The sequence below is a fragment of the Macaca mulatta genome, chromosome 4 (genome assembly GCF_049350105.2).
Source record: "Macaca mulatta isolate MMU2019108-1 chromosome 4, T2T-MMU8v2.0, whole genome shotgun sequence".
Lineage (NCBI taxonomy): Eukaryota > Metazoa > Chordata > Mammalia > Primates > Cercopithecidae > Macaca > Macaca mulatta.
In genome coordinates, this window is record NC_133409.1 from 72,575,770 (window position 1) to 72,647,858 (window position 72,089).

The window sequence follows — 72,089 nt, forward strand, 5'->3', positions numbered from 1 at the left end:
AAAGGCTAAAAGAAGGAATGAAATGCTGAAGAGTCTTATTTACAGTGCACAGAGGAAGGAAGTAATGGTCTAGACTGGACGATTTGGCAAAATAAAGCTCTTCTGCGTCCCAGGTGGGTGTCCTAGTTGTAGTCAAATTTCATCCACAATACTTTATAGGGATCTCAAGAAGCAAAATGCATTTCTTTGTGAAAAGAGTATACTTATGCAAATTATATGGAGAAAGAATGGCATCTACTTCACTGTGTATATTCAGACTGATTTATAGACAGGAGAAAGAGTGAATGTTAATAATAATTGTTTCATTAGCGTGGTTGAAAACTTGATGTCAACGACTTTACTTGATTAAAGACTGAATAATGACACAAAACACTTAGATATATTTGCTAATTATTTCTTACAAAACAAGAATAATTTTCACACAAAAGATAAGCTCATCCTGATGTCAGGATGCAGACAAGAATTAATTTGGTCTCTTTGTTAAGATAATAGACTCCTTTGAAACTCAGATGAAGATTCAGAAAACAGAGTCTTAATAAAGCCAATTACTTTGTTCTGAAATCAGGGCTCAATTTATTTTCATGATTATTAAGACAACCTTAGCATCTGGAGAATGACAGGTTTAGATGAGGAGTTTTGATAGCTTATAAATAGCTCAGCTGAAATTTTAAATTTTATTATATTATAGGTTTATTCATAAAGAAGCTATAATCTTCAACTGAACTGTCACTGTTCACACAGACCTAAGTGCACTCCCATAGTTACGCCAACTAACACTTCCTTTACTTTTTAGTTTAGCATTGCATATAAATTAAGTAGGTGCATATGGTATGTGTTGTGTTTATTGTCAGGATTAGTTTTAGAGTTTAAATTTGCAACAAGAATATTTCTGGATAAACATACCCTAGTAGATAAATAAGTGCTTTGTTTTTAAGTAAATATGGACAGGAAAATAAAGAATAAAAAGTCACCATAGTTACACGTTCAAAGCAGTTGGCAGGATTTATTTCCAGCACCAAGTGTAAACTGGGCATGAATCTAATCTGTTGTGAAAACATAAATGCAATGTCCAGCTATGCCAATAATGCTGTTGGCAGTAGTGCTTATATTCCTGATTTCCCTTCAAAATTGGGCTCTTGAATATGAGACTGCAGAATCTCACAAGAGTAGAAGTTTCTCTCCTGTTGCTGTAACAAAGTAGATTTAGAAATACCACTAAATGATTTTGTTCAAACTGTTTTTCTTTTAACTGTCTACAATACTACCTTTTATCAGTCATTTTTAGAAATGTTTTACATGCCTTTTAATCTGTAAACTAGAAAATTAGTTATCTACTAAAAATAATTGCATAAAAGAAAAGAGGAGTTGGCCAGGCGTGGTGGGTCCTGTCTGTAATCCCAGCACTTTGGGAGGCTAAGGTGGGTGGATCACTTGAGCTCAGGAGTTGGAGACCAGTCTGGCCAACATGGTGAAACCCTGTCTCCAAAAAAATACAAAATATAGCCAGACATGGTGGCAGGTCCCTGTAATCCCAGCTACTTGGGAGGCTGAGGCAGAAGAATCTCTTGAACTCGGGAGGCAGAGGTTGCAGTGAGCCGAGCTTGTGGAGATCGTGCCACTGCACTCCAGCCTGGGTGACAGAGCGAGACTCCGTCTGACCAAAAAAAAAAAAAAAAAAAAAAAAGAAAAAGAAAAAGAAAAGAAAAGAAAAAAAAAAAAGAAAAGAGGAAGAATTTTGCGGATAACTCATATATGAAAGAAATCTTTCAAGTATTTTTAATATTTTAAAGTCAAGTGAGATTTATCCTCATTTTTCCAATATATTATTTTCAGCACTTCTCTACTGTGGGTGGTGACTTTTAATTAACATCTCTAAATATATCAAACTCTTCAAAGTATATTTTTGGAATGGATAAATTAATGAATTACTCTTCTCAGAAGCAATGTGACACATGATTTTCTCTTCTAGATATAGGGTACATTGAGAATGGACCTCTTTATTGTGAACAGGAAACTATCCAGGTCTCATTTCTATCCTACAGTCTTCATTTCACTGAAAATTATATGACCACTATCTCTATACTGTAAAACTACCTTAAATGGGGAGAGACTACCTCACTACGAATTTTCCTTTTAAAAATAGTGGAGTTACTAGAGCTCACAGTTTAAAAAAAAAAAAAGATTAATTATGTTTTCTAAGATTAGGGATACATGTGGTCATGATTCTACCAACCCTTGGATATTATCTTTAAAAATGATGGTGATTTTTGCATATGCATTTGGATAAAATCATCAAACATACAGAACTCCTAGGTCATTGACTTCTTTTAATCCATAGTATTGTTCCCTAACTTGCTCAGCCACTTTCTTCCAGAACATGCCATTACCAATTACCAATAACTAAGTCCTTTCCCTAATCTGTTAATCCTAAGAAATTTTTCCTTGATCTCACCCACTTACAGTCTTTCTTCCCTCTTTATCCAGTAGAGATTACAAAGTTCATCTCTACATGACCATCTTGCATAGACCCTTAACTTCCTTTCCCTTCTATCCTGATAATCCGAGTGATGTCCCAGTCTCCAGCTTCCCTGTTCCTACAGAATCTTGTGCGACTGATTCCACTGCTTATGCACAACCACTAAGCCCAGGTGGTTCCTCACCCTTGCTACATTTCTCTACTGTTATATTTTATCATTAAAACCAAATTCACACATATCCATAAAACAGGTATGCATATAAAATAACGTGTTTATATCCACCAAGAATTTCTTCTGAATTTGTTACAATGTAATCAAGATATCACAGTAAATAAATAACATTAGTTAATGCTATGTCACGACAAACAGTAAAAACTACAATAACCACTTCTATAATGTTGTTTGCAGGACTTAAGTCCAATATAAAGTAGAATGTGGTCCTGGATCTAAAACCCTATAAAAGCATTAAAACAACATATTATATCAATAATATTCTCTGCCATAGTCCTTGGTATTTCAGAGTCGGCCTCTAGAGTCCCACTAAATTGTCTTGGTCAACTTACTCTACTGCTCTCTGAAATGACATTATCACAGCTCCTCCCATAGTTTCTTCCTTATTCTCACTTCCAATTAATGACATTAGTTCCCAATTCATGAAGAAAATGTGAGCAATCTAGACAGACTTCTCCAGGCTGTTTCCAGTACACTTCCCATGTACTCTGGTCCTATGTTACAGCCATCTGCTTTGCTTTGCCTTCATACTTATATGGACAAACAATCTATGCCTCTGTCCAAGACCAGAGTTTCCATTCAGGCACCAGGCCCCATCTCCCTATCCTTACCTACTTAAGGACATCAGTGCAGAAATTCTCCTCTCCTGCATCATCCATTTTTCACTCTCCGTTGAATCATCTCCATCAACATAATAACAGTAACAGAAAGCATTTTTGTACCGCTCACGATATTGCAGGCACTGCTGAACACAAATTTAATCCTTATAACAATTCACTGAGAAATATAACTTTATTACCATTCACTTTTTATAGGTGAGAAATCTGGAGCACAAAGAAGGTAAAAATCTTGCCTAAGGAACAGAGATAATACGTTATATAGAATGCTATCTGACATTTGTCCTGTTGCAGGTACTGAAACTATATACTTCACATACCTCATTCAAGGGGAAGAAAAATTATATCTCATGATAAATTAAAAATAAGGAGTCACCATGATTGATCCTTGTCCTCACAATAATAACATAGTGAGTATTTTTGTTAAACCAGACTTCTTAACATAAGCAAATTCATTGTTATTTTTTGATGTGTTGGTACTTGAAAACATGTCATATTGCTTATGAATGTGAATATGACATTTGAAAAAATGACCAGTTTTTAACTGTAAGCAAGACAAGCCTAGGCAATGTAGTGAGACCTCATTTCTACAATTTTTTTTTTTTAATTAGCTGGGCCTGGTGGTGGGCCTCTGTAGTCCCATCTACTTGGGAGGATGAGGTGAAAGAATTGCTTGAGGCCAGCAGTTTAAGGCTTCAGTGAGCCATGATCACACCACTTTACAGGAGCCTGAGTGACAGAGTAAGACCCTTTCTCTCAAAAAATGCAAATTTTTACATTTGTCCTTTGCTGTGTTTTATATTTGGCAACTCTTTCCTTCTGGAATGTGACTCCCTTGCTTTCTTTACAAGTATTGTTTTTTTCTGAATGAATTTGTCTCAAAGTCTTCTTTGAAAGTCATCATTAAAGGTTCCATTAAGTTATAATTCACTTGTGTTCTGTCATCAAAGCCAACAGAAACATGTAGTCCAGTGGCATACCTTGTCTGGACTTGGACAGGCTGAGTGCTCAGTTCGATTTCACTTGACTCCTCTGGCAAATCTCCTACATGGTGAGGAAGCTCTTCAGTTTTGCTCAGAAACACTGTTTTTATGGCCAAGTCTGTTTTAGGTAATAACAAGGGTGAAATCTGATTTTGAATCACAAAATTGACATATAGTAGATGTCAGAATTTGTGTATCTTTCAGGTGCAACTGATAAAAAGTCTGGAATCTGTTTTCTTATTAGTCTTTATATAATTTGTGTATCTCTGTTTGTTTGAAGATTCTCATATTTTTACATATGAGAACCAAGCATTAAGATATTTTTGTTATTTTTCTAACCATTGAGGGAATCATCTCTGGTTATATGATTAGTATTTGTACCAATATCAGTTTCTCAATCAAATAAAGCTTTTGAATGAAAGGAAATGAAATTTTGAACATACTTTGGTCAACTTTTGTTCATTGTTATGCAAGACTTCCAATGATAGAATGATTCCAAATCAGTATCTCTTCAGGACTCCTTAAATAAAATTAATGAAAAAAGATTATTACTATTTTTAGAGAATGAAAGAAAAATTTTCAAAGCCTACACTGGTAAATTCATAAGAAAATCACAAAGTTGCTTAGAATTTTGATAATGATGCTTCTCCAAAGACCTGATGGGCTTAATTTATGTCTTTGTGTCTAAAAAGGATCAATAATCCTTAATAAATACTAGCACTTCCTTTTCTACTTCTTTATTAAAAAATGGCCTTTCTAAACTGGATAAGAGTAAAACTTTACATATTCTAAATATAAAATGTATTTAGAAGATGAATCTATACCCATTGTCTAAATATCAGGTGAATTACTAAACCAAATTATTAGATCTCTGAAAATAATGTAGTACTACTACTTCCAGCTATGGTAGAGTAACTGGGATCAAAAGTATCCTCTTGTTATTAAAAATAACTAAAAATGAGATAAAATTATTAAAACAATTCTTTTCACTAATGACAAAAGGACAAAGAATTGTGCCCTCTGACAGAAGTAATACAAATGAAGTGAGCACTACAATTGCCCTGACTTTTGGCCTAAATGTACTTTCTGAATTATGGTAAAGAGAGTAGGATCTAAAGCAGACAGGGTACAACAAAGTTGAAGAAACAAAAACCAGAGGACAAGGAGTCAGCTCCAGCAGTCATTTGTGGGGCAGACTACCAAGGAAGAAGGAGCTACTGCGAGTAAGGACTCTAGAAATTTACACAGTGACTCATGTATAGAAATCAAAATACATGAACTTACGACGGCCAAATATTTTACAAATTTGATGATAAAAGGAAACCTACCTTTATTCATTTGCTGGAGCTGCTATAACAAAATACTACAAATGGAGGGGCTCAGAACAACAGAAATTTAGTATCTAATAGTCTGGAGGCAAGAATTCAGAGATCAAGGTATTGGTGAAGTTGATTCCATTGAAGCTATGGGAGAAAATCGTTTTTATACCTGCCTCCTAAATTGGGGTATTTCTTGGCATTCCTTAGCTTCTGTTGTATCACTCCAATCTCTGCCTTTAATGTCATGTGGCATTTTCCGCTGTGTATAAGTATTCAAATTTCCCCTTTTTATAAAAACATCAGGAAGCTCAGTTCATATTTGAAATAGACACCAGAAAACCCGCACCAAGAAACATCATAATCAAATTGCTAAAAATAGTAATTTTTTTAAATCATGTGGTGTAAAGGGAACATTAAATAAAAAGGAAAGAATAACTGAGTAATTCTTATCTCAATCTATGAAAGCCAGAAGATGCTGAGATGACATTTTTAAAGTTCTTTGGTTCTCTTCTCTTTTCCTATCTTTCCTGAATAATTCAGTATTTTTCTTCTCTTCCTCATTCTCTTCTCTTTCCTTTCTCTTTTCTTACAGAAATATTTAATCCTAAAGTCATTTTTTTTTCCCGGAGAAGATAAAGACAATTTGGACATAATGGTAGCCTGATGTGATGTGCAGAAATCTAATGGGGTTTGTATGGAGGTTATCCACACAGTGTGAATAGAAAATCTATTTGGGGACATGGCCTGGTACAGGTGTTGGGTCCAAGTGGGGTTAGGAGGGCATCTATGCTTCCTAGCCCAGCATGGGAAGTCGAAGTCTACAGTAAGGAGTCAATAAATGAACAAAATCTAGAACAGAAATGAATATGTAAGCATGTATAACTCTGTCCACTTAAAAGGATGCAGAGCAGCAAGCCACTCCCACAACAGTCATGAGCACTCGTATCACCAGACCTTGGCTTCTACGTATCATTTTTCTTTTACAAAAACCTTGGTTCTTTGGAGAAATGACTGAATCCAGGGATAGAGCTGGGAAATACAAGATGTGCCTGGTACTTCTTGTCATGTAAGAAAGCAAAAAATTCATAAAATAAAATAATAGGGGTGTCAGAAGGACAAAAAAGCCAGCTTGAATTTACTCTAGCTAAATCTGGGACAAATATAAATAATAAAACATTAAATTTTTCTTAAATTCTATAAATGTATGATTAAATTAGCAAAGATAAGTAAAGAACAGAGGAGCTGCCTAGTTTCAAAATTACTTATTAATAAAAAATGGAAAAAGAATAAATTTGCAGTTGGAGAAGATGAGCACCACTTAAATCAAGTGATTACAATAAACATTACCAAAAATTGGACAAAGAAAAGTAGTTCTACCCATTGAATGTTGTTTTTGTCCATTTTGTGTTGCTATAACAAAGCAACCAAGATTGGGTAATTTATAAAGAAAAAAGTTTACAGTCATGCTTAACAATGGAGACACGTTCTGAGAAATTATTAAGTGATTTTGACACTGTGTGAGCTTAAAGAGTGTATTTACACACAACTAGATGGTACTACTATACACCCAGGCTATATGGTATATAGCCTATTGTTTCTAGGCTATAAACCCGTAGAGCATGTTACTGTATTGAATACTGTAAGCACCTTTAACACAATAGTAAATGTGTATCTAAACACTTCTAAACATAGAAAAGGTACAGTAAAAATACGATGTTGAATCTTGTGAGACCACTCTCATATATACTGTCTATTGTTGGCCGAAAGCTCCTTATGCAACACATGACTGTATTTGGCTCATGATTCTTGAGGCTGGGAAGTCCAAGAGCAGGCAGCTCATCTGGTGAGAGTTTTGTGCCACTTTAACTCATGGTGGAAAATGAAAGGCGAAGTGGATGTGTGCAAACAGACCAAATGTGAGAGGAAACCACCCACTCTCACAGCAATTAATTCAGTCCCACATAAGAAATAACTTATTCCTCTGAACCATCATCAATCTATTCATGAAGGATCTCCCCCAGGACCCAAACATCTCCCACCAAGCTCTACTTCCCAAAACTGTCACCCTGAGAATCAAATTTCAATATGAGTTTTGATGGCATCCAAACCACAGCAGATGCAATGAGGACACAGCATCATTTCTTTTATATCCTTAACAAAGATGGATAAACTGAATCTAATCCCAAGAAAACATCAGACAAATTAAAATTGACAATACTTTAAAAAATAACTGGCCTGTAGTTCCCATAACAATCAAAGGCCTAGAAGTCGAAGAAAGACTGAAAAACTGCATCAGATTGAAAGAGACTAAGGAAATTTGACAACTAAATGAAGTGTTTGAATCTGAATTAGATCTTTCTGCTAAAAAGAACTTTATTGGGAAAATGCTGAAACTTGAATGGGGCATGATAAATAGGTGGTAGAAACACATCAGTGTTATTTTATCTGTCACAGTATTGTGGTTATGCAGGGAATGTTCTTGTTTTTAGGAAACACATTCAAAGTTTTTACATCTATTAAAATATCAGATTGGCAGGCTCCTTTCTAATGGTTGAGGAAAAAAATCTTGTTCTTTTCTTGAAGATTTTTCATAAGTTTTAGATTGATTTATAAAGCATTGCAATAAAAGTTTACATTCCACAGGGTTACACAAAGCTTCATTTCAAAAAAAAAATTCATATATTAAAAATAAATCCTAAAAGTTAAAGTCAGGTGTATTGAGAGAGTGTATTTGTAAAACTTATTGAAAGCCAATTCCACATAGGTACAACTTTTTTAATAAATCAGGCAAATGCTTCTCTTTTACACATAAGAATTTAAAAATCGACCGGGTGTAGTAGCTCACGCTTTTAATCCCAGCACTTTGGGAGACCAAGGCAGGTGGATCACGAGTTCAGGATTTCAAGACCAATCTGGCCAAGATGGTGAAACGTCATCTCTACTAAAAACACAACAATTAGCCAGTCCTGGTGGCGGGCACCTGTAATCCCAGCTACTAGGGAGGTTGAGGCAGGGAATTGCTTGAACCCAAGAGGCAGAGGTTGCAGTGAGCCGAGATCTTGCCACTGCACTCCAAACTGGGCGACAGAACAAGACTCCATCTCAATAATAATAATAATAATAATGATTTAAAAATCACATTATAGCCTTGTAAAGATCTTGTAGGGACATGGATATAAAAGGATTACATATTTAATGGTAAATTTGATTAATACAGTTATCAGTAACACTGTATCAAGAAGATCTCAGAAATCACATCTAGTCTCTATGAGAATCTTGTGAACAATTAGTGATCAAGCATTTGCCTGTGGAAAATAGCCAAAATATTTGGCTCACAGCAAATAAACCTACTAAGAAAATATATTCATTTAAATTAAAGGGTTTTCCAAGAATATCAAGATAGGCTATCTTTATGATAAAAATATATTTATAGCCATCCTTTCTCAATTTAATCTTGAGTTGTGTAAATCTGGTGAAAATCATGTTGATCTTTGATTTTAATATAAGTAGAAAAATGGAACACAAGAAAGACTTTTTAAAAAAGATTTATAGTTTCTGAAATTAAAAGAGAAACATCAATAAACAAAGCCAACTATCTGAGATGCATATATTGTTAGTTGAAACACATTTAACCACCAAAAATATTTTCTTTATCTATATACATAAGCAAGAATTAGTAACACAGCTAAAAACTGCTATCCCCTGGGGAAAACATACACTTACCATGTTACAAAGGCAACTAAATGAGTTAGTTTTTCTGTTTTAATTCAAAAGTGCCCCAAGATTATTTATTTATAAACAAAGCAGTGGCATACCAAGGGTTCCTTTGGGTTTGTGAGGTAATGTGAGATCTAAATCTAGTCTGTTGAATTTCAGACTTACAAAATTGTTATTAAATAGAGTAAAGAATGTGATTTTTCAAAACTCTGAAATATTTTCTCCAAAATCATTCCATCAAAAATATTTTCTTAAGCTAAAGTCCTAAGAAATTCTCTACAAATATTTCCAAAACAGAACTTTCTAGTCTGAATTTTCCCTCCAACTTCTATATGAGTAACATTTTCTTGCTATTTAAATTATGCAAACCTGACAAAAGCAAGTATTTGAGGTAAAATAAATATTCTAAACAGGTCATACTAAAGGTGAATTGTAATTTTTTTTAACTAATGAGTGGAAGGAGTATTGACCAATATCTGGAGGAGCTACTAGTGCAAAAGTAACCAAAAAAGCTCAAACATTATCAAAATACGCATCAAAGTAATCAACCTCCAAAGTGTATGTTTATTGGTCAGCCACTATTAAAATATATAGCCCCATCTTTACCATTCATATCCAATCAAGTGCTATCTTTTAATTTCTTGCCAGAAATATTACAACATTATGTGCATAGTTATCCACATCCACCATTTTTAATGCTTTTAGTAAAATAATAAGAGCTATTTAGGACAAACCCACTGTCAATATCATATTAAATGGGCAAAAGCTCGAAGAATTCCTTTTGAAAACCAATACAAGACAAGGATGCCCTTTGTCACCATTCCTGTTCAACATAGTATTGGAAGTTCTGGCCAGGGCAATCAAGCCAAAGAAAGAAATAAAGGTATTCAAATAGGAAGAGAGAAAGTCAAATTGCCTCTGTTTGCAAAAGACATGATTGCATATTTAGAAAACCCCATCATCTCAGTCCCAAACCACCTTAAATTGATATGTAACTTCAGCAAAGTCTCAGGATAGAAAATCGATGTGAAAAAATCACAAGCATTCCTTTACACCAACAATAGAAAAGCAGAGAGCCAAATCATGAGTGAACTGCCATTCACAATCACTACAAAGAGAATAAAATACCTAGGAATAGAGCTAACAACAAACGTGAAGGACCTTTTCAAGGAGAACTACAAACTACTGCTCAAGGAAATAAGATAGGATGCTAACAAATGGAAAAACGTTCCATCCTCATGGATAGAAAGAATCAATATTGTGAAAATGTCCATACTGCCCAAAGTAATATACAGATTCAATGCTATTCCCATCAAACTACCATGGACATTCTTCACAGAATTAGAAAAAAACTATTTTAAATTTCATATGGAATTAAAGAAGACCCTGTATAGCTAAGACAATCCTAAGCAAAAAGAACAACATCATGCTACCTGACTTCAAACTACACTACAAGGCTACAGTAACCAAAACAGCATGATACTCATACCAAAACAGACATATAGACCAATGGAGCAGAACAGAGACCTCAGAAATAACACCACATATCTACAACCATCTGATCTTCAACAAACCTGACAAAAGCAATGGGGAAAGAATTTGCTATTCAGTAAATGGCACTGGGAAAACCGGCTAGCCATATGCAGAAAACTATAACTGGACCCCTTCCTTATACCTTATACAAAAATTAACTCAAGAGAAATTAAAGACTTAGATGTAAAACCCAAAACCATTAAAACTCTAGAAGAAAACCTAGGCAATAGCATTCAGGACATAGGCATGGGCAAAGACTTCATGACAAAAACATCAAAAGCAATTGTGACAAAAGCCAAAATTGACAAATGAGATCTAATTAATTCTGCACAGCAAAAGAAACTGTCATCAGAGTGAACAGGCAACCTACAGAAAGGAGAAATTTTTTTCAGTCTACCCATTTGACAAAGGTCTAATATCCAGAATTTACAAGGAACTTAAATAAATATAAAAGAAAAAAACAACCCCATTGAAAAGTGGACAAAATATATGAACAGATACTTCTCAAAAGAAGACATTTATGCAGCCAAAAAAATATGAAAAAAAGCTCAAGATCACTGATCATCAGAGCAATGCAAATCAAAACCACAATGAGATACCATCTCACGCCAGTTAGACTGATGATCATTAAAAAGTCAGGAAACAATAGATGCTGGCAAGACTGTGGAGAAATAGGAACACTTTTGCACTGTTGGTGGAAGTATAAATTAGTTCTGCCAATGTGGAAGACAGTATGGCGATTCCTCAAGGATCTAGAAGGAAATACCATTTGACCCAGCAATCCTATTATTGGGTGTCTACCAAAAGGAATATAAATCATTCTACTATAAAGACACATGCACCCATATGTTTATTGCAGCACTATCTATGATAGCAAAGACATGGAACCAACCCAAATGCCCCTCAATGAGAGACTGGATAAAGAAAATGTGGTATATATACACCATGGAATACTATGCAGCCATAAAAAAGAATGAGATCATGTCCTTTACAGGGACATGGATGAAGCTAGAAGCCATCATTCTCGCAAACTAACACAGGAACAGAAAACCAAATATTGCATGTTCTCACTCATAAATGGGAGTTGAGCAATGAGAACATGTGGACACAGAGAAGGGAACAACAAACACCAGGGCCTGTTGGGGGATGGAGGGTGAGGGGAGTGAACTTAGAGGATGGGTCAGTAGGTGCACCAAACCGCCATGGCATGTGTATACCTATGTAACAAGGGTGCACATTCTGCACATGTATCCCATTTTTTTAAGAATAATTTTTTTAAAAAAGTCAAAGGAAGAAATTACAAGTATCCTTCTACCCATTCAAGAGTAACTTCTGTCTCTGAGCTTGTTCACTTACTCATTCCACCTGACATTTACAATGAGCCTATCATGGGCCAGCTACTGTGCTGGAGGCAATAGAGAATAGGACCCAACATCCATGGGTTTGCTGACCATTAGGGAGAAGGAGACACACTAAATTAACTGTGAAGCAGATTAGGAAAGGGAAAGTAAGCAGCTCCAGACATGGGGCAGGGAACAATAACTGTGTTTCCTGTAAAAGTACTTACCAGGGAACTGATGTTAAAACTGAGAGCCCTCAGAAATAATACCACACATCTACAACCATCTGATCTTTGACAAACCTGAGAAAAATAAGAAATGGGGAGAGGATTCCCTATTTAATAAATGGTGCTGGGAAAACTGGCTAGTCATATGTAGAAAGCTGAAACTGGATCCCTTCATTACACCTTTTACAAAAATTACTTCAAGATGGATTAGAGACTTAAATGTTAGACCTAAAACCATAAAAACCCTGGAAGAAAACCTAGGCAATACCATTCAGGACATAGGCATGGGCAAGGACTTCATGTCTAAAACACCAAAAGCAATGGCAACAAAAGCCAAAATTGACAAATGGGATCTAATTAAACTAAAGAGCTTCTGCATAGCAAAAGAAAGTACCATCAGAGTGAACAGGCAACCTAGAGAATGGGAGAAAATTTTTGCAATCTACTCATCTGACAAAGGGCTAATATCCAGAACCTACAAAGAACTCAAACAAATTTACAGGAAAAAAACAACCCCATCAAAAAGTGGGCGAAAGATATGAACAGACATTTCTCAAAAGAAGACATTTATGCAGCCAACAGATACATGAAAAAATGCTCATCATCACTGGTCATCAGAGAAATGCAAATCAAAACCACAATGAGATACCATCTCACACCAGTTAGAATGGCAATCATTAACAAGTCAGGAAACAACAGGTGCTGGAGAGGATGTGGAGAAATAGGAATACTTTTACACTGTTGGTGGGATTGTAAACTAGTTCAACCATTGTGGAAGACAGTGTAGTGATTCCTCAAGGATCTAGAACTAGAAATACCATTTGACCCAGCCATCCCATTACTGGGTATATACCCAAAGAGGTATAAATCATGCTGCTATAAAGACACATGCACATGTATGTTTATTGCAGCACTATTCACAATAGCAAAGACTTGGAACCAACCCAAATGTCCATCAATGACAGACTGGATTAAGAAAATGTGGCACATATACACCATGGAATACTATGCAGCCATATAAAAGGATGAGTTCATGTCCTTTGTGGGGACATGGATGCAGCTGGAAACCATCATTCTCAGCAAACTATCGCAAGTACAGAAAACCAGACACTGCATGTTCTCACTTATAGGTGGGAATTGAACAATGAGAACACTTGGACACAGGAAGGGGAACATCACACACCAGGGCCTGTTGTGGGGTGGGGGGAAGTGGGAGGGATAGCATTAGGAGACACACCTAATGTAAATGATGAGTTAATGGGTGCAGCACACCAACGTGGCACATGTATACATAAGTAACAAATCTGCACGTTGTGCACATGTACCCTAGAACTTAAAGTATAATAAAAAATAAATTAATTAATTAAAAAAAAACCTGAGACCTGAAGGAAGAGTAGGATTTCGTAAGATAAATAGAGAAAGAGAGACCAGAGATCCAGGCAGATGAAAGACGATGTTCAAAGACATGGAATCAAGAAAAACAGAATGGGGCATTTGAAGACCTGCAATAACTTTAGTACCCTGGAGCCACTGAAGGGATAGTGGTGGCCAGGCTGCCTCACACTGGTTATGGATGAGGCTAGAGATGCAAGTACTGCACAGATAATTCAGGGCTCACATTTAAGTCAACTTTTTGAGACTGGAGTGGTTTTTTTTAGAGTTATGGGAAGTCATTTAAAAGTTTCATTCAGGAAGTGACCCTTGGTGATGATTCACACTTTTAAAATGTCATATGCCCAGGAATTGTTTACTAAATGCTAAACAGACCTAAGAGATCAGAACAAATTTCTGGTGCATTTTCTTGAATAGTTCTGTCATCTTTAGTACTGTTCTACAAATTCCATCCGACTTCACCTCCCTGAATGGTGATCTCTATTTCTATTTATTTATTTATTTATTTATTTAGATGGAGTTTTGCTTTTGTTGCCCAGGCTGAAGTGCAATGGCACGATCTCAGCTCACCGCAACCTCTGCCTCCCAGGTTCAAGCAATTCTCCTGCCTCAGTCTCCCAAGTAGCTAGGATTACAGGCATGCACCACCACGCCTGGCTAATTTTGTATTTTTAGTAGACATGGGGTTTCTCCATGTTGGTCAGGCTGGTCTTGAACTCCCAACCTCAGGTGATCCTCCCGCTTTGGCCTCCCAAAGTGTTAGGATTATAGGCGTGAGTCACCGCACCCAGGTGATCTCTATTTCTTTGATTCAATGAGGCCTCCTGTGAGACAGCCAGGTGGGAGAGGCTCCCAGGCAAAACTGCAGCCTGCCAGTGTACTGGGGTGGAGACACAGAAAATCGGGCCCTTTGCACTGGGGAGGAGCCTGGCCCCTCCTCTTCTTGTGAGGAACCTCTGATTCAAACAGCAAGGCAGGAAGTGCCCCAGCAGGGACTCTGGCCTTGTGGAGAGTCCCTTTTCCTCTGCTCTGCTTTTTTTTTTTTTTCTTTCATCCAATAAAACCCTGCTTTACTCACTCTTCAAACTGTCTGCAAGCCTAAACTTTCATGACCATGGGACAAGGACCCTGTCTTCAGCTGAACTAAGGAAAAGTCCTGCAATGCTTGCACTGTTTAGAATTTCCTCCCTGCATCCCCATTGGGAAAGTGCCTCCAAGTTCTCTGTGTTTCCTGCTCTTAGGGATCACAGTCCTGACCTGGTGGTTGTCCAATGTCTAAAAATGGTTGCCACATATATTCTGTAGTTTTCTACTTGTTCATAGTGGAATAGTAAGTCTGGTTCCAGTTACTCCCTTGTGACAGGGAACAGTCTCTGCCTGTTGTTTCTACTTAGAGGATATGTGTATTTTGGAGGCTTCAGGGGAGCCATGCTCCCTCTCCCCAACTCACTCCTTTGAGCCACAAACGGAAGCAACTAGCTCAAAATTGTCTAATAATTTTAGAGGTTTCACCAAAAAGGCAAATTTATATTTATTGTATTCAGTTTACTGTTGCAGAGAAATGCATGCTATTTTAAACAATAATAAAAGCAACTACATATGGTCTATTATTATTTATTGCACGCCAAGTTTTGTGATATTGCTTTTCATAATTTTTTAAACTTAATTTCTTACAAAATCCTTATAAAAGAGGGCATGGCATACTTGATTTTATTCATGAAGATATCCACACGGTGGTTCTCCCAAAGTCAAATGATTAGTAAGTGATAACAAACTTTGAACTTGTCTGTTTACCTCTTTTCATGATCTTCTAATTCACTGTGGGTATGTCTCCTAACAAAATTACCTTTCAGGAAAATTTAGTCCTCTGAAAAACATTTCTGTGGGTGACAGTATCTCACTATACTTTTTAAAATCAAGGCTGTCTTGTCCATATTTACGTATTCTCTTCTAATGCATTCAGAATGTCTATACCTTTCCTAGGAACAAAACTAAACTGAGAATCAATGTTCAACTTAAACTACATTCTCAGTTCCAACTAAGGATTGGACCAATTGGAGCTGTTATTAAGGTTATGCAGATTCTAAATCTAAATTCAAAATTGTTTCTAAGAACGAGAAGAGTCTAGCATTTTATGTAGAAACATGCTGTGTTGAGAATGCTTACTGTTAAGACTATTTTTTAAATGGAAGAAATCTAATATTCAGAAAGAGATGAGCTGACTGGAACAAAAAACTCTCAGTAGCAACATTTTTAAAAATAGTGGTTTCAGATTAGTTCCATGATTAAAGAAACAGCAAATTGATATGGTATTGGAGAATATGCAATTGAAAATTATTCAAAGTTATTCATTAGTCAATATTACCTCATTCTTATCAAAACCTCTGAAAAGTTTATAGCCAATAACAGATTCATTGACTAAACTAGAAATAGAAAACTTCTACTGCAGATGCTCTGGTTTCTATGGAACATATTAGACAATAGTGCTGTACTTCCCATAACTAATATGTTGTGATTATTTTCCTTTTTTCTTTTTCTATTTTTTAAGTCTCATTTCTCTTGTTGATATCTCTCAATCTATTTTTTCTTTTCCAATTTCCTTTTTATTTTTTTCTAAAATTTACATCAAAATTTAAATTAATACCCAATTCAAACTGTAAATTATATTTTTAGTTCAACCATAGGAAAATATAAGCCTGTCTAACATTACTCAACTTGGGAAGGAGAAATCTTCCGAGTTTGTCAGTAACAGAAAGAACCCAGGTCAGACGTCTAGCCATTTCTCATGAGTGCTGCCTCTCATTCCCCTCATGAAGGCAAGCAGACAGACAAACAAGTCACAACAGTTTCAGAAGTTTAAGGATAACATGCAACATTTGTTTTTTCCCCAACAATCTGACAGAAAAAAAAATCCAAATTCTAGAGCAGATGAGGTTGGGTTGAGAAAAATCAATGATATATATCTGGTTGCATCCTGCAACAGAACAGCAAGTAAGACCGGAAAGAGGAAGGAAGGAACTTGGACCAAGTAGCATACAATGCTGGCAGAAACTGAAGAACCCTGCTTCGGGGTGCAGGTGACAAACAGTGCAAGGGTGGTCGGGAGAGGGTCAGCACTCCCTGCTTGCTGGAACACTGCAGGCAGACTCCAGCAGGGTGCACACAGAAGACAGTTCTCTGAGAGTCTGTCTCCTTAGCAGTCCCTGGAGGCCTCGGGAGGAACAGCAGCCCTGACATTCACAGCACAGAGGTTGTGACTGAGCTTCCTGTTCTTCCTGTTCCAGAATTCATGGGTCTGGAATCTGAACTCTAGATTGGAAGACAGCCAATCACAAGTCAGCTCCCTCTGCAGCTGCATACACAGAAGGGAGAAGACAGAGAGGATGAGTCACATGCTCCTGACCCTTTCACACACAACATTAGTCTTCTAGAAAATATGTTCCATTCAATGTACCAGAAGTAGATGAATTTGATTAGCACTTTTTCTAGAATAAACTGTAGGTTCAGCTAAAGTTGAGAAGGCAGAAGTATAAGAAAAAAACTTTCTCCTCTGGAGGTCTACTCAATGCAGTACCCAATGAAATTTGCTCTTTCAGAAGAAAAGTGACAGAGTGATCTCCAGATGCCTCATATACATGCCACTAAAGGAAGGTATTAGTCCATTTTCATGCTGCTGATAAAGACATACCTGAGACTGGGTAATTTATACAGAAAAAGAGGTTTAATGGACTCACAGTTCCACATGGCTGGGGAGGCCTCATGATTGGGGTGGAAGGTGAAGGAGGAGCAAAGACATATCTTACATGGTGGCAGGCAAGAGAACATGGGCAGAGGAAGTACCCACTGCAAAACCATCAGATCTCATGAGACTTATTCTCTATCATGAGAACAGCATGAGAAAGACTCACCCCCATGATTCAATTATCGAGGAGCAGAAGTTTATTTTTTCATTTGTCTCTCCTCTGTCCTCCTCCCTAATATTCAACAGCAGAGCTATCAAACAAATAGAACAGGCAGCCAAAAAGAGAGCTTTTGGGGCGTCTCCAAGAGTTTCTGGACAAGGCACTCAATCATGAGACGTGTTCCCGCCACTAGTGATTGTGTGAGTCAGGGTTCTTCAAAGAAACAGAATTCAGAGGACATGTGTGTGTATCGAGAGAGAAAGATTTATTACAAGGAACTGGTTCGTGTAATTATGGAGATTAGCAGGTTCAAAATCTGCAGGGTGGGCTGGCATACTGGAGACCCATGTAAGAGTTGATGTAGCAGTTCAAGTCTAAAGTCTGCCATCTGCTGGCAGAATTCCCTTTCGCTTGAGGGAGGCCAGTCTTTTTTTCTTTTCAGCCCTTCGACTGACCGGATGCGGTCCACTCACGTCTTGGAGGACAATCTACTTTGCACAAAGTACACCAATTTAAATGTTAATCTCATCCAAAAAATACCCTCGCAGAAACATCCAGAACATTTGACCACATATCTAGGCACTGTGGCCCAGCCAAGTTGACACATAAAATTAACCCTCAGACCAGGAATTTTCTCCTGCTAGGAAGCTCTCACAGATACCAAACACAAAGAAGAGGAAGCAGGGCAAAGCAGCACTTTGTAAGAAAATGAGAGGTGGTCATGAGCCCTAGGATTGAACCTCTGTATTTGAGGCTGGCCACAAAAAGCACATTTTTTCTTATTCTAGGTAGATCTTAAGTAGTCTCAAAAGGTGATAATACAATTGCTGGTGAGTTATCAAAGTGGAGAATATGAAATGCTTCCTTATTAAAATGGTAGTATTAAATAGTTGAATAATAATAGTGTTACTATCAGTTTTGAAAGGCCAAATCAATCCCTGAAAGAGCCATGGTGAATCAATGGAATTACTAAAACCAGAGACTATGCCAATACATCCTAGGTAGGAAGACTTTTACTCAGGACACCCCAGGGACTGCATCTGGTGCTGTTGCCTACTTCTAGCATGGTCATTTAGCCATGAGAAAATAGACTTGAGTGTGCATAGGACAATAAAAAATCCAAATGACCTTCAAATGCTTCAGAACAAATTTAGCATCATTCATCATTAAAAAAAGTAAACTGAAACAAATTAATGCTAATATCTACCAATTGAGAACTCATTAAATAGGCAATTTTCTAGAAGATTTACTACACATACTATTTTTTAAATATCAGAACTTTTCTAGAAGGTAGTATTATTCTAAGTTTCCATGTGGGTAAACAGAGGTTTTCCAGGTTACATAACATCCCAAATTCAGGAGCTAGAAAGTAAATAATTTACCATACATAACTGATGAGCATTTTGCTAATCACTTAACAAGGAAACCAGGGATTATAACAGAGAAACTGAGAATGTCAAAATTTTTTTGATGTTGTATCTGTGTAATCCAGAGCTGTAGAATTGTTCATACCGTTTTACCCAAATATTTCATCAAAGTTCCATGTATAAATACTTTCATATAAGTATGCTTATGATTCAACAAAAAACTCTAGGATCAGCCTAGAAATCTAACAGTGTGGCACTGCATTAAAATTATATATTGTATTCACTCTTTAAAAAGATACAGCTATAGCAACCCTTGATTATTAAGACTTTATAAAAATCCAAGCTGGATACCTTGATAATTATATAAACAAAACAAAAGATATAACTATGATGCTATTGATAGGCTGTAAAGAATAGATACAGTGGCAGGGAGGCCAATATATAATCAGTCATATAGGAAAAAAGGGAAAAAGATGGAAAACAAAATACCAACAGTATTTGGAATGGGACTGGGATAATTTATTTTTGCCATTCCCAGATTTTCTGAAATGTATTCATACTAAATTTAACATTTAAAAATACATACATCCCTAAAGGATTCAATTTGAGCCAATGTGGTTTGGTATTGAAAGACATAATTCTCACTGATTTTGTTTATAATGGAAAACATTGGTTCTAACACTACTAAAAGGATGACTAAAGTGAGACAGCTATTCAAAGCGAATGTTTCCATTGGCTATGCTAAAGCAAAGATGGAAATCATGGACTCTGGAGACTCCAAAGGAAAGGAGGGAGAAAGGCAGATAAGGAGTGAAAAACTACTTATCAAATACTATTTTCACTATTTGAGTGATGGGTTCACTAGAAGTCTAAACCGCAGCATTACACAATATACCCGTGTAACAAAGCTACACATGTGCCCCCTGAATTTCTAATACATAAATAACTCCTAAAATCAGTGTCAGAAAAACACCTTTCTCTTTGGGGGGAAAAACAGAGCCATTGACTGGAAATTTGCAACTACTCGTCACATAATTTTATTGAATTTTGCTGCTCTTGGACTTGTCTGCCTCTTTCAAGTCTAGAAGAAGCAGGAATTCTAACTGCAGAAAGGCTGGAAATCTCACAAGCTAAGGTGGCTTGTCTTGCCAACATGTAGCAAAGACAGAGTCATCCCTTTTGGGACATTTTGACAATTATGAGCCCTGAGGAAGCACTCAAGAAAGACTCCTGACTAATCTGAACTTCCAGAAGAGTCGACAAAGAAAAACACATTTGAATATTGGGGAAGACACATAATTATGTTTTTGGCAATTTTCTATTAAATTTGCTCTTAAATATCATCATTAATATTTAATTAACTTTAACTAGTTTCTATGTGAATTTTTAAATAATATTAACAGAAGAACAACCTAAGTCTTCTTTCTTTTCTATTTATAAATACCAGTTGTCAGCTACACCTACTTTTTAAGTACAAACCCTCTTTTCTTCACAACATCTTCTCACATCTCACTGGAAATAATTAAACTTTTCCTTCCTTGTTCTCCATTGCACTTTTTAAGCCTTCATTGTAACACATTTTACAAGCTTATGTCTGTCTCCCTAGTAGATTATAATATGCCCAGAAGCCATGTCTGATTAAGCTGTTGCCCCAGAGCTGCAAGTACTGTTCCTAGTTTCTTGTAGGCATTCATTACATTTATGTGGTCCTAACACACACATGGCTTAAACCACATGACTGCCACATGAGAGCAGCCTAACAAAATTGCAGGAACTCAACTGAGTTCAATGTGATATAATAAAGATAAGGATTTTTTAAAATGTTCTTAGTTTTTTCAACTTAAATTATACTTTGTCATCTGACTGTATCCATTTAATACTCTTGTGATTTAAGTAGAATAGGTATTATTAGCCTAATTTTACAGATGAACACGCAAAGGTGCAAAGAGCATAAGTGACTTGGCCAAGGTTACATACCAAGTAATTGCAAAACTGGAGTTTGCAATGCAGTCTCAGACTGCCTTGCCATGTGGAAATAGTGCCTGTAAAGGTTTAGCAAATGGGCTATTTGACAAAAATCATGCTTTATAAGTATTTGAAGAGTATATTCTCTAGCCAAAAATGTAAAACTGTGCTTATGAAGTTATTCATATGGCCTACATTATGTGTGTATATGTATTTTGTATATATATGAAGCTAACAGCTAAGTTAACCTTAGGAAAAAGATTTATTTCAAATTCTGTACTAATATCGTTGACAACTAAGTTTTACCAATACTACAGAGTACAAATGACAAAAAAATGAATGCATAAAATGATCAATTTATTCTTTTCTATAAATGGGCATGATCTCTAATGCAAATCTGCAGAGGAGAAGAGCAATTTCTAAAATATTGAGGAGTCTTCAATTTATACTTCATCCGACTTTATCAAGAGGTCAATTTGAGAAAAAATAGAGGTTGGCAACTGCCAAAACCTGACTGCATTAACTTAGCAAATTGCTACTCTATGGATAAATGATAATTGAGGGTGGCCAGAAAAACTGACTAAATCATTAAATTCAAGATTTTTCAGTGATCTCCAAATAAGTACTTGTTCAATTTAGGGGGATGTTTATATTCTGCTTAATTCACACACACTGAAAAAGACATGGAGAAAGAAAGATGATCTGGGTTCTCAGATTAAGCTGTAAAGCTATGCAAAAGAAAATGGAGCAGGAAGAGAAAAAAGTGAAAGGAGAAGAAGGAGAAGGAGATGGAAGGGAAGGGAAAGGAAGGGAAAGGGAGGGCAGGAAGGATGGCAAGCAGGTTAGGTTTAATTCCATCACAGCTAATACCATTTTACCCCCAAATTATGCGAGTCATCTTAGATGTAGACTTATTTTATTATATATATATTTAATATATGTTATTGTATATTATATATATTATATATTCCAGCACTTTGGAAGGCCGAAACGGGCAGATCACTTGAACCTAGGAGTTGGAGGCCAGTCTAGGCAACACGGAGAAACACTGATCTACAAAATATACAAAAATTAGCTGAGTGTGGTGGCACACACCTGGGGTCCCAGCTACTCAGGAGGCTCAGGTGAGAGGTTTGCTTACTCTGGGGAGGTGGAGGTTGCAGTGAGCAGAAATCACACCACTGCACCCCAGCTTGGACAACATGGCAAGACTCTGTCTCAAAAAAAAAAAAAAAAAAAAAAAAAAAGAGAAAAGAGAAAAAGAAATATCTGATGTAACAAATACTGGACATCCCAAAAATCTGAGTACTATTTTGGTTTATCTTTTGTATTGTTGTTCAGTCAGTTTCTAGAAATAAAATGCAAAATTTTACCTGGGCATTTGAAATTTACAATATATAGGAGAAATAAAATAATACATTCAGAAGTAATGCCAAAATGCACATTGCTAATTATACTTTAATTTCCTGCATCGAAAGTCACTCTTATAATAATGTAATGAAGTAGGATACGGTTTTTAATGACTTTCACAGCCTGAAAAAAGTCTAATCTTATTATAAGCTATGTTTTAATTTTTATTTTAAAGGACATTCAGATGAGATTGCTACTTAAATTTTTAATAAAACAAAATACTTTAATATGAAATTCATTTCTCAATGTCAAAGTATGTCATTCTAAAGTGCTGTAACTATTATTTAATAGGGTTTTATATAAAGCCCCACACAGGTTCAAAACTAAATTATAATGTTCAGGGAAAGCAAGATGAAATTTTCTATTGGGAAAAACAATGCCTAAAAGTTAGAAGTTATAAGGAGGAAGATTTGAAGGTAGTATAAGGTAGAACTTCTAAATTATTAGAGGAGTCCAACAAATAAATGAGCTCCCATGTGAAATAGCTCTTTGCAATGGGAAGGGCTCAAGCACTGGCTTGTCATATTTAGAAAGTCATGGAAGGCCTCCTAGAATTGATGATCTTGTCCATTTCTCGTTCTATATTTATCATTTTCTACAAAGGATGTGACATTCTGACCTTGAAATCAGATGGACCTGGGTTTTGATCCTGGCAGCACTGTTAACAAGTTGTGTGACATGGAAAACGCAATTTTACCCTTCTCTACTGCCTTCCCCACCTGTGAAATGGGTTTAATAATACCCCAAATAAATATAAGTATGAAGTGAGATAACATATATATAAAAGATGATCTTAACCTTTAAATAACACAGTATCAACAATGATAACGCTTGCATTGTTCGGGAGTGTTTAAGTTTATCCTAATGACTTAAAAGAAGGTGTAGTCAAAGACATGGACTTGCATCAGACAATAAATGAAGAGCTCAGGATAGATCACTGGGAGCTATTCTCCCAGCAGGTGTACCATTGTCCAGTGGTGTCTCCAGGAAGATTTCCTGATTTTATGGAATTTCCTAAGCTAAGTAATGTCAGGTAAAAGGGGAGGGTACTCACAAGGTGTGAACCCTTCAAACACTGGCACCATCTTCTACTCAGCTATCTTATATGACTCTGTTGGTTAGCAAACAGATAAGGAGTGGTAAGCAATATATATTTGTCTTATTTACAAATGCATTAGCTTTAGTCAAAGCTCACTAGGTATATAGAGTTAAGAATTACACAGAACTTCATGTTGGATGGACCTCCTCTCAAGAGTAAGGTTCTACAAAAAAGCTTCCTGCCTTTATCCCACATTATTTGTGCAGGATATTGGCAGAAAAAGAGTTTAATAGTACCCCAGCTAGGCACAAAGGGAAAGAGTATTCCATTTCCGTAGATGACCTAACAGTACTTAGTTCTTTATCCTTGTTTCATCATATTTTTACTGGTGGAGAGTGTCTAGGTTTTTCGTGTCTTGAACAAAGAATTGGACAAAACGCATAAACAAAGCAACGAAGGAATTAAGAGATTTATTGAAAATAAAAGTACACTCCACAGTGTGGGAGCAGGCCCAAGCATAGGGGCTCGAGGGCCCCATTAGAAAATTTTTCAGAGTTTACCCTCTAGAGGATTCCTTTGGTTACTTGGGTACGCCTTATGTGAATGAAGAGGATGAAGTAAAGCTGCAAAGTCATTTACTTGGCCTACGCTCTATGGAGAGGATATTTCCTGTCATTGCTGAGGTGTGAATTGACTTTATGCTCCCTGCCTCCAGACCCTATTTTCCTGCCTCATCTCCCGTGAGAAATGTGATCCCTATAAATCGTTATGGGAGGCAGAGGAACCAGTTATCTTTCTTCTGTAACTGCTTCATGCTGGCATGGGGCATAGTCCCTACCTGTCAGGGATCATGGACCTCTTGCCCTGCTCTGTCTAGTGGAGGCAGGGTGGCTTCTTGATGGCCAGGGTGGTGCTTTCACCTGGAACTGGCTGAAACCTTTGTTGCTTGATCATCTGAAGCTTGATGGTCTCTGAGAGAAAATGAATTTAGTTAAAAGATTTAGGCCAGGCGCGGTGGCTCACGCCTGTAATCCCAGCACTTTGGGAGGCCAAGGCAGGTGGATCATGAGGGCAAGGGATTGAGACTATCCTGGCCAACATGGTGAAATGTTGTCTCTACTAAAAAAAAAAAAAAAAAAAAAAAAAAAAAAAAAAAAAAATTAGCTGGGTGTGGTGGCATGTGCCTGTAATCCTGGCTACTCAGGAGACTGAGGTAGAAGAATCACTTGAACCTGGGAGGTGGCGGTTTCAGTGAGCCGAGATCATGTCACTGCACTCCAGCCTGATGACAGAGTGAGACTCTGTCTCAAACAAACAAACAAACAAAAAAGTTTTAATGGGAACTTCAGGGGATGGATTACTATGCTGTTAAGAATATTTGTTATAGAGATTTGCAGGAGAAAAACAAAACCTGGTTTGTGGTGTGTTCTAGAAACTATGTATTTCCTTAAAGTCTTAGCACAAGTGACTCCATTTTGGTTTGGTTTGTTGGGGCCTAGGGCATGAGCTCAGTCCAAAACAGTGGCCTCCCAGAATTTCCTTTAAAAAACTTCCCCCTTTATGGTTCGGTTCTCACTCAGCTGAGAGTGTGACCACACTTAGGGCCGTAGTGCCACTCTCAGTTACCATCATTTTGGGTTTCTGGTCTCAGCGCATCATTTATAGGTTACAGTGTCCTCATGGTTGTACACTTCTTTCAGTTCCTGTCATTCCAGTTGAAGAGAAACCATATGACATTCTAGAGATGGCTGCATGCAAGCACTTACAACCTTTGAGAGAATCCAGCGCACTAGAGATACTATTATTCTGACTATTGGGAGGATAATACCAAGAGTTCGTAGTATGTTCCTTACCCAAGGTCCCCATAAAACAAACCTCCTAAAATCAAATAGATCAAAGAATGACTTAACTAAGCAGTTTCTTCATTAATCTGCTACAATTGAATTTCTGTAACACCCGATGTTTTTTCCATAGGCCGTGAGTGCCAGCAGTGGCACAAATACTTCTCTGCTCAGTCAATTCTAATAACTTTCACAAGAAAATTTAAAGTTGTTTTGCCCTTTACAGTGGAATTTGCTATGGAGCCTATCATGAGGAATACATTCCTAACCATTGTTTCTTTTCATTTAAACTGTGGATAAAGAATCTAACAAACGATGCCCTTTTAGAAGAGTGAAGGCCTCCTGGCAAAGTTCCCTTTAACCCATGATATGGTTAAGAGGAGGGAACTAGTGTTTTGTTTCTGAGTGATCATCAGACAACGTACGTACCATTAAAGTTTCTTACCAACATTGGGCCTTCCTCTTTTATTTATCAAAATATAAGATTATCCATGAATAAGGCCAGTTGCAAACTTTTTCACAAATAAAAGCATACCCCATAATAGCACATAGCTGACATCTTTTCCATTTTTATTGTTCACAGAGGCATAAGTAAGAAAAAATATTCACAGATAAGAGTTTCGTGATAGTAGAAGCCTTAATCTGTGAACTTGGGAGAAGCTGTTCACATCAAGGATGCCTTTCTCCTCTGGGGAGAAACTTCCCTGATTAGTTTCACCTTAAGTGTTCCAGTGGGTACATAATTTCAAGAGTGTGGAGGGACCCTTCTCAATTATGAGATTATGAACCCACAGTTCAAGGTGCCAAAGTTTTGCTGTAGTGTGGATGGCAAGGACAGTCTTTGATATTCTCAGAAGATTCAAACCACAAAAAGCTTTCTTTACCTGGTGAAAATTCATTGTAGCATAATCATTTACTATTATAACATCAGCCCTCTTGCATGGAAAAGAGAAAACATGCATTGAAGAAAACGATGGAACAAAATCCCTTCATAAAATGTTTAAATGGCCCACCAGGCGACCAAATGTACCTGAAGCAAGTTTTCAGCGGATTGATTCTGTGAACTTTAAGCTGTGATATTCTTTATTCTTATTAATACATTTTGCATTAAATTCTCTTATCTGAAATTAATATGGCTATACAAGTTCATCTTCGGTCACTATTTGCTTTGTGTATTCTTTCACACTTCATGTAAAATCTCTTTTTACATGAAAAAAAATCTTTTTTTCTGACTTTGTTTTCTTGAAAGCAGAACATGGTTGACTTTTTAATATAAGCCATCAGATTTCCATATTTGAATCACTGGGTTTAAACTGTTTATATTTATTAACGTAACTGAGGTATATGAATTTGTATAACCCTAATTTGTGTTCATATTTAGCATACATTTCATTTTGTTTGATTTTCCCTGGTCATTTTTAAGCTGAAGATTCGAAGTATCCTTTAATCTCCTTTCCTTCTGTATTTTGGAAGTAATATAATTAGTTTCTATGGCTTTCATGATTATCCTCATGACTCTAATATAGATAGATTCATTTATAGGTAGAGATATAAATATCTATTTTTTAAGTAAAATCTAAAATTAATTGAAATCTCTGTCCTCTTCCTAATCAAAGCAGGGACATTATTATCTGGCTTAAACACACTCAGAACTGCATTCCTACATCTTTACTAGTATCTAAATTTTTAATTAATGTTATTTTTAGCACAAAACAAATTTTTGCTTTTATTCATCGAGTTAACTAGAATTACCAAAAAAAAAAAAAAAAAAGTCACGCTTTGTATTTGATTTATATTATCTTCTACATACAACTCCTTTTTTACTTTGGGTTTATCTCTTGCTATAATACCTCTTTGGGTGGAATTTTTAGTAAGCTTGCACAGATGGTAAGTTTTCTGCTTTTTTTTATGTCTATAAGTTCTGTTTATTTGACCTTGTTTTGACACTAATTCTAACACAAACTGGATGTCCTGCGATTTAACCCAATTCTGATGCTAACTATCCAGAGTTAGAACAGATCCTAGAGGTAAAGGGAAGACCCACCTCAGATGCCAGTTGCAGCTCCTGGGGAGTTTCCACACCTCTGACCAGCTATAAATTCAGGGGGTCTCATGACCTCCTCAGAATTGTTAATTATCTTAAAGGACTTCTAGCATTCACTGCTCTATACTTACAATTCCAGTTTTATCATAAAGAATATGAATCAGGAACTGCCAAATGGAGAGCTCCCATGACCTCTCCCCATGGAGTCAGGGTGTTCTCCCTCCCAGCACATCCATGTATTCACCAACCCCGAAGCTCTTTGAGCTTTGTGTATCCAGAGTGTGAGGTCTTGGTCTTATGAAATCATTGGTCACATAATTGAGCTCAGTCTCCAGACCTTCTCTGCTGTGGGGTGAGGCTGAAACTTCCCACCCTCTAATCACATACTAGGTCTTTCTGGAGTGCTTGGCCCCTTTCTTGAAACTATAAAAGGGCGCACTACTTGTCACCTGGTTAGTATAAACTCAGGTGTGCTGGAAAGAGGTTCTTATGAATAAGTCATAAAAGATACTCCAACACTCAAGAAATGCCAAGGGTTTTTGAAGGTCTTTGTCAGAAACTGGGATTAAAAACCAGAACATATTCTTTATTTTACCACAGACCTCATTTTTCAATTATAGTTTAGCTATATATAGAACTCGAGTTTGACCCGCATTTTCCTTCAGAACTTCAAGGTATTAAATGATTTTCTTCTAGCAACTTTTGCTGCTATTGCAAAATCACCACTCAGTTTAATTGTTATCCCATCATGTGAATAAGTCCCATATGTAAATAAGTCTTCTTTCTGGTAGTTTCAATAATGTTATTTAACAAAAAGTTATATGTTGTGCTAGGCACTATTCTAAGCATTTTGCAAATGCTAATTTTTTTTAGTCCTCATGAGAATTCTATCAGTAGGTACTCTTCTGGTCCCCTATTTTTCAGATGAGTGAACTGAGCTACAGAGATGTTAAGTAACTTTCCAAATAAGCCATAGTGCAATGGTATTTGAGCCTATGTAGTCTGGCTCCAGAATCCATGCAAATTACACTTACTTTCTATTCATACACACATTGTGTTTTTATCAGTCACCACCTTAATTTTTTTTGGTACAAGAACAAGACAGATAAATACATATTAATATGCCCTGATATAACTATCTTCTAGCAGGAAATAAAACATTCCATGGCATTAAGCAAAACCTCACTATGCTTTCATAATATGCTTGCTTTCTGATTGCCAGTCTAGTTTATTACTCATATTTTGGCAGTTATTAGTCTCCAATAAATCAAAAATATTGCCCTTTGTCTGCCCGGTTAAGCTATCAGTCAAACCACTATCAGCATACATTAGGGAAAATATCAATTTACAGTAAAGGCACATCTCATTTTATGTAAATGAAGGTAAAACTGGAGTATGTCCTAATATACCTAAAATTGTAAATGTAAGTATTTTAATGTGAAATTAGTTTTCATCAATTGAATGAACCTATTTAATGAGCTTTCAATATCGAAACTGTCCCCACAGAGTCAATAAGAATTACATGCTGGGTTCTGGACAGAAATACAGTTATAGTTAAGCATTAATTAGGTTGTACCTTAGCCCACGTCCTTGCAGCTGCTTACTAACCAAAAGTCACACACTCTAGGTACTGAACATTTGCATCCCCATTGTTTCTATAGATAGAACCTCTGATGTTATAATCATAAGGCTTTTGTTGAAGTATTGCTTAAGATGTTTTTCAGATCCTAAGTTTCAGCGGAATAGCTGATACCAACAAGATACCCTCACAGAGGAATTTAACCAGTTTCTTCATCTCCTTACTCTATGATTTCAACCCTGTACTCTTCCAACAATAAATGATCCCCACACCTCAGCCCACTACTCATCCAAACCCCATAAAATCTCTATCCTCAAACTCCTCGGAAAGGTGGATTTGAGGTTTCCTACCATCTCCTCATTTGGCTGCCTTAGGATTAAACCTCTTTGCTACAAGTGTCTTGGTGTATTGACTTTCCATGCACCGGACAATGAACCTGGTGCATTTACAGTATGAGAATTGCCAAAGTCAACTCATCTGATACATTTTGGTAGGTTGTCAACATAGTGTAATTCAATGAATTCAAGTGAATTTCCTACTAACACTGACTGAAAATGCTCACAAAGAAAACAAATCAGTTTTAACTTTTTTTAAAATAAAAGGCACCATTATTTTAGTATCTACCGTCATTATCATGAACCTTTTTTGTATATCTACTATGGAAAAGCTTTTGCAAGTTCCTAAAGCAGTCAACTGTTTTGAGAATTGTGTTCCATAAATAGTTAAGTTTTTTGAAGGTACGACACATATGTGCACAAAAGTGACCACAAAAAGTACTACAGGCAGTAAGGATTTTAGACTTCAGAAAAATTTTACTAAGGTGAGTTGCAATAACTAGGAAGGTTTTAATAAGACAATACAGTTAAGCTGTTCTTTGAAGTGATTAGATAAAAGGAGAAAAATACATGAGGCACTGTTTCAAGTGGGATAAGTTAAAAAGATGGTAATGTATAGAAGGCAATAGAAAATCTGCTAGACTAGGAGTATACAGTTTTTTGGAAGAATAACATAGCAGTGGATCACGTAGATGGAAATAATTCAAGCTATAGTTTGAAGTTCAGGAGGAAGCCTGGATTTATTTTCTTGAAGTACTATGGAGCCTTTAAAGGTGGAGGAAATGCTAATCAGGATGAGAAAATATGCTAGGAAGCTCTATCTGTTCAGAAGGAGAAAGCAAATTAGAATCAGACAAGATTGTAAGTCAGAAAGTCCAACAAGCAAGAGCCCAAATTGTTAAGATTGTGGTAATAACAGGGATATTCAGGGTCAGAGGGATGCAATATGCAGTCCTGTGAACACCCTCTTATCTTAATCTAACGGGCATTCATTCAAGCAACATGTGCTAAGTCCCAGGCATTATTCTGAATCCTAATTACATATATGAGTAAAGCATAAACACTCACTGTAGCTGACTCTTTCCACTTCAACATGGAAGCTTTCCACCAAAATCCTTTTCTCTCTCGTCATGATCATCAAATCTCCTACACCCCAACCAAACAATTCAATCAAGAGGTTTGTTTTTTTTTTCCTTTAAATTTTGAAATGTTTGTGATATCTTTATTTGTTTTTCAGGTGGTCAATCAAAATTTTATTTCTCTGCTTTATAATCCTTGTCCTCTATGAAATCGCCTGAAATCCCTGGAAGATTTTCTTCATTTAGTTCTAACAAGAGATTTTCAAATTTTCTGTCACCAAGGTCTTATGTGACACTTTGCTTCATCCTTAGAATTGGAAGAATTAATATATGCTACAGGAAATGAAAAATAAAAAATTTAAACCTCCCACTGATGGGCTTGTGATGCCTGAAAATAAAATTGTTCAGTGACCACTAGGGGAAACAAAGATGAAAAATCAGAGACAGTAAAATAAGAAAGCACAAATTTAGAAAAAAAAAATCCTAATGTAAACCCTAAGAAGTTGTGGTCTAATTTTACCTTTAGCATTTCAAAAATGTTGCACACTGAACCTGGGATTTCAGTAGCTTTTACTTAATTTATTTCCACAATCTTCTCTTATGCTGAGCATATCTTTATTTTTATAACTCACTGTGACCTGCCAACATATACTCACACAAATCCATAAGACGCATGGAAAGAAGAGGAAAGAGTTAATCAGATTCCAGATGTTTCAAAACCACCTGTCCTTTGGCATTGTTGACTCTAGATCATGAATGGCTATGACATTTCCATTACACCTAGGAAAAGAAGCACAAAAGAGACTCAGGTGGGACTCAGGTGGGACTCAGGTGGGGCTCGGGTGCAATGAAGCACTGCTTACGTAAACGGGTTGGGTTTAGAGAAAAGGAAAAGTAAAGAATAAAAAAGTGAGAAAGGCCAGGGGAGTGTGTGCATCTAAATCTTACAGCCACCTGTTTCAAATAATATCTTTTTAACATCTCTACCAACTTTCTGATAGGTAATACGATTGATAAGAAATTAAATGAAAACACTGAAGAAAAGCTAAAGCTAAATTAAGAATAGCCTATTTTAGAATGACAAATTGTGCCAAAATACGGATGTGCAGCAAGACAGCATGTCATACTAAGAAATACTCGAATGAGATTTCACAAAGACGGAAATGTTTCAGGAGGAGAAAAGGTAAGACACTGAAGTGTGCTGTGAAGAATAAAGGAGCTTCAATGTGCAGGAAGAGGAGACAGGAGTCTGTGCACTGTGACAGACAGCGCAGAGGAACCATTGTCAGCAGGCTTCAGTAACCAAAAGGAAGCCTTGAAGCAAAGATTGTGTTGCACTGAAACTCAACTTGTGGAGCATTCAGCAGAGAAAATCTCAGGGCAATTTGGGGCAGTTATTCATAATTTGTTCAAATGAGTACGTCAGTACACATATTGTTAGATACCGGTGCATATAATTACTCAAAACATGAATTTCCATGCAATTGCCAATTGTTCCAAGATACTCTTGCTGGTTATCTGAAGGACCTCAGCTGTTGGAGTCTGGCCCGGCATATGTATGCAAATAAAGTAGAAAATTAAAGTCATTATGTGAAAAATTCAACAGAAACAGAATCACCTGAGGCATGCAGAATACTAAGGTCATCCTATGACATGAATTTCCCTTTCATTTCATCTGCGTTCACCAAGGACTCAAAAAAACAACCAGCACTAGGGTTTGGGATGTCTGGCTAGTAGTCCTGTTTTGTAGGGTATACCAACTCCAATAGAGGTGGCAATTTTCTTCCTTCCCATCCTAGCGGCAACATATTGATCATCAAGGAGGCCCAAAGGACAGGGATTAGCTTTAGATTTCTCACACCTTTACAAAGGAAATGTAAGCCTAAATAAAATGTATTTGAGACTAGGCAGTAGATTGCTGGTGCATGTGGATTTTGAGAAGTTAGTACTGTACGTATACACAGAAATTTCTGTGGAATAAAGAAACTAGGGACTAACTATGGAAAAAAAAATGTTCCAGACTTTCCAATACAAAAGTACATTTTTTGTTAATAGTATAAGTTACTTGACTGTGAAGTTATTTCCACCTATTTTCTTGAAGCAATACTGAATGTCTCTCTTACTACCAAATGTCTCCTTTAGTAACTTAGTTGTGATGATTTAAACTTCTAATAATATCCCTTTGGCTTAAACCAGTGGTTCGCAATGCTTGGTCTTGACACCAACATCATCGACATCACCTGGGAACCTGTTAGAAATGCATATTTTCAGATCCCACTCGAGGCCTACTGAATCAGAAACTCCAGGATTAGGACCCAACAAATTGTGTTGTATTCCCGTCAGATGATTCTGACACATATTCAACATTGAGAACCATCAGCTTAACCCATTAACAATTTCAGTTAATTGTAAATCACTTATCTGAAAAAAGTAACTCATTAAGCAATTATAACCCACTTAAACATACATGAAGTTATCATTTTAAGAGAATCAAGCCCAAGAATAAAACCTGACTCCGCTGATGAAAAGGATAAATTAGGAAGGTCTCCTGGTACCAAGAAAAATGGACAGATGGTGCCAGAATGATACTCCTACGGAAGATCAAGGGAATTCAGGAGGCTTTAGGCTGGAAGTAACCATCAAAGGAAATGAAAAAGGATTGACAAGGCATGACACATTAACTCTTCCCATAGGATAAACTTTTCAATAACCTGTCATTGGAAGTACTGTGCTAGTCCCCAAACAAAATAAACAACATAATTGATAGCCAGTCTACAAACATATTTATACATTTGTAAATCTGTGTATGTATGCGTGTTCATATTTTTTAAGTGGTGACTATTACAAAAGACTTTGCTAAGAATTGTACATGTATTATTCCACTTAATCATAATAACCTTATTTGAAAGGACCATTAATAATCCTGTTTTTACATATGAGGAAATTTAGGTTTAGCACAGAAATTTTGCTCATGTCCATGTTAGAAATTTCAGAGAAAATGAAATCTGTCTAGCACTAAGTTCAGCCTTTAATGAATAAGCCAAAGGCAAAGGATAGATGATGACAGATGGGTGATGGGTGGAGATATAGATATAGATATAGATAGATATAAATATGGAATGAGAGAGCGATAGAGAAAGAGATTGATCAGTTGATCAAGGTGTATTAATAACTCTGTTTTCTGTAAAAGCTACATACTCCTTAAAATAGTAGATTATTCTCAATTTTGACAGGATACTGTTTTGTGTGTATGGGCAAAATCAGTTATTCCTCATTAGAATTTAGCTTTCATAAACCCTTAAAGAATAGATGCCATCTAGTAAAAATCAGTTTCTCTCTCTCATGGTCCTTTCTTTCTCTCTATTTTCTCTCTCCAGATTTATTATCCCTTTAGCTCTATCCTCAAAGCCATCATCATAGCTCAGCTGTCTAATATTTCTTCTTGATTTATTGCTCCCATTTAATCCAGTCTATACCCAAATGCCATATTAAGCTTCTTTTATTTATTTATTTATTTTTTTGGAGACAGAGTCTCAATCTTGTCCCCCAGGCTGGAGTGCAATGGTGCGATCTCATCTCACTGCAACCTCTGCCTCCCAGGATCAAGCGATTCTCCTGTCTGAGCCTCCCAAGTAGCTGGGATTACAGGCACATGCTGCCACGCAAGGCAAATTTTTTGTATTTTTAGTAGAAATGGGGTTTCACCATGTTGCCCAGGCTGGTCTTGAACTCCTGAGGTCAGGCAATCCATCTGCCTCGGCCTCCCAAAGTGCTAGGATTACAGGCATGAGCCACCGTGCCAGGCTTAGTCTTCTTAAATAAAACTCAGCTGTTAACACATCCTTTCTTTGCACAGTAAGGCTCATATTTTCTTCCATATATAACTAATGAAATAGACAAGAAGCCCTCACCTTTGTAATCAAGTCCTCCAAGATTGTTCCTAACATGCCTTTCTAGGTGTATTTTCTCTGTTCCTTTGCATAGGCTTAGGCTAAAAAAATCACTTAGTTATATACAATATCTGCAACCTGCCGTGTGTTTTACTATCTCTATGTCTAACCTTCTACAGTTCCCTCCAAATACAATGTCTCCTACTTCTAAATCTACTTGCTAAAATAATTCAATATTTAACTAAATTTTTACTCCTTTAATCAACTAAAATTTTAACTCCTTGAAAATTCCTCTTACCTTCCCCTAGTTGTGATCCCTTTCTGACAACTGTGGCCATGTGTTTCCACATTTTCCATGGCATTTAGCACTTGTTCCCTTAATAAATGACAGCTGCTTAAGGACATAAGTGAAGGCAACATTAGAGGAAGTTTCACTAGTCATATCAATGTACATTTTGAGTTTTGCCAAATTCTAGCTGAGTGATCCTAGGCAAGTCATTTAACCCAGCTCTCCACTGACTCTCTTAGAAAATTATGATAATAATGCATTTTCACAGGGTTGTTATAGCAATTAAATGAGGTAATATGTACCTCTTAATATTCAACCACTAAAAACTATTATTCAAATGTATTGTTTTCATCCAAGATTGATACTATTACTAATTATTATTGCTTCCTTATGGTTACTAGCATTATCCTTTGGAGTAGTCAGTCATTATACATTAGTTGGATAAAATTAATAATTATTATAATTCCTTCTTAAGATTCTAAAGTAATATGTTTTGTACACATCAGCATATTAGTACACAAAGAATGCTGTCTTTCAAACTTCTCTCTTCTTGAGGCTCTGAATGCAGATTCAAATTTAGTCCGATACTGCACAAAACATGTTAGAATTGTTCTTTTGGAATTACTGTTAGGGTAAGTTTATACATCACACAAGACATACTCTCTCGTTATAGTTATATCACCTTTTGACATAAAACGTTCCCCAGATAGATGCCCAATCTTACAAAAGTTAGCTCTGAATAATTTGCAATTGTTGGCAAAAATCAAGTATAAACTCAAAGAGAGATTTCCTACACTAGATATGGCTAAAATAATGTTATATTGGTTATATTAAGATATATTAATACCTGGGCTGCACCTAAAACATCATAACTATGATCAAATTTGCACGTATGAAGGAAGTGACAACTGTGCTGTGACTACCACCTGATTGATGGTAACTGTAAGTAGCCATCAATTTTAAATCACAAGCTGATTTCAAAGACGTCTTTAAAAATGAAAAAAATGTGACTGAGAATAAGTAAAATGCAATAATGGCAACCTCTAATACCTGTTAGGGATCCTACTTCACAAAGTAAAAATTTACAAAGTAAAAAGTTCTTATTTGTTCCATAAATTTCTTTCTTAACTTTTGAGTTAATTTTTGTATGTAGTGCAAAGAATGGATTGAGTATTTTTTGTTTGGTTTTGTTTGGGGGCACTTTTTTCCACACATGGATATTCAGCTGTTTAAAAAGCAGTTTTTGAAAACACTGTCCCTACTCTACTGAATTGTGGAAAGGCAAAGTTGTCTTTGCAACTTTGTTGAAAAGCAATTGACCATACACACACACACACAATTGTCTATACACACACACACACGTCTTTTTCTAAACTGACTATTCTGTTCCATTAATCTACTTTATCTTGATGCAAATACCATGCTGTTTTGGTGACTATAGCTTTATAATAAGCCTTGAAGTCAGGTAGTGTTAGCCCTCTAACTTTCTTCTTTTTGAAAATTCTTTTGGCTATTCAATATTCATTGCATTTATATGAGTCAAATATACCAACAAAAATCTACTATATATATTTTTGGAATCGTGTTGCTGTGTAAGTCAAGAAATGGATAAATACAATTTTCAGATACATAATCATGGTATATCTGTTTAGTTAGGTCTTCTTCAATTTCTCTCAGTAATGTTTTTTAGTTTCATACACAGGTCTTACACAACTCATAGTGTATTTAGTCATAAGTATCTCACAATTCATTTTTTTCTTTTTTGTCTGTTTATTTTTGTTTTGTTTTTCAGATGGGGTTCCGTCTATGTTGCCCAAGCTAATCTCAAACCTGAGTTCAGATGGTCCTCCTGCCTCAGCCTCCCAAGTAGCTGGGGCAACAGGTACACACCACAGTGCCCGACACACAGTTTTTTGTAGTATTGCAAATAGTATTTTTTTAAATGGCAATTCCTGAATGTTTGTGCTAATATTCTAAATTACAATCAATTCTGTATAATTGATATTATATCCTGCAACCATACTAAACTCATTTATTCATTCCAATAGTTTTTTGCACATGCCATACAATTTTCTATGGAGATAATTACATCATTTGCAAATGAAGACAACTGTACTGTTTCTCCAATGTAGACTTTTTAAAAAATGTTTTCTTGCCTTATTGAACATGTTATAACCTGCAGAAAAGGTTGAATAGAAGTTGTTATGGCAGATTTTTTGCCTTGTTTCTGATCTTACTGGGAAGCACTCTGTCTTCCACAATTAAGAATAATGTTAGCTGCAGGGTTTTTTTTGTATGCCTTTTATTGAAATAAAACAGCCTGATTATCTTTTAAGATGGCTAAAAGTTCTTATCAAGAATAGTTGATGAAGTTTGCCTAATGCTTTATCTCAATCTCTTGAGATGACTATATATTTTTTCTAATTTAGTGTGTGATATGGTTTGAATTTGTGGCCCTGCCCAAATCTCATGTCAAATTGTAATCTGCAGTGTTTGAAGAGGAGCCTGGTGGAAGGTGATTGGATCATGAGGGCGGATTTACCCCCTTACTGTTCTTGTGATAGTGAGTAAGTTCTCATGAGATCTGGTTGTTTGAAAGTGTGTAGCACCTTCCTCTTCACCCTCTTCCTCCTTCTCTGTTCTCTGGCCATATAAAACATACCTGCTTCCTCTTTATCTTCCGCCATGACTATAGGTTTCCTGAGGCTTCCCCGTGCTTCCTGTGCATCCTCCAGAACTGTGAACTAATTAAACCTCTTTTCTTTATAAATTACCCAATCTCATGTAGTTCTTTATAGCAATGCGAGAAGGGACTAATACAGTCTGTTAATATATTGAGTCACATTGCTTGATTTCTAATGGTAAACCAATCTTGCATTTCTGGGGGAAAAAACGACTTGTTATGATATATTACCTTTTAATATATTGTTGGATTCACTTTACAAAATATTGCAGAAAATGTATCTAGAATTGTGAGAGATATTTGTAATTTTCTCTTTTATGATATCTTCGTCTAACTTTGGTATCAGGGTAATCCTAGCCTCAAAGAATGTGTGGAAAGCATTTCATTTCTAAAATTTTTCTGAAGGACTTTGGGTAGAACTGGTGTTCTTTCTTTCTCAAATATTTGGTAGAATTCACCAGGGAAGTCATCTGGGTTTGGAGTTGTCCTTGTGGTAATGTTTTAAGCTAAAAATCAAAGCTTATAATAAACATAGAACTATTTGAGTTGCCTCTATTTTTCTTGAGTGAACCTTTTTAGTTTGTATTATTTAAGAAAAATTTTCCTGCTACATTGTAAAATTTACTGGCATAAAGTTGTCTATAGTATTCTCTTACTATCCTTATTATCATAGTATTATTTCACCATACCCCATGGTCTCTATTCTTTAACTATTTGTAGAAATGTAGAGTTTTTTCTCATATATACATATATATATATATATATATACACACACACACACACACACACATATATAATGGTAAAAATAATATCTTCTCTTTTTTGCATGATCAATCTGGCTAGGGTTTTATTAATGTTCCTTATTTGTTCAAAGAAGATCAAAATTTTATTGATATTCTCTTTTGTGTTTTACTGACTTTAATCATTACTATGATTTTTCTTCTGCATAACTTGGAATTAATTTGTTCTTTTTTAGTTCTTAAAGTAGAAACTGAGGTCATTAATTTGTAATCTTTCTTCTTTTCTAACATAGGTGCTGTATTAGTCTATTTGGTTTTGCTAGAAAAGAATACCTGCATTTGGTAATCTATACAGAAAACAGGTTTATTTAGCTTACAGTTCTTCAGGCTGTGTGAGAAGTATGGCACTGGCATCTACATCTGTGAGATCCTTGGGCTGCTTCCAGTCATGATGGAATGCAAAGGGGAGCCAGTCAGGCAGTGATCACATGGTGAGAGAGGAAGCAAAGTGGAGAAGAAGGTGCCAGGTTCTTTTTAACAATCAGTTGTCATGATAAGCAATAGAGTGAGAACTCACTCACCCCCAAGGGAGAGCATTAACCTATTCATGAGAGATCTGCCTCCATGATCCTAACACATCAGGCCGCACCTCCAACATTGAGGATAAAATTTCAACATAAGGTTTGAAGTGGACAGTATCCAAACCATAGTAGGTGCTTAGTGCTGTGCATTTCCCACTAAATACTGCTTTAGTGGCATCCCACATATTCTGATATACTGTGGTTTTCTTCTTTATTTACTTTAAAATATTTACTAATTTCCATTTGATTTATTGTTTCGACTATAGATAATTTGAAATTGGGTAACTTAGTTTCCAAAAATGTAGGGATATTTTTTGAGAGATAGTGTTGTTATTGCTTACTACATGCCCAGCCATTAAAATATATATGAACAGGGATGAGGGATATACATAGATATATAGATATATGTGTGTATATGATGTACATTGTGTGTGTGTGTGTATATATTCCTGTTCCAATTTCGCTGTTTTGATTCCATTCCTTTCTTTTGCTTTCAAGAATAGGCACCTAGGACAACCGACTGTTGAAGCAGCTGATCACGAGATGGACATTGTGTGAATACACTGATGAGGTATCAAATTGCAAATAGACCCAACTTGTACTTTTAGAAACCATTTTGACTGTGAGGTGACAGAGCTCACAGTGATGAAAACTGTGTTGGAAATGTTAAAAAGAGATGTGCTTTAAAAATAAAGCACAGTGAAAGAGGTGGAGCAAGATGAAGGAATGGAGGCCTCCACCAATTGTCCCCACCACAGGACACCAAATTAACAACTATCCACACAAAGAAAACACCTTCCTAAGAAAAATCGGGTGAGCACTCACAGCACCTGGTTTTAACTTCATACTGATGAAAGAGGCACTGAAGAGATAGACATAACAGTCCTGAATCACCAATGCCCCTCTCCTACCCGCCACATTGGGGTGTGGTACAGAGAACCTCTCTGGGTGCTGGGGGAAGAGAACACAGCAATGGTGAGGCATTGAAATCAGTGCTATCTTGTTAGAGCAGAACCGAAACCTGGACCAAACTCACCTGATGGCCACACACAAAGAGAGCATTTAAACCAGAAGTAGCCAGAGGGGAACTGCCAATCTCAGCAGTCCAAAATTGAGTGCCTACAAACCTTGCCACTGGGGGTCAAATTGCTCTTGGTCTCTGAGTAAACTTAAAAGGCAGTCTAGGCCATAAAGACTGCAACTATTAGGCAAGTCCTGGGGCTGAAAAAGGCCCAGAGACAGTGGACTGTAGAGGAAGCATGGGAAATATTGAGATGCCAGTTGGTGCAGCCAAGGGAGTGCTGGCATCACCGCTCCCCTGATCTCAAGCTGCATAGCTTGCAGCTCCAAAAGAGATCCCTTCCTTCCACTTGAGGAGAGGAGAGTCAAGAGTGGGGAGGAATTTGTCTTGCATCTTGGATACCAGCTTAGCCACAGCAGGAGAGGGCACTGTTCAGAGTCATGAAGCTCTCATTCCAGGCCCTACCTCCCAGATGACATTTCTAGACACACCTGGGGTCAAAAGGGAACCCACTGCCTTGAAGAAAAGGACCCAGTCTTGCCAGCCTTCGTCACCCGCTAACTAAAGAAGAGCTGTTGGGCCTTGAATAACCAGCAGTGACACCCAAGGACTACATCAAAGGTTTTGGTGAGAGACTTGCTGGCTTCAGGTACCACCACTGGCACAAGGGGGTAGGGCACCAAGTGGGCTCTTAGGGTTCCTCATTCCAGGACTTGACTCTTGGATTGCATTTTCGGACACGTCCTGGGTGAGAAGGGAGCCCACTGCCCTAAAGGGTGAGTCCCAGGCCAGGCAGCATTACCACAAGCTGACTTAAAAGACCTTGGGCATTAAGGGAACATAAGTGGTAGTTTGGCAGTATTCCTTGTGGCCAGGGTTGGTGGTGGCTATGGGATGGAGCTCCTCTGCCTTTGAAAAGAGGATGGAAGAGTGTGAAGGACTGTATCTTGTGGTTTGAGTGCCAGCTCATCTACAATACAATAGAACCCCAGGTAGACTTCTGAGTTTCTGACTCTAGTCCCTAACTTCTGGACCCACCTTGGGTTTGGGGGACCTCACATCCCAAAAGGTAAGGACATAGGCCTGGCTGGCCTTTACCACCTGCCAGTTGTAGAGCTCCAGGGCCCAGGGAGTGGTTACAGTAGGCCTTGGACAAGATCAAAAACTGTGCTGGCTTCAGGTCTGAACCAGAGCACAAATAATGATGGTGGCCACATGGGGTGCTATGTCACTCCACCCCAGCTTTAGGTGGCTCAGAAAAAAGGCTCTGTATGTTTGGGAAAATGTAAGGGAAGACAACAAGACTCTCTGCCTGGTAATCCAGAGAATTATCCCGGATCACGGCCAAGACTACCAAGGCGGTACCTTTACAAGTCTGCAGGAAACCCAGTGTTACTGGGCTTGGGGTGCCCCCTAAAGCAGAAGCAGCTTCAATCACAACCACCCAAGTCTTTTCAAATATCTGGAAAGCCTTCCCAAGAAAGACAGCTACAAATAAGCGCAGACAGTGAAGACTGTAATAATCCTAAACTCTTAAATGCCCAGACAACAAAGCACATCTACTAGCATCAACACCATCCAGCAAAACCTGACCTCACCAAATGAACTAAATAAGGCACCAGCAGCCAATTCTTGAGAAACAGAGATATGTGACCTTTTAGACAGAGAATTCACAATAGCTGCTTTGAGGAAACTCAAAGAAATTCAAGATAACACCGAGAAGGAATCCAGAATTCTATCAGATAAATCTAACGAAGAGATTAAAATAATTAAAAAGAATCAAGGGAAATTCTAGAGCTGAAAAATGTAATTGGCATACTGAAGAATGTATCAGAGTCCTTTAATAACAGACTTGATGACACAGAAGAAAGAATTCATGAGCGTGAAGACAGGCTATTTGAAAACAGCCAGAGGAGACAAAAGAGAAAAGAATAAAATAAATAAATAAAACACACTTACAGGACCTATAAAATCCCTCGAAGGGGCAAATCTAAGAGCTATCTGCAGATAAACTGTCATAGGACTTTTTAGCCTTCATAAACATGTGAGTCAATTCCCCTAATAAGTCCCCTTTCATCTATCTATCTATCTATCTATCTATCTATCTATCTATCTATCTATCTAATTGGTGGTGTCTTTCTGAAAAATCCTGACTAATACAACCCACTCTTTGTTATAACAGTGCTGTATTAGTCAGGGTTCTCTAATAACTGACTCACATGATCACAAAGTGAAGTCCCACAGTAGGCCATCTGCAAACTGAGGAGCCAGGAAGCCAGTCTGGGTCCCAAAACCTCAAAAGCAGGGGAAACTGACAGTGCAGCCTTCAGTCTGTGGCCATAGACCTGAGAGCCCCTGGCAAGTCACTGGTGTAAGTCCAAGAGTTCAAAAGCTAAAGAACTTTGAGTCCGATATTTGAGGGCTAGAAGCATCCAGTGTGGGAGAAAGATGGAGTCCAGAAGACTCAACCATTCTAATCCTTCCAAGTTCCTCTGCCTGATTTTATGCTAGCTGTGCTGGCAGCTGATTAGATGGTGCCCACCCAGATTGAGGGTGGGTCTGCCTCTCCCAGTCCACTGACTCAAATGTTAATCTCCTTTGGCAACACGCTCACAGACACACCCAGGAACAGTACTTTGCATCCTTCAGTCCAATCAGGTTGACACAATATTAACCATCACAAATGTCTACTAAGAGAATTAATTTTTAAAGATCAAAATAAATAAGATGACTCTGCCCTCAAGCAACTTGATGAAATTGAAATACTTAGGAAAATACACAAAGTTAACACTAATATGAAAATGAGAAATAATCTACTTATGGTAAGAAAGGACTGAAACCAAAAATACATGAGCGATTAGTTCTTGATTGAGAAGAGTCTCAAGGAAGTCATATATTTGCATCTTACCTTTAATTAGCATTATTTAGTTCTCTAAGGTTTTCACAAGTAATATTTCATTTAATCTTTACCACAGTTGTAGTGGGTAAAAATCATTATATCCCTTAAAAATGAAAGAGAAATAGTTGTTCAGAAATATTTATTGATTTATCCAGAGCCACATGACTAGTATACGAAACAGCTCAGATTTTCAACCCCTTATTCAGTGTTACCAAATATTATCTTGGAAAATGTGACAGTAAGAAATTATAACAATCTCCAATCAACATACCTTTTGTAAATAGAGATTTTGAACTGTTTGAAAACATTATCTTCTAAAGAAGATCTGATAAACACCTTGGAAATATGCTTATCTTATCATTTGTTCATCATCATTAATTTCAAAGGTTAACTACAGCCCAGAAGCTGTCAGGTTTGACAGATTAATGGAGCTGAAATAAATGGCATGTTGCCCTTGCTACAAAGTGCAAGTATTGTAAGTGACATGTCGTTAGATATAATGAAGTTTCAGAACACAGCATGTTAGTAAAGATCTGAGAGTCCTTTATTCTCAGAGGCCCTGCTTTGGGTTTAATAGATCAGTTTAATAGATCAGTTCTAAGAGGAATCGAGATCTGGCAGCTGCTCAGGTCTGACGATTTATTGACTCTCACCTGGAGATAACCTTTATCAAACTCTTTGCTGCCATATCTTGAAAAAGTGTTGTAAAATATTTATTTCAAGACTGCAGACTGTTCTCTGAAAATTGGGAGGGGAGACTTAATGAATATATTTTTGACTATAATTTTATAATGATAAAAGCCCTTCAAATAACCCACTACACACACACACACACAGACACAAACACACACACAGATCCAACTATGCAAATGAATTCTCAAGACAAAACCCTCGTCCTCTAATTCTCCTAATTTGATTGCCATTGTGAAGACACATTCATCTAAAAATCAGTGAACCATCACCATTCTTGTCTTTTCATGTACAGCTGGAGCTGTTGTGGGTGACCAAGTAATAAGAGAAATAAAGATTAGGTGGAAAACACTAGGCATACTTCATCACACTGACAAATGAATAGTGAACAGACCCAGTAAAAGGTGCTGTTCACATGGGAACCTACCAGGAGATGAAATTAAAATGTAGATGAAAACGTCTCGTCTCTGTGCAGAGCAGCGTTGTACCTCGTTGTTTAAAATGATAAAGCCATTTGAGCTGTGGCCTAAGGCAGCATGGAGGGATTTGGATTAGATGTACACTATAAACTGTCAGAAAAGAAAAGCCTGTGCAGAAACAGTGATGACAGCTATAAATGCAGTATGCAGGGAAAGAAAATGTCAGCTCAATCAATAACATATCTGCCTCCACTGGTCTACCCCAGGCCTCCACAGACAGGTGAAAGCTTTGCATACGCAGATGTCACTTTGTGGTGATTTGCACTCCACTGACTCTTACTAGTTATGTGATATTTGGAAAGTTGTTATATTCTCCAATCTTTACCCCTTAATTAAACAGAGATTTTTTAAAAAAATGATTTCACTAGACTGTCATGGAGGAAAGGAATGAGATAAAGCATGTGAATGAAGAAGCAGAATCTTCAGGGGTACAGAGTTGCAGCCTGATAAATGAGAGCCATAAAATGTCAAAGAATGCTCCTCCCTGGCCGGGCACAGTGGCTTATGCCTGTAATCCCAGCACTTTGAGAGGCCAAGGCGGGCAGATCATGAGGTCAGGAGATCGAGACCATCCTGGCTAACACGGTGACACCCCGTCTCTACTAAAAATACGAAAACAAAATTAGCCGGGTGTGGTGGCAGATGCCTGTAGTCCCAACTACTTGGGAGGCTGGGGCAGGAGAACGGTGCGAACCCAGGAGGCGGAACTTGCAGTGAGCCGAGATTGCGCCCCTGCACTCCAGCCTGGGTGACAGAGCGAGACTCCATCTCAGAAAACAAAACAAAACAAAACAAAAACAGAATGCTCCTTCCTTTAGAAACCTCTATATGGTGATCATCTGATTCTTGGCATTACATGCAAACGAGTCTCTTCTTTATCTTAACCTGATCAACCACATCAACAACTCTTCTCCTATCATGAACTCTTAAATTTTGCCACATCAACCCTCCAACACACCAAGTCCTTTCTCCATGATTCTATACACCCATTACCTTTGTCTGAAAGAGTCGTTTACTCCTCCACCTGATAAACTCATCCTTTAAGACTCGCAGTCTTCTGTGAAGCTTTTCCATCATCTGCTAGAGTTAGTTCAACTTATCCAATAATCTGATGAGGTCTAATTCATGCTTCTTTTAGACACTCTGAGCTTCTAGAAAGCAAAGGCATTTCATGTATTTATTAATTCCTTTATTCATCCAACTTTCAATGACTGTCATCTCTGTGCTGGGAGATGAAAGTACATTTTTGGCGGTATTGGAATACCCTTTACTGAAGCCTTTTTTTTTCTGTGGCTGACACTAACACAATCGTTGCTTGATAATAATAAGAGAAGCAGAGAACCCTTGAGAGAGGAAAGAAAAACGTCTCTCCTTCAAACTCCTAATTACTTGACACCATCCCCCCAAAAATAAAGTCATGTGCATCTTCTTTGAACATTTTTCTTTATTTCTATATATAAAAGCCAAGTTCCTCTGTTGTCTTCCATTAAAAGTTGTATTAATTTCATCTATAATTTGTTTTTACACTTGTTTGCATGTTTGTTTCCCTCTTCTAAACTGAAAATTCCTTAGGGATGGAAACTCTTACTTATGTCTCAGCACAATGCCTGGCATATAGCCATGTGTCCTATACGTATCTGTTGAATGAATAACCAAGGAATAAATTTTTAATAAAGTTTCTCTTTCCAGTACAATTTCACATTGGTCTTGTCCAGTAGTCAAACATCTTTTGGATTCCTACACTCTGAATCCCAAACCCCGAAATATCTGCTGGTCAAGTCAGGGTTTTAATTTTGAAATGATCAAAAACGTGATTTAAGTTTAGGATTTCCATCTTCTCTGAAGAGAAAGTATTTGTTTCAATTGAGTTAAGTTAACACGAAGGAAACAGGAAGTATAGGAAAGATCAGAGAATATTTATGTATACTGTGGCATTGAAAGGAGAAAATTAAGTGTTTGAATTCCTCTCCACTATGTGTGTGGGATGAATAATTTCCTTTCTTCTAGAGTGCTTATTCACTCATTTAAGACAGAGAAATATGCTAACTACCAAAGTTCCCAGTTGCTCTCTTACATAAAGTTATAAAGATCATTGACTTCTCCTTTTTACCTTTCTATTGATTTCATTCTCCCCACTTTGATCATTTGGCCTGAGAAAGAATACTTTCCTCTATTATGCCTTAGTAATCACACAGTTGCATTTGTGTTCTTACGTCATTGTAAGATGACTATATCGACATTGAAATAAAGCATATGCTTTACTCTTTAACAAAATCAAAATTATATTTTTCTAAAAGATGTAATCATTTTCTACTTTGGGATATCGTCTTATAAGTTTGAACTGATCAAACCAAAATTAGACACATTGAATTATCGGGAAATGGCAATGATAATGTACATTGAGAACAGACTGTATTTTGGAAATGACCCTGACTTCATCATGAAACCACTCTTCTAGTCTGCATTTAACTTGCTTTGTCCTAGTGGTTAATTAAAATAATGTCACTGGAAAGGAAAGTCAATAAGACTTGGCCAGGAATAATACTGCTAGCCTGAATTACAAATGATGCAGCCTTTAGTTTCATTGAAAGAAGAAAAGCTGCCTCTAATTTTAGTTTGCAAGAGAAAGAACAATTCGGCATTGTGGCTCCTCATTGCTTTGTACAAAGTAATTGAATGTCCACCACACCTTCAATAGTGGTGTTACAGATACCCCAAATCCCTAAACACCTTGAATTTACACTGGCAAAGCCTTTATATGTATTTATTCCAACTTTTCTTAATAGAATATCTTCTTCTCAGCTGGAGGACTATGTTGATCTTGCTGTATTATTTTGTCTGGAAAATTAATCCATTCTAGCTTATTAAATCATTTTGGTCAATCAATCATCAAATATTTGAATTTTGGCTACACAGCAGACACTTTAAAGCAAACGTATGCAGAAATAATTTATATATTCTTTTCCATTCTCTCAGTTTTCACTAATAAAATTAATAACTATGCTTTTTCATTTTTGTAATAAACTTCTAATTTCTCTGTAAAGTCATCAGAAAAAATTTGTCCCATCTAGTATCCATTTCCTGTTTTGGTAGAAGTGCCCTCATGTCATTCATTTCTGTGTGATGCAGTTTCAGGAAAAGCCAGCCCCACACTGTCTTTAGAGGCATCCCTCTATTCAACACTAGGCTAATCAGCATCATTACATTCCCCTCCTTAGTCTTAAAGACTTTCCTTCCCTCCCTCCCTCCCTCCCTTCCTTCCTTCCTTCTTTCTTCCTTCCTTCCTTCTTTCCTGCCTCCCTCCCTCCCTCTCTTTTCCTCCCTCCCCTCCTTTCTTCCATCCTTACTTTTTCTTTCTTAGAGGTTGATTCACTTAAGCCGACCAGAATGAAGTCCAGAACTTTGATTTAAAGGTTTAAAGAAGACAGTCTTCCTTCCTGAAAAGAGCAACAGAGGACACAGGCCAGAAGGTGCTGGTAGCCATCTTGGTTCCAAAACCTGAGTGCTGATGAGCCTCAGAACACCTGGCACTGAGATAACACACCCTGACCCATCAGCTTTTTAAATATGCTTGTTTGCCTGAATAAAGTATCACCCGGAATTACACTTGCCCTGAAAACACCTGATATATGTCCCTCCCAAAATTGTCCTTGTTTGGCTTAGGCCAGTTTCAATTGTTCTTTTCTTTTTTAACTTTTATTTTAAGTTCAGGGGTGCATGTGCAGGATGTGTAGGTTTGGTACATAGGAAACCATGTGTCATGGAGGTTTGTTGTACCAATTATTTCATCACCCAGGTATTAAGCCTAGTATCCATTAGTGATTTTTCCTGATCCTCTCCATCCTCCTACTCTCAACCCTCTGATAGGCCCCAGTGTGTGTTGTTTCCTTCTATGTGTTCATGTGTTCTCATCCTTTAGCTCCCACTCATAAGAACACGTGGTATTTGATTTTCTGTTCCTCCATTAGTTTGCTAAGGATAATGGCCTCCAACTCCATCCATGTCCCTGCAAAGGACATGATCCTGTTCTTTTTTATGGCTACATAGTATTCTATGGTGTATATGTACCACATTTTCTTTATCCAGTCTATCACTGATGGGCGTTTGGGTTAATTTCATGTCTTTGCTATTGTGAACAGTGCTGCAGTAAACACATACATGCGTGTGTCTTTATATGGAATGAACTTCTGGGTTGGTGTTCCCAGTAGTAGTGAGAGGTGAAGCCAGCTGAGCTTCTGGGTTGGATGGTGACTTGGAGAACTTTTGTGTCTAGCTAAAGGACTGTAAATGCACCAATCAGCCCTCTGTGTCTAGCTAAAGGATGGTAAACACACCAATGATCACTCTGTAAAAACGCACAAATCAACGTTCTGTGTCTAGCTAAAGGATTGTAAACGCACCAATCAGTACTCTGTAAAATGGACAAATCAGCACTCTGCAAAATGAACCAGTCAGCAGGATGTGGGCAGGGCCAAATAAGGGAATAAAAGCTGGTCACCCGAGCCAGCAGCAGCAATCCACTTGGATCCACTTCCATGCTGTGGAAGCTTTCACAATAAATCTTGCTGCTGCTCACTCTTCGGGTCCATACTACTTTTACGAGTTGTAACACTCACTATGAGGGTCTGTGGCTTCACTCCTGAAGTCAGCGAGACCATGAACCGACCGGAAGGAAGAAACTCTGGACACATGTGAACATCTGAAGGAACTAAGTCCAGACACACCATCTTTAAGAACTGTAACACTCACCACAAGCGTCCACGGCTTCATTCTTGAAGTCAGTGAGACCAAGAACCCACAAGAAGGAACCAATTCCAGACACATTTTGGTGACCATGAAGGGATTAACACCTATTGCCAAGCAGTGAGTACCATCGGACCCCTTTCGCATGCTATTCTGTCCTATTTTTCCCTAGAATTTTGGGGCTAAATACCGGACACCTGTCGGCCAGTTAAAAGCGACTAGCACGGCTGCCAGACTAAAGACACGGGTGTCAGGCTTTCTGGGAAAGGGCTCTCTAATAACCCCTGACTCTTCAGAGTTGGGAGCATTGGTTTGCCTGGAACCATATTCTGCTTTTCCTATACTTCCGGGCTGAGTTGAGGGGTCCCAAAAACAAGTTGGTTGATCCTGCAGCCATGAGCAGAATTCTCCAAGTCATGTCGCCCAAGCAAGACTCGCCCATCTATCCTCTCTATCCTGACCCTTGCCTCCTGGGTCCTAGTGCCTGTCAGACAAACTTCCTCTCGCTCTTTTGAACGAGGCTAGTCTTGCTTCTAAAAACCACTCCCTGTCTCTGGTGCTTTTCTAGTTTCTCCTATAAGAATTATTTCTAGTATAAACCTCAGGACTCTGTTCCCTTCTTTAGGCTCCCAGGCTCACCAATCAAAAAGACATAATTTTTGCCCAAAGCTCCATCAGGGGGGTGGGACTATCTGGAATTTTAGGATCCTTCCTAAGACTAGCAGGCCTAACAAAAACTATTCCTGAAGCTAGGATATGGGGAGCTTCAGAAATGATATCCTTCCTATTCAAGTGAGGACAAAAGGCATCACTCTTCCAACCCTGGAAATCCCTTCCCTCTCTCAGGGTATGGCCCTCCACTTCATTTTTGGGGCATAACTTCTTTATAGGCCAGAGGTAAAGTCTCAGTACTAACAGGAGAATGCTTAGGACTCTAACAGGTTTTCGAGAATGCGTCGGTAAGGGCCACTAAATCTGATTTTTCTCAGTCATCTTTGTGGTCTAGGAGCACAGGCAAGGGTGCAGGTTTTCGAGAATGTGTCAGTAAGGGCCACTAAATCTGACCTTCCTCGGTCCTCCTTGTGGTCTAGGAGGAAAACTAGTGTCTCTGCTGCTGTGTCAGTGAGTGCAACTATTCCGATCAGCAGGGTCCAGGGACCGTTGCGGGTTCTTGGGCAGGGGTTGAAACAAACCAAAACCATGGGCGGTTTTGTCTCCTCACAAAATGGGGCTCGGTCCATATGAAATGCTGTATGGATGACCTTTTTCTCAAAAATGACATCCTACTTGATCAGGAGATGGCCAACTTGGTCAAAGATATAACTTCTTTGGCAAAATATCAACAAAACCTTAAAAACCTACCTGAAGGATGTCACAGAGAAAGGGGAACAGAGTTGTTTCAACGAGGAGATCTAGTGTTGGTCAAATCTCTCCCCTCTACCTCCCCATCTATGGACTCTTTGTGGGAAGGACCATACTCGGTAATCCTCCCTACTCCCACTGCAGTTAAGGTGGCAAGAGTGCAATCTTGGATTCACCACACCGGAGTTAAATTTTGGACACCCCCTGAGGAACCTGCGGGAACATCAGCTCAGCAGTCCCAAGGTCAACCAGACCAGCCTCGATACACCTGCGAACTGTTGGAGGACTTGCATCTCCTATTTCAGAAGGAAACATCCCAGACTAAAAAGGCTCCTACCACTGATCCTGAAGAAAAACCCCTTCCTCCTTAAAAAAGTTAAGTGAAAACCTACATAATCTTTATCTTTAACACCTCTCCTTGTCCCTTTAATGGAATCCTTTTACTATTTCATGATATTATTAAGCAGCATACTAACCATACTCTCTGCGATAGGGCTATATACTGTAGCTCCTGCTGGGATGAAAATAATAATCACATCAACCTTCTTTCTGTCATCCTTCCTTCTGACAGCAATTTACTCCTACCTTTAACTCAGATTGAATAAAATGATCTCGCCTTGCAGAGCACCCTCTTTACCTTCCTATTTACTCTTTGCCTATCCCTCCTGCTTCCTTGGATAACTCACACAATCACCCCTCCCCTTCCACTAGCTCCTAATTACCTCTACAAGTCTCTCAACCCACTCTCTGTTAAACCAGTCCAATCCTTCCCTGGCAAATGACTGTTGGCTTTGTATCTCTCTATCAGCCTCTGCTTACATTGCCACTCCCATTCCTGCAAAAAATTGGGTCTTTACCAACTTAACCTACCACCCTTATTGTGAAAGAAAAGACCCTTTCTGGCTTCTAAATATGCAATCATTAGCCAACTTCCCCATCTCTGATAGGACCAAGAATACCCTAACAGGATGTGCAATCCACCTTTTACGTTCTTACATTTCCAACCTCACCTATCACACAAGCAATAAAAAGCCCATAGAGAGCCCTGTAACTACGAATACCATCTTAACTTTCCAAGCCCCTTTATGCATCCAACTCAATCTGTTATCAGACCTGCCCCTGGGGCACTCACTACCCCATCAGTGTAATTACACCCTACAACTTCAGGCCCCAGCTGATCATAGTAACTTCCGAGTTACCCAAACAGTTCCATTCAGATGGCTTGTCCACTTCTCAGGGCCTCCAAAAATCATCGCCTCCTCCCTGCTTAACAAACAGTACAGGTTTTGTAATGGCAAACATACTCCTTGCATGACCATTCACCCCTGGACCCCTGCTGCAGCGCCCCCACCACTAGTGAATGCCTTCTCATCCCCTCTTTCAATCACTCTCTTGAATGGTTCCTAGTAGATACAAAATGGTTTTTTCTCCAATTTGAAAATAGAACGCAGGGAGCCACTCAGTTTGCTCCCAACAGCCCTTTCCAGCCGCTCACCAGAGCTACCTTGGCAAGTACTCTAGGAGTATGGGAAAGTGAAAACAACAAACTCACACACCTTTTTAACGTACACAACCAGTTCTGTCTACCCAGCCAAGGTGTATTCTTCTTATGTAGAACATCAACATATATCTGCTTCCCCACCAACTGGACAGGCACCTGCACCTTAGTCTTTCTAAGTCCCAACATTAACATTGCTCCAGGAAATCAGACCCTATCAGTACCCCTCAAAGCTCAAGCCCGTCAGCGCAGAACCATACAACTAATACCCCTGCTTATAGGATTAGGAATGGCTACTGCTACAGGAACCGGAATAAGCAGTTGATCTACTTCATTATCCTACTACCACACACTCTCAAAGGATTTCTCAGTTTGCAAGAAATAACGAAATCTATCCTTACTCTACAATCCCAAAAAGACACTTTGGCAGCAGTGACTCTCCAAAACCGCTGAGGCCTAGACCAACTCACTGCTGAGAAAGGAGGACTCTGCACCTTCTTAGGGGAAGAGTGTTGTTTTTACACTAATCAGTCAGGGATAGTATGAGATGCCACCTGGCATTTACAGGAAAAGGCTTCTGAAATCAGACAATGCCTTTCAAATTCGTATACCAACCTCTGGAGTTGGGCGACATGGCTTCTCCCCTTTCTAGGTCCCATGGCAGCCATCTTGCTATTACTCGCCTTCGGATCCTGTATTTTTTAACCTCCTTGTCAAATTTGTTTCCTCTAGGATCGAGGCCATCAAGCTACAGATGGTCTTACAAATGGAACCCCAAATGAGCTCAACTAACAACTTCTACCAAGGACCCCTGGACCGACCTGCTGGCCCTTTCACTGACCTATAGAGTTCCTCTCTGGAGAACACTACAACTGCAAGGCCCTTTCTTTGCCCCAATCCAGCAGGAATTAACTAGAGTGGTCATTGCCCAGTTCCCAACAGCAGTTGGGGTGTCCTGTTTAGAGGGGGGATTGAGAGGTGAAGCCAGCTGAACTTCTGGGTTGGATGGGGACTTGGAGAACTTTTGTGTCTAGCTAAAGGATTGTAAATGCACCAATCAGCGCTCTGTATCTAGCTGAAGGGTTGTAAATGCACCAATCAGCACTCTGTAAAATGGACCAATCAGCACTCTGTAAAATGGACCGATTGGCGCTCTGTAAAATGGACCAATCAGTGCTCTGTAAAATGAACCAATCAGCAGGATATGGGTGGGGCCAAATAAGGGAATAAAAGCTGACCACCCAAGCCAGCGGCGGCAACACACTCGGGTCCCCTCCCCTTCCATGCTGTGGAAGCTTTGTTCTTTCTCTCTTCACATTAAATCTTGCTGCTGCTCACTCTTGGGTCTGCACTACCTTTATGAGCAGTAACACTCACCACGAGGGTCTGCGGCTTCACTCCTGAAGTCAGTGAGATCACGTACACACCAGAGGAAGAAACAACTCTGGACATGCCACTTTTAAGAGCTGTAACACTCACTGCAAAGGTCTGTGGCTTCACTCGTGAAGTCAGCAAGACCATGAGCCCACGAGAAGGAAGAAACTCTGGACACATCTGAACATCTGAAGGAACAAAATCTGGACACACCATCTTTAAGAACTGTAACACTCACCACGAGGGTCTGCGGCTTCATTCTTAAAGTCAGTGACGCCAAGAACTTACTGGAAGGAACTAATTCTGGACACAGTAGGATTGCTAAGTCAAATGGTATTTCGGACTTCAGGTCTTTAAGGAACCATCACATTGTCTTCCACAATGGTTGAACTCATTTACACTCCCACCAACAGTGGATAAGTGTTCCTTTTTCTCCACAACCTGCCAGCATCTTTTTTGACTTTTTAATACTAGTCATCTGACTGGTGTAAGATGATATCTCATTGTGGTTTTGATGATGATCAGTGATATTGAGCTTTTTAAAATATGCTTGACCACATGTATGTCTTCTCTTGAGAAGTGTTTGTTCTTTGCCCACTTATTACTGGGGTTGTTTGATTTTTCTTTTAAATTTGTTTAAGTTTTTTATAGATGCTGGATATTAGGCCTTTGTCAGATGCACAACTTGCACAAATGTTCTCCCATTCTGCAAGTGGTCTGTTTATTCTGCTGATAGTTTCTTTTGCTGTGCAGAAGCTCCTTAGCTTAATTAGATCCCATTTTTCAATTTTTGTTTTTGTTGCAATTACTTTTGGCATTTTCATCATGAAATATTTGCCCATGCTTATGTCATGAATGGTATTTCCTAGATTGTCTTGCAGGATTTTTGTAGTTTTGGATTTTACATTTATGTCTTTAATCCATATTGAATTAATTTTAGTTTATGATGTAAGGAATGGGTCCAGTTTCAATTTTTTGCATATGGCCAACCAGTTATCCCAGCGCCATTCATTGAATAGGGAATCCTTTCCCCATTAACTATTTTTACCAAGTTCGTTAAAGATCAGATAATTGTAGATGTGCAGTCTTATTTCTGGGTTCTCTATTCTGTCCCATTGGTTTATGTGTCTATTCTTGCATGAGTACCATGCGGTTTTGGTTACTGTATCCATAATTATCTCAATAGATACAAAAAAGGCTTTCAATAAAATTCAATATCCTTTCATGTTAAAAACTTTCAAGAAACTAGATATTGAAGAAACATACCTCAAAATAGTAAGAGCCATCTATGACAAATCCACAGCCAATATCATACTGAATGGGCAAAAGCTGGAATCATTCACCTTGAAAACCAACACAAGACAATGATGCCTTCTCTCACTACTCCTATTCAACATAGAATTGGAAGTTCTGGATAGAGCAATCAGGCAAGAGAAAGAAATAAAGGGCATTCAAAAAGTAAGAAAGGAAGTCAAACTATCCCTGTTTTCAGATGACATGATCCTATATCTAGAAAAACCCATAGTCTCAGCCCAAAAGCTTCTTAAGCTGATAAACAACTTCAGCAAAGTCTCAGAATATCAAATTAATGTACAAAAAATGCTAGCATTTATATCCACCACCAACAGGCAAGCCGAGAGCCAATTTATGAATAAACTTCCATTCGCAATTACCACAAAAAGAATAAAACACCTAAGAATACAGCTAAGAAGGGAAGCAAAATATCTCTACAATAATAATCACAGAACAGTGCACAAAGAAATCAGAGATGACACAAACAAATGGAAAACATTCCATGGTCATGGGTAGAAAGAATCTATATTATTAAAATGGCCTCACAATCATGGTGGAAGGCAAGGAGGAGCAAGTCACATCTTACGTGAATGGCAGCAGGCAAAAAGAGAGAGCTTGTTTGGGGAAACTCCTAATTATACAACCATCAGATCTCGTGAGACTTATTCACTATCACGAGAACAGCACAGGAAAGACCTGCCCCATGATTCAATAACTTCCCACCAGGTCCCTTCCACAAGATGTGGGAATTCAAGATGAGATGTAGGTGGGGACACAGGCAAACCACATCAGAAAAAGTACAACCAAGGATGGGGCCATTCTAACCTTGTATGACTGCACAGATTGTTTGCCCCTAAAGCTGGCTTTGAAAAAAGTCATAAACCTTTAGTCGAACTCCATACTATTTACAATGTAACTAATTTTTGTAGGTCTTTGTGCCATACAGATATAAGACTGAAAGTTTGGGCTGGGTGCAGTGGCTCATGCCTGTAATCCCAGCACTATGGGAGGCCGAGGCAGGTGGATCATGAGGTCAGGAGATCGAGACCATCCTGGCTAACACGGTGAAACCCCGTCTCTACAAAAAAATAGAAAAAAATTAGCCAGGCATGGTGGCAGGCGCCTGTACTCCCAGCTACTTGGGAGGCTGAGGCAGGAGAATGGTGTGAACCCGGGAGATGGAGATTGCAGTGAGCCGAGATCACACCACTGCACTCCAGCTTGGGTTACAGAGCAAGACTCCGACTCAAAAAAAAAAAAAAAAAAAACTGAAAGTTTGATTTGATTGCAAATATATAAATGATTTTACATAATATATATAATTTTAAGTACACGAAAAGACAAGCAATTGAAATAATATTTAGAAGTAGCTTCAGAAAAATATAATTTTTCCATGAAAAGCAGATCAATCCTGAAAGATCAGAGACAGTGTTAATTCAATTGTAGAGTGTATTTGAGCATGAGACTCTTCCTCCTACCTTCTCATGCTACCAGATTTTACTATTTTTTGAGATGTTTTCAACATAAAAACCTCTGTTGTGGTGGTGTTGCTTGAAGTAACTTCAAGTAGTCATTTCTTAAATTACCACTGACTATATTCCATCATAAATATTAATTAGTAAATGCTTCTGTCATTATAATTATGAGACACTCATTCTTGTTTGCCAATTGTGGTGACTAAACCTAGGTATGTACGCTTGAGGCTACCTAAAATCAGAAACAAGTTTATAATTCATCTTTACAAAATTATGTTCAAAGAAAAAAGTAATTTCCCTTTGATTTTATCATCATATTTTTATCTTTCAAAAATCATTAATGTGTATAAATGTAATATAGCTATTCACATTCTTGCTGAAAAACTGAAAATCACAGGACATATTTCAAATTAAATATAGTTTGAACATAATCCGTGGAAGACAGAATATGCTGCACATAAACTTCTGCAATCTGCTACTTAAGATTATATCTTGAGCATGTCTTTCAAAATAATTAAATGTTACTCACGGACTTGATTTCAGTAGTTACATTTTTTCCTATTGTATTTTTTCCATTAACCATTTACTTAATGTTATTATTGAACACTTAGGTTACTTCTAATTTTTTGCTATTAATAAGTCTCGTGTGTGCACCTTGGTTGCATCCATTATTTTCCTAAAATAAAGTTATTGAGATAGGATTGCAATGGTCAAAGGGTAAAAAGCCAAAGAAACAGGATTACTGGCTCAAAACACTTCTAATACCAAAAAACTTTATGCAATTTATTTTTCTACACAGTGTAAATTTATCTGCTTTGGAAAAATATAAAAGTTCTTAACTCACATTGTATACCAAATAAATTCCAGCTGAATAAATATTTTAAAAAAGATAAATGTAACTGATCGAGTTTAAAACTTAGCTAAATATGTATGTGACCAAGAACAGAATTATCACCATGGAAAATATTGATAAATACATTATGACAAATTAGAATTAAATGTTTCATTAATAAATATTTCATAATTACAAATAAAAGACAAAGGAAAAATTGATTTAAGAATGCTTGATCAGTGAATGGCAAAAACATTTAGCATCTTAATAAAAAGTGCCCTTCCAAATAAATAAGAACTAAGAACACCATTAACAGCCCAATAGATAAAGGAGCAAGGATGTGCAGATGAATAGGCAATACTGGAAGAAGAAAGGCAAGTATATAGCAATTATATGAAAAATATTTAAGCTCGCAAATAATTTAAAAAATTAAAATGAAAACAAAGGACTTTTTGTAAGATTGGTGTCATTGGTAAATGATAATGCCTAAGGCCATATGTAGATCTGATAAAAATAATCTTCAAGGACAATTAAGCACATGTATTAAATATCTTTCAAAAAAATCTTAGGAATTGGCTGGGTGCAGTGGCTCACACCTGTAATCCCAGCACTTTGGGAGGCCAAGGTGGGCAGATCACTAGATCAGGAGTTCGAGACCAGCCTGACCAACATGGTGAAACCCTTTCTCTACTAAAATACAAAAATTAGCCAGATGTGGTGGTGCACATCTGTAATCTCAGCTACTCAGGAGGCTGAGGCAGGAGAATGGCTTGAACCCAGGATGTGGAGGTTGCAGTGAGCCACAATCGCACCACCACACTCCAGCCTGGGCAACAGAGCCAGACTCCATCCACCCTCCACCCCCTCCAAAAACAACCTTAGGAATTTACTTAAGAAAAAAAAATTAAGTTCATGTAGAGATTTATCCACAGTAATGCTTTGATATATAATAATAATAACCTGGAAGGAGCCTAAATGCCTGGTAATAGAAAATTGGTAAAACTAACTGTGGTCTAGTCACATAATATCATGCAATGTTGTCGTTAAAACAATTTCACAAGGCCAGGCCCGGTGGTTTATGCCTGAAATCCTAGCACTTTGGGAGACTGAGGCAGGTGGATCACTTGACCTCAGGAGTTCAAGACCAGCCTGGGAAAAATGGTGAAACCCTGACTCAACAAAAAATACAAAAATTAGCCCAGCGTGGTGGCTCCTGCCTGTAGTCCCAACTACCTGGGGGCCTGAGGTGGGAGAATCACTTAAGCTCAGGAAGCGGAGATTACAGTGAGCCGAGATCAAGCCACTGCCACTATACTCCAGTGTGGGCAACAGAGTGAGACCCTGTCTCAAATAATAATAATAATAATAATAATAATAATTTCAAAAAATATGTTTTAAGACATGAGAAGGTATTTGCAATTAGCTAAGTGAAAGTAGTTTACAAGGTCTATTGATAGTAAACAGCCATACATTTATTTCACAAAACAAAGACTGATATGTTACAGACCAAAATATTAGCAATGGTTTTTCTTTTCTTTTTGCCTTTTTGAGTTTTCTTAAAAATTATGTGTTCCTCTTACAATTTTAAGTTTCTAGTCTTTTATTTCAAAACTCCCACTGTAACAGCTAAGAAACATATGAATGAAGTATAAACAGCACAAACCTAGAGTGAGAATGTGGGAAACTTTTGCTAGTATCATTTTACAGAGGCCCTTGTTTCTGGAACAGAAACATATTTAGAATCCAATCCTAGCAAACTTCCTCTCCAGTTTGAGAAGAGTAACTGTTACATTTCTATGATAAAGGAACAAGCTGTTGTGATGTTCGTAGTGTGTTGTGGGCATTTGCCTGGTGCAGTTGTGTTAAGCAAGCTCTAATCTGCTCCTACATAATGTATGCTCCTACATAATAAAAGACAAAGGAAAAATTGATTTAAGAATGCTTGATCAGTGAGTGGCAAAAATATTTAGCATCTTAATAAAAAGTGCCCTTCCAAATAAATAAGAATTAAGAACATCATTAACAGCCCAATAGATGAAGAAGCAAGGATGTGCAGATGAATAAGCAATACTGGAAGAAGAAAGGCAAGCATATAGTAATTATATAAAAAAAATTTAAGCTCGCTAATAATTAAAGAAATTAAAATGAAAACAAAGGACTGTTTGTAAGATTGGTGTCATTGGTAAATGATAATGCCTAAGGCCATATGTAGATCTGATAAAAATAATCTTCAAGGACAATTAAGCACATGTATTACACATCTTTCAAAAAAATTTTAGGAATTGGCTCGGTGCAGTGTATCTTTCTCTAAAAAGATGGATACAGAATAAATTGAAAACTGTCATCCTTAGCAAGTACCAGAGCAGTACTTTTCCTCATTGTTGTTTTTTAAGGCCTTTGAATACTCGATTACATTCTCTAGGGTGTGGTTCTTTACTACTTATCCTTTCTTCTTATTTTCAGGTGGTGGTGGTCTTTGAATGTGGGCAGAAATACTGGTAAATGGGTGGGGAGAGAAGGGATGTTTCCTTGTTGTGTCACAGCGACTGAAGTTGCCATTTTAGAATTGCATGTCTGTAGGAATCCAGGACACAGCTCCTTTCATAACCTTAATTAAATAGTTAAGAAGATCCAGAAAAAGATGAAGTTCCCAAAATGGTTCCCAGTGATTTTTGCCTTGTAATGTTCATGCCTCCATGTAATCTTCTCTCTCAGTGAATAGGACTGACTGTGTAACCAATAGGACATTGCAGAAATGACAGAATGTGACTTCGGAGGCCAGGTAATAAAAGATATTGTGGCTTCTGCCTTGTTCTGTCTTGCCTCACTGACTCTGAGGGAAGATAGCCGCCATACTGGGAGAACGTTCAAGCAGCCTTACAGAAAGATGAGACCTCCTGTCTACAGCCCGCATCAATTTGCAATCCACATGAATCATCTTAGTAACTGATCCTCCACCTGCAGTAGATCTTCACATAGCTGCAGCTTCGTCTGCAGCATGCTAGATGCAACTTCATGAGAAACCCCCAAGTAAGGACCTCTCATCTGAGCCACTCACAAATTCCTGTCTCATAGAACCAGTGTGGGATAATATATATTTATTGTCTGAAGCTGAAAGGTTTGAGGTTATTTGTTACACAGCACTAGCTAAGTAATACAATGTGTAACAAACAACCTAAGACGTGTGAATTTTAGGATGCTTACCTACCTTGACAAGAAAAAGTACTTACTTTCCTACTGCATAGAAGATTGTAACACTGATTGTGTTTGAGTATGACCATGAGAAAAGAAATCGATCTTAGTATGAAGCAAACACTGATAAAAGAGAAAGGAGACAGAAACTGGGACCCTGATGACATTATTGAGCCTTGAAATCAATCAGCACTTATATGGAATTTCCGAATTTGTGAAAGAATAAATACCTTTACCTTTAAATCATTAGACCAGTTTCAGTTGCATTTTTAATTATTTCCAGCACAACACTGCCTAGTTGGTACAAAATGTACATATAGTCTTTCAAAACATGCTTTCATTCTCCCACCCTCACCTGACTTTCATCCTTTGCCACACTCAAACACATACCTATGCATCTGTCCTCTTTGGCGAGCCCAAAGAAGCTTAAACATGCTATGTTCTTTCATATTCCCATCGTTTTGTACTTGCTCTCCACTCCCCCTGGTAAGCCCTTTATTCACTTACTAATTTCTTACAAATTTAAGATCCAGTTAAATAGTGATCTTTTCTGTGCATGTTTCTGGACTCATCCTGGAAGAATTAGATATTTCCTTCTATCTTATCACCTGGCATTTTAATCAAATCTCTATTATAATATTTTCTATATGATACTATATTACATATCATTCTGTCTTCTTCTCCTACTATTTTCTAATATTTTCTAACCTTGAGAGCAAGAACCATTTCTAACTCAACTTTCTATCTCAGGAGTTTAGCTGAGCACTTGACAGATGGCAGATGTTCATTCAAAAGTTTTTGAATTAATCGATTGATTAAAAGTGCTCTACACATGTAAATAGTGCTATCCTAACATAAAGTATACGAATTAGCACCGATTCTAAATTTGAAAAATCTTGGCCTCTATGGCAGTGATTCTCAAATGTTAATGTCTGCAAAAATTGCTCAGAATGCTTAATAAAATGCCAATTCCCAATTGGCTAGAACTTCTGATTCAATATTTGTTAAACACAGGGATCCATCTCAATGTTCCACATTTACTAGACCTGTAAGCTCTGGAATATAACTTCACATCTCTTCATCCATTTCTCCATCTGCAAAGTGAAGATGCTAATATTACCTGTATTGTTTGATTATATTGTGTTGTTTGTCAGGAAATAAATAATATATGAGAAAAATCGGCATAGAGCCTGAAAAATAGGAAATACCCCTATCTTGTGCTTTTCTGGTATCTGAAAAACAATATTACATATGGTTAAGCACATAAATGCTAGAGCCAAATTTCTTGGATTTCAATCATGGCTCTGGTCTCTGCTCTGGGTCTCTGTTCCCTCAACTGTAAAATGAGCATGATAATAACACCAATCGTACGGGATTGTTATGAGGATTAAAACAAGTTTAAAAAGTACGTATAAAGTTCTTAGAACAGTTCCCGAGACACAGTAAGCATTACATGGTCTTGCTAGTCCTATTATTTTAGAGTCATTAAAGCTTTCTTGTGGAATATTTGTCCAGTGGTAGTCCTATCTTTCTTTCCTCAGCTAAGAATATGTGCAGCCCCTTTTGAGAGGCCCTCCACTTCTCAGCAACAGACACAAGCTATGCTTTCCTGAGCCACAGCAAATCCCTACAAGCTAGATTCCCTAGCAGCCCCCTGGAATGTCTATACTCCCTGGCTTCCACAGACCTAACCACACATGTGGATGTTAGAACAGGGTCGTTGAAAGGCTCAGTCCATCTTTTTATTTGAGGGCATTTGGTCAGCTCCAAATTGTTGCGTGTTGTTATTTTGTTGTTTTTGTGAGAGACTTGAATTCTAATTCCAAATAGATGCTCAGAACCCAGAAAAGAATTTATAAAGTAACAGAAAGGTAAGAATCCAACTTTACTTTGATTAAGGAAGAGATCCATTCATCTGAAAATTTTTGAGGAATAGTAAACATCTACATTATAATTGAAATTAAGTAAATATGCACATATTAGTCAGAGAACTGACTAGGACTGCCATCTTTATATGAGGTTTATATACTATAGTTGTTTGGTCAGTTGGCATATCTTACAAGAGCTAGTGAGTTTCTGTAATCCTGCTAGGTGTCTGGTGCTACCAATACCAACACCTGTAAGCACAGTGCCTCACTGCCTCTCAAATACAGTCAGACATTATTTAACAGTGGGTGTACATTCTGAGAAATGAGTTGTTAGGTGATTTTGTCATTGTGTAAACATCATAAAGTGTATTTACACAACCTAGATGTCATAGTCGACTATATGACTAAGCTATATGATATAACTTTTTGTTTCTAGGCTGCAAATCTAAACAGCATGTGACTGTACTGAATACTAACTCTAGGCAATTGTAACACAGTGGTAAATATTTGTGCATCTAAACATATCTAAATATAGAAAAGGTACAGGAAAAATACCATATTACAATCTTATGGGAACATCATTGTATATGTGGTCTGTCATTAACCAAAATGTTCTTATGTGATGCATGACTGTACATAATACAATATTCAAGGAACCGTGACACACTCTGTGAAAGGAACAAGACATGGAACACTAGCTCTTCACCATATTGTAATTTTATATTTACATATATGCATGCATATGTACTCATCAGCAATTGATACTTTATGATAAAATAGTCTAAGGTTTACCTTTACATAAAAGTATGATATATATATTTATGTGTTCTCTCTGTAACTTTCCTGCTGATATAGGCAGATTTATGTTTAAGAGAAGATGGCGGATCAGGCAGATCAGAGTAATCTAATGGTAAGGCAGATTGACACTTACAGGAATCTCATCAAAGACGTCTAAAGATTTAAAGATAAGCAGCTCTCGGCTGTCCAGCTGACAACACGTACCATAGCACTCATGTAATATAGCACTGTATTAGAAATGTTTAGAATACTCAGTGCCACTCATGTAATATAGCACTGCCATTCATGTAATGCAGCACTGTATTAGACATATTTAGAAGAATCAATGATTTTTAAATTAAACTGTGAAATAAGATCATTATTTTTTATATGTCTTGAGGGGTCACAAGGTGGAGAGGTAGATATAACCTTCTACTAGGAAGCAGAGGTTCACCCTCCCCAGTATGCCAGCTAAGAGACCCTAGGCACACTCACCCCTGCATTCAAGCCAAAATCATTTCAAAAATACCTTATCTAGATGAAGGTTTGGAGCAGGGTCAAATTATTTCTTAAAGTCTCTTCTAATTTTAGCTTCCTTGATAACTGTATTATCACATTTTTTCATTTAAAAGAAACATGTCAACATCAATATTAGTAATATTGATATATTTTAAAATTTGTAATTCAAAATATACACATACGGAGGTCACCTCTGTATATTTTTGCATGTATTCCTTTTACAAGCATTTGATCACAGATCTCTCTCCCCTACTAAAATGAAAATTCCTTAAAAACAACATAAATGTCTCATAAATCTTTATTATTTCCTGCGCCAGTTATGAAGATAGGGTCTCTCAGCTTCAAACCCCACCTTCAACTCTCTGCCGTGTGGTGCTGAAAGAGGGACTTCCCTGGTCCACTGGCTGACTGTCAGGCTCTCAGTCTGGAGAGGGTGCTGGAGGGAGACAGGGAGGCTTGAGGGAGAAGTGGGACAAATTCCTTCCTGTCTTCATTCCTATTCCGTTTTTGTTGGCGCTGCCTTTTTGAATCACACCCTAATCAATTTTCTTCAATAGGATAAGCGCTATTTGTTTTGCTAGCAGCGATTAATTTTAGATGGAAATTTTTCTAACCCCTGTTAGAACTAGACCCTGTGCCTTCCTTGGAGACACTATCCACAGAGCGGTGACCCCTCCTCAGAGGGCAATTTCAATTCCAACGTCCCACCTCCAGACTTCCATGCTTCCGTAATTTCAACTTCAGCCCTTTGTTCCTCAACCCTAGGAGTACTAACTGCTTCCTATGGTTGCTCCCTGCATGTGGTCTAAGTGCTCTATTGTTTTTCTGTCTGTTCATTAATACCTATTTTACAATTCTTTATATGAAATTATCTGTGCTGAAATGGTAGATGTGGCATTGTATGTACTGACAAGATGCTAACTGGTACTTGTTAATACCTAGCCCCACGCCTGGCATAGAGGAATCTACATCTTAGTTGCATGAATGAATGTCCTATTACTGCGTTTTCAATAGAGTATGATACAGCTTTTATTCAACTGTGGCTTGTGTCCTTTCTGCATCATAAACGCTATCTTGTCACATAAAGCATTCAACTCCGAGGCACATTTTCAATCTTCTAAGCCTCACAAAATTTCTTCGAAAAGTATTAGATGCTGACAGTTTTTCCCCCACCTTTTACTTTTAACTCATGAAGTGTTGAAACACAGTCCAATCAACTGGGTGAGGACACAAATGAACTATCATTTCGTTGTTCTATACCTGAGACTATTTTATATGAGCATCTTATTAACCATCTCTTTGTGTTGTCAACATAATATTTTAAGTGCAACTGTACTTCTGTCACTATTTAAAATTAACCAAGATAGAAATGGAATTACATGTGCTCTGCCTCTTCCTGTTGCTGTCTAGGAACAACTGCAAGGAAAGGGTAGAATATCTAGAAACAAGTAGAGGAGGCACACACGCACACTCGCACACACACATGCATACATACACAGACACATACACACACAGACACACATACAGATGCACACACACACATGCATATACACAACATGCACATGCATATGTGCACCTACACACACATACAGACACATACACACAGAGAAACACACGTACATACACACATGTGCACACAGACATGCACACACATGCATACGCACACTCAGATGCATATACACAGATCACACACGTGCATTCACACGTGTGCACACAACCACACACATGCACATACATACACACAAACATACACACAGACACACGTGCACACAAAAACACATATACACACAGAAACACACATGTGCACATAAACACACATGCACACACATGCATACACACAGACACACATACAGATGTACACACACAGACACACACATACACAGACACATACAGATGCACATATATATATATACACATATATATGCGCTTAAAAGAAACTTTCAGAGCAAAGAGTGTAAGAAATGTATTTTTAATGCAACAGAAAAAGGAAGCATAGAAGCAGATGGAGAAATCAACAGATGTTGGCTAACCTGGCACCTAAAAACATCAGAGATGATTTTATTTTATAGGATATGGATAGCTAAGAATTGTTTTAGAATCCACTTCAACTTGTGGGAAAAAAGGCAGTGCCATGAGAGAGAACATTCTTAGAGGAATGTCATAGTCATAAACATGGTGCAAGATTTTTTTGTTTTTGTTTTTGCTTTCTTTTTTCATTACTTATGGAATTTCTGCTGTCTTCATTCTCAAACTTGTCACATCTCCCTTTTCTCACTAAGGTATCCTAGTTCTTTCAGTTACAGGATAATCCACCCCTATGAAATTTTTCCTTTCATATAATTTCTTTCCCTTCCAGAAAAAGATTTTACCTCTTCATTGTCAAAAATAGTTCTTCCCAATACAGCCATGTCAACTTCTATTCATTGTGTATTTCATGTATGTCTGCATTTTTTTGTTACTACAGACATCTGAATTTTTCAAAAATCCATAAATATGTGTCAACTTAAGAACTGTGGGCTATATTTTAGTCTTACCAACAAATGCTAATAGTTCCTGACAATTGCATTGTGCTTTATCCATTTCAATGCAATTTCCCATAAAAATATTTTATTTTATTCTCATGACTCTGTGAAACGGACAAAGCAGATAAATCGTAGACTTTTAGAGCAGGATAAAATGCAGAGAACACTCAGTACAAAGTCTCCATGACCTTCACTATCCTCTCTGTCTCTGTCTCTCTCTCTCTCTCTCTCTCTCATTTGCTCTCCTCACTCTTGCTCTCCCACTCTCTCTCTCTCCATGGCATAACAAGAAATCTAAAATCAATCCAGTACTAGAGTTGGTTAATTAAGTTGCCAGTGATATCTTCAAAAACCAGGTACTGTATCATCTTTTCTTCTCCATACTTGCATGATAGACCCACATCTTAGGAGTTTGGCCACAGCAGACTTCAGGCATCAATGGCTCCCCCATTTATAATATAATCAAAGGCCAAAATAGAAGAGTGTATAGCCTCTTCTCATGTTCCATTTTAACAATAATGATTCTTTCTAGATAAGTTCTCTTCAGATCACACTGGACAGATGGCATCATATGCCCATTAGTAACCCAGGTACCACCAAGGGGTATGGAATTTATATGACCGTCTTAGAGAAATCAAGCTGAAGCTCTTGGTTGCCCCAGTTCTAAAGAATGCTGGGGTTCCATTTTCCAGGCTACTCTGAAGGAGTGTGACTGTTGTGTAGACACTAAATAACATCTGACTCATTAATGAAAACATAAGACCGTCTTCATCTGAAAAGCCTATTTACATACTTATAGATACTCTTAGTAATTATTGCCTGTGGTCATTTTACAGTTACAATTTTTCAATTTTTCAGTAGTGACTTTAAGATTAATTATTCCAGTTCTATCATCTTTAATAAAATTTAATACAAATGATTTCTCCTATACATGCTTGATAGCCATATGAACCCTGTTTGAATATTTCACAACATTGAGAATTATTTATTTTATTAACCAATTCTAATTATCTGGCAGGGCTTCTTTATATGTTACCTTATAAATGAAAGTAATAAACTTGCTGAACATCGACTGTGCATCCCCTATAACTTCCAACTGTCTCTTTGGACTCCTTCTGGACAAGCGTAGGAGAAATCTACTTTTCCTTCCATATGACTGTGCCCCTTTAAGGTGAGGCCAGAAGAAATCAAGTAGCTTGCTTAAGACCTCATCAATACTTCCTAGCAACACTGAAATGACAAGTCCTCTGTCTTATGTAATTTCTCACTCTGCGTTTTTAGGTATCCATAGATACATTCATTTTCCTCCGACCGTCTAACTAGTGCTTGTTGTATCTTCTTGATGTTACAAGTTTTCAAAAGAGAGCACAGGATGTCACATAAAGAACTGTGGTTAAATTATTCTGCTGTTGAAACTTCTTCTGGATGTCGAAACAAAATTTGCTTTCGATAGTGCTGAAAGTGCAATTCTCATCTCCCCTGTCTTTTCTTTATGTATTCCAAACTATAATTTAATTTCTCCGGCGTTTGCTTTGTCCCTGAGTTTAGCCATGACAGATGCAGCCAAGTGAAAAGGAGGTTGCTGAATCTTGTCTGCATGAGCTCAAAACCCTGAGGACAGCAATAATCTGGAATACCATCCCAAGGTGACACTTGTAGAGAAACAGATTCCAGGTTGAATTACCATCAATGTTTTCCTGCATATCAGCAAGAGAGCCTGATATTTGTTTTAATACTTTTCCACTGTCTGAAACTATAGATATTAATGATAGGCCACTAATAAATTATCACAATATGCTAATTTAAAGAATTGATTTGCATAACATAAATGTTGATTTGTATATAATTAAAATGCACTTTTTTTTTTAATCTTTCCTAAGAAACAGAAAAAGAAAGAAACTTTAAATGCATCAAAGTGCAGAAAGGTGTTTGCTTGAGAAGTGGAGTCAGCACTGAAAAGAGAAATGAGGACTTCCTTATTTTTACCATGGTTAGTCAAATTTCTGTGGAAACAATCATTCATTGGACCATCCCACATGACTAAGACAGGAATAGGGCACAAGCAACCAGAACATTCCATGTTTTCTGCTTATTTTGATTAATAGTGTCTCATTGCTTACACTATCCAATTTCTGGTGGTACAGTGTAGCCAAGCACGCGCCCTAAGATCTCAGTAGAAAACATGTACATTGCTAATGGGTATGCGGCTTCTCTTTCAGGTGACCAAACTGTACTGGAAATAGGTCAGAAGCCTGTAATCCCAGCACTTTGGGAGGCCAAGATGGGCGAATCACTTGAGGGCAGGAGTTCGAGACCAGCCTGGCCAAAATGGCAAAACCCCATCTTCTCTAAATATACAAAAATTAGCCGGGCGTGGTGGTGCGTGCCTGTAATCCCAGCTACTCTGGAGGCTGAGGCAGGAAAATCACTTGAACCCAGGAGGCGGAGGTTGCAGTGAGCCAAGATCGCGTCACTGCACTCCAGCCTAGGCAATAGAAGGTGATTCTGTCTCAAAAAAAAAAAAGTACTGAAAATAGATGGTGGTGATGATTGCACAATTTTATGACATACTAAAAAAACACTAAATTTAATAATAATAATATAATTATAACAGTGCAACCCTCAGGCTGTATCTAATCACCACCAAGTACTTCTTTTTCCTTTTCCATTCTTTGGTAATTATTTCTTAACCTATCTGCTACTTTATGGTGAACTAAAATTTATTTATATTCAATTATGTATTCAACCAACAAATCATTGATTTTGTATTCCTTGTATACAGTATATTTTCTATTTTCTTGCATTGTGACCTTAAGTCATTTGCTCGATTTATCTTTCTTAAGGAAACTGCCACTCTTCCAACCTATGTAGTTCACGGGAACTACGAAATAATGCAACACACAAACTTTAGCTATGGGAGTAGGCTTAGAGCCTGGCTCTGGCCAATCAGAATGTTGCCATAAGATTTGCTCTGAAAACATTTGGAAGGAAAAGGACTCTCTCTTCCTTTGTGATTAAAGTTGTAAAGATTACGTGAGCCCAAGGCTACCAGCAGATGTATTACCATTCCTAAAGGGAAGTATGACTAAGGGTAAATCCAAGCAGAGACAATGAGATCTGAGAGATACTAAGAAATAAAAATGGAAGTGGAGAAAGAGATAAAAAATAAAGAATCCACAAAATTATCTGAAATTCTGTATCCTCTATGCAAGAAGCTATACTCCCTTCCCTTGGATTTGTGAAAAATAGGCTTAAAAGTACATCCCTTACCCCTACTCCACCTCCAACACACACAAATATCTGATTTTACTTGGAGTTTTTCATATTTGAAACAACAGCATCCACTTTAGATAAGTAAGACATATCATAGTTCTTGCTTTTAAAAGAATGAAAAGACTAATAGTGGAAACAGGCCTATAAACAGATATATGTGAATATAGTATGAAGCAGTGCTGGAATGATGGATAAGATATATATTGAGAAAGGGTACAGAAGTTAATGTTCAATTATAACTGAGGTGGTGAAGAAACGCTTCAAACGAGATGTAACACTAAGGCTGATTTGGCAACTATAATAAGGAAATTTAAAAGGAGAACTGGCTCAGAAAAAAATGTAAGACACTCCATAAAAAAGAACCAGCAAGAGAAAATCCAGGGACCACAGAAATGCATTATATATAAGGAAAAATAAAAAAGTTACTTATAGGTACAGCAAAGAAACACAAAAGAGTAGTTTCAGAGCAAGGATCATTGTGACTTTAAGGTGCTAATTGGGTATCCGTACCTAAATGTCCAGTAGGCCGTTTTCTACATGGATCTAGAACTTAAGAAATCTTGACTAGGGACAGATTTGAGTCTTCACCGAACAGTGGGCAGTTACAAATGTGGGGTACAATAAGACAGCCCAGAGGAAGTGAAGGGAGTGAAGTTGGAAAAGCGTGAAGACCAACCTGTGTGTAAGTGCTGAGCGTTCATAAAGGAAAAAGCCAAGACTCTGGCAGAACCGGACTCACTGGGCTTTCTTGCTGTTGCAGAATTTTCAGAGACCCAGACCCTTAGAATGAAAACTTTTATTTTCTTCACAATCAAGATCTAACTATTACAAACCCAATACCTCTCTCTCCACAGTTCTCCCTCCTGCCACTACCATCACTGGGGTCTCTGAGTTTTTAGATTTTAAATCATTTTTTAGCGGCCGGGCGTGGTGGTTCACACCTGCAATCCCAGCACTTTGGGAGGCCAAGGCGGGCAGATGACGAGGTCAGGAGATGGAGACCCTCCTGGCCAACATGGTGAAACCCCGTCTCTACTAAAAATACAAAAATTAGCTGAGTGTGGTAACGCTTGCCTGTAATCCCAGCTACTTGGGAGCCTGAGGCAGGATAACCATTTGAACCAGGGAGTCAGAGGTTGCAGTGAGCCAAGATCACACCACTGCACTCCAGTCTGCGGACAAAGCGAGACTCCGTCTCAAAAAAAGAAAAGAAAATCATTTTTTAGCACAGTAATCTACTATTTTCTTGTGTCTCTTTTGGTCTTTGACCTCTGGACTTCCAATTCCCTGCAGCTTCAGTAAACTGGGCCCTTAACTTGATCTCTTGGGACTTGTATACCTCATCCATATTCTGGCCAAGTACCTAATAAGTCCACCTATATCCCAGAATGACAAGGAGGATCAGGGTCAAAGAAAATCATGACATGTATATCTAAAAAGCATGATAGGGAAACACGGTGTAGAATCTTTAATGATATTCTTTCCTAGGTTCTTTGTTGTTCTGAAATGCTGAATTCTCTCTACATGACAGAGTATGGCTTGCACTCAACATCTGACCCTCTTATGGTAACATCATGTTGTCGTAAGAGCAATCACTTACTCAGTAACAGGTTGCCTCTATGGCAGAGGATTCAGAATGTTTTTTAAATGGTTTTTCAGAAGTAGGGTTGCTACCATAGAAATGCAAAACTGCAGCAAAGTAGCTGCATCAAAGACAGGGTCATTAAGAAGATACTAGAAAGGAATTTGCTTCTGATAAAGCCCGATGTTTGCCTTTTCACTATACACCCACCGAACAATGACATTTGAGACTAGAGCAACAGAAAAGCATGCTACATCCTTTCAGATCAATGGAAATCAAAGTAAGAATACTAAAATTGTACACTGTGGATTTATTAATTAGTTGAGAAAAATAGCAACAAATACTAGTGGAGATATCACAAAATTTCCTGGAGAGACTTAGATTCAAACATTCCATCCACCCGATGGTTATGTAACTGTAGAGTAAGTTGCCTAAGCTCTACAAGGCTTAGTTTTTGCAGCTATCTCCTTCATAGGGTTGTTACCTAATAATGCCTCCCACATAGAGTTATTTTGAAAAATTAACAAAATAACATAGAAGGTGTAACTAACAAATAAAGTAGTTGATACATGGATAGTGCCCAAAATATGTCAAATTTATATAGTATTTTTATATAAAGTTATGATAAGTAATGCAATGGAATTTGTTAGGAGAAAGATGTAGCTGTTACTTGTCTACTTCCAAATGTATGTGCTTTATGACCCAGGGACATCCAGAGAAGGAAGATGGGACAAAACTGACCAGAAAAGAGGCCAGATAATTGCTTTTTTGTTTTTCAAGTTTTAGTAAATGGTCTCACCCCATATTTGTTTGTTTGTTTGTTTGTTTATTTGTTCCACTCTGTCACCCAGACTGGAGTGCAGTGGTGCAATCTCGGCTCACTGCAACCTCCGCCTCCCGGGTTCAAGTGATTCTCCTGCCTCAGCCTCCCAAGCAGCTGGGATTACAGGCGCCCGCCACCATGTCTGGCTCATTTTTTTCTATTTTTGGTAGAGACAGAGTTTCACCATGTTGGCCACGCTGGTATCGAACTCCTGACCTCAGATGATCCCCCTGCTCAGCCTCCCAAAAGCGCTGGGATCCCGGCCCCTATATTGTCTTTTAAGTATGCTGCCTGCAAATATAAATTCTTCTTTATTATTGCCTCTCCCATATGATTCCCTCTTCTCCAGCACTGAGGCTCAAAATCCCCAGTGTGTCTTTGACCTCTTCCTGGTCCATTGTACAGCATGTCCAGCTAGGAAATTTTATCAAAAGCTCTGTAACACCAGGATAGAAGATTTTAAGGAGTTTTGGAGGAATCAATTGTAGCTTTTAAAATCAGGCCATTTGGAAAGTGGTTCTACTTATGAAATCTACAGGCATGAAGTTGTTGGCCATAAAGCAACTGTTTTGATCCACTTTAAATATGAGCCTAAGGGATTAGATGCTGCTGTAAAGCAAGATGTTAATAAAAGTTAGCTGATAATTTTGCTGAACGTTTGTATTGAACTTTACAGAGAAAGTGTATTTGTAGAAAGTAAAGAGAAAGTGAAAAATATTCCAGAAGAGCAAATGCTAGTCAGGAAACCTTAAAGTTATGAGACATCAAAGGAAGCGTGGCATGTTTCAGGACTGCGTTCTAATTTGCTCCCTATCTCAGGGGCAGTACTGTTTGATTTTTGGATGCTGCCTAATAGTATCAGCGTAGTAAGAACAGCATAGATACACGGGGCCAATTACCCAGTGTTTCGAACTTCAGCGTTCCATTTTGTCTCCTCTAGCCTTCTTATTGCTTTGTCCTCTGGGAAGCACTAGTGATGTTTCCCATGCTGAAGAGCTGTCAGTTAAGTGGTTCATTTTTTTATTAGTTCACATCAAATGCCTATGAAAATAACTTTTTGATCCAAGATGATTATGTAATATGCTTTGATTTATTTCCACAGATGTGTGATGGGTGGCATTAGAGCACCCGAACAATGGTGGTATAAGGGACATATTTGTGTCCTGCAGTAGCTAATGTCTCATCGAAGCACCACATTTACCAGGAGCTGTACAAGTTCTCTGCATCTGTGCATGTTTAGATTTATTCTCCTTTTTTTTTTCTGTCTGAGCAAATACATTATCTTCA

The 72,089-nt window shown here is 37.7% G+C and overlaps 1 long non-coding RNA gene across 1 annotated transcript; it reads left to right on the forward strand.

The window, feature by feature from the left end:
- The first annotated feature begins 21,949 nt into the window (after positions 1-21,949).
- On the forward strand, positions 21,950-55,423 carry LOC144340723 (uncharacterized). The gene is made up of 6 exons (XR_013417006.1): positions 21,950-22,194; positions 36,369-36,458; positions 37,067-37,143; positions 39,079-48,532; positions 49,919-50,149; positions 52,005-55,423. It is a non-coding gene; the product is annotated as an uncharacterized LOC144340723 (long non-coding RNA).
- The last annotated feature ends 16,666 nt before the right edge of the window (positions 55,424-72,089 follow it).